The sequence below is a fragment of the Pinus tabuliformis genome, chromosome 2_1, assembly GCF_031772625.1.
Source record: "Pinus tabuliformis cultivar Carrire ecotype Pingquan chromosome 2_1, CPIR1, whole genome shotgun sequence".
Lineage (NCBI taxonomy): Eukaryota > Viridiplantae > Streptophyta > Pinopsida > Pinales > Pinaceae > Pinus > Pinus tabuliformis.
Genome location: NC_142299.1, coordinates 865,593,063 through 865,665,151, shown reverse-complemented (window position 1 = coordinate 865,665,151; position 72,089 = coordinate 865,593,063). Strand labels below are relative to the sequence as shown.

Sequence of the window (72,089 nt, the reverse complement as noted above, 5' to 3'; positions counted from 1 at the left end):
TGCGATGTAGGAAATAATTTGATTATTGATATCATTGACCTCAAGACGATTGAAACCACAAATAAGTGTTTAAAAATCAAAGATGCAGAGAACCATAAGCTTACATACTGGAAATATAATTATTAAAGACATAAACCACTACAAACAATTTAATCTTGATATCAGAGAAACCCATGTATTCCAATTAATGCGAACAGTAACAACCATATGGGAGGGAGGAATCATGGGGACATGGAATTTTGATCCTACCCCATCCAATACCAAAAGGGCTCAAAGTGGACCAAACAATAAATAACCTTGGAGAGTCTTCCAAACCTTAATAAAGTATTGTTTAATAAAATTACAAATGTGTAGAATGGGGTCATAGGGTCGGTACCTTCTCTCGACGTTACATTGCAAGAATTAAGGTCCAAAGAAATCAGAAGCCCTCAAAAGTCAACATTGAATGGACTAACGTTTAAAACATATAATTGTCATTAAAATCCACTCTAAGTACCGAGTTTGGAAAGGAGGAGGATTACCAACAATCCATGATCGGGCGGTCCTCCCCATGACTAGTCACGCGGATAACAAGTCAAGTGGAAAGACTTAATACGTAAACTAGGAAAACAACAAGGAAACCACCCAAGAGGTATATTATAGCACAACCTTGTTAACAAGAAATAGGGTCCTATATTATAATTGATGCCTTTGACCACCCACTAAGCACAATCAACAGAACAATAATCGGGTCCCTATATTATCTCAAATAAATGTTTAAAGTAGTGTCAAAATTGTATTGAGGTACCAACACCACTCCAAAATTGGAAGTTTGGTTGGAATTTGGTGCACTTTAGATAAGGTTCCCTTCAATTTACGACCCACAACAAGGTTTTAATTTTATTAAAAAAAAGTTTGAGATACATCACGGAATGGTATCAGAGTCCATGTTTACAACACTTCGACCAACATGGGCATAAAGTGATCAAAGAAAAAAAAGGGTTAGATTATAACTAACTATTTTGGTTACCACTCTTACAAGTTAAATGTCTAAGGAGGGAGAAGGTTAAATTCCATAAGGAATCCATGAAGGGAGCGAATATCATCGGGGAAAAGAATAAGGTCAAGGGACATATTTCGAAATACCAAACTTTAGGAATCAAGATATCCAAGATATGTTGTCATTCCTGATAGCTACTGTTAAAATAATGCAAACCAAATTAGAAAAGTATAGGATTGATAACAAACTTATACTAAAGATGTAGCTAGAGCAACAAAAAATGCAAAAAGAGTAGCAAAAAATTAATGTAGTTTATGAAAAGGCCTTAACGATAAAATAGAACTAAAAATTAATGGGGAAAATTACAACACTAAAGAAATAATTATAGAATAACATAAAGAAGATTTAAAAAGAATGGAACCACTTGAGCCAAACTGAATCATCAAATGAAGCTTACTAAAATAATGTCAGCGCGAAATCATCAAATAGTAGTGAACAAATAAGAAAACTCTTTCAGTAAAAGGGAACTAAGTAGAAGAACTCCAAGGGGAATTTAAGAAATTGAGACCACTATTTTGAAGGAGACATTGAAGAAAAATAAGAAGTGTGGTTGATGAATATGAGTAAATATTTCTAATTTTATCATTAATCCAACAATCTGAAGTATAGGATGGCTACTTCCCAACTAAATGACAAAGCCGCTATTTAGTGGAAAAACACTGAAATACCGAAAAGGTCTTTAAGAAACAATATTTACATGAGAGATACTTTGATAACATATCCAAGGAGTTCCATAATCTGAAGTTGTCAAGTATGAAAATATCTAACTTCAACACTAAATTTCTAAGGTTGTTGAGGTGTGTTCCCTACCTTTAGAGAGAAAAGGAAAAGTTGCAAAGTTACTTAAGATACTTACTTTGATCATACCGAAACCAAATCAAATTCGACAACCAAAAAACAATGGAAAAAGCTATAAGGAAAGCAAAAATGTGCCATCAATAATTTAGTCAAAATATAGAGCCATATAAACCATGGTGTATGAAGAAAAAGGAGAGATCATATTTCAAATGAAATGGTTTCAAATCCCTACAATTTCACTCTAAAGCCAAAAATTTTCAAGGAAATAATCATAGTATAAATGCCATTACACCATTTAAACTTGTTCCAAAGTTCACCTAGTCATAAGGCTTTAGAAATGGGAAGGGGAATTTTATTAAGGAAACCCTAAAATGGTGGAAGTGTGGAGAACCCCATTTGGCCTAAAACTGCCCACATAGAAAATAAGATTATAGATCCTCCATAAAAAATATCCAAGAAACATCCATAACTAATGAATTGTCCCTAGATGTGGCAGGAATTAGCGCAACCTTAGACGACCACCAAGGAGAACATCAACCCTCAATGGTCGAAATAAGAAATAAGATAAATACTAAACCTATTACAACACTTAAAGACCTAGGATCTAGTTAGAGTTATGTGTCACCTAAGGTGGAATACATTTTTCAATTAAGGAAAACAAAACATGGACATGCATGGCTAGTGCAACTAGCCATCAAGGAAAAAGGAAAGTCATATAATTAGCCTCAGATTGTGCCTTAGATATGAATGGATTACAAGTTGTTACAAGCTTGAATGCCCTACCATTGGGATCATATGATGTGTTGATAAACATGGATTGGTTGAAGAAGCACAAGGTAATTCTAAAGTACTTAGATACGAATTTAGATTGTGTGGATGACGGGGGGAATGCAAAGGAATTTAAAGTAATACCTAGGACCATAACTTTAAGGGATATTTTAGCTATAAAAATGAAGAAGTTTGGTAGGAAAGGTTGTAGAATTTATGTTGTACAATTTATTTATACAACAATAGAAAATCACAAAGCCAGTCTTGAAGACTTTTCCATCCTTAGGGAATTTAGGGACGTATTTCTTCAAGAAATCTTGGGCCTACTGCCTAAATGAGATATCAATTTCACCATAGATATGATACCAGGGTTGTTGACCCTTTGACCCCTATTTTAATTCCACTCAAAGGAGGCCACTTGCCACTCAGAGATATGGGTATCTAAATAGGCGAAGGAAATAAAGTCCTAGGTCTTTCCATCTTCCACTTTCACCATAGATCCAGTAGGAATGTCTAAGAAAGATGTAGATATTTAGCTTGAGAACTGGAAAAATTAATATCAGTAATCATTGAATGGAACATAATATCTAACACCATGGAAAATACTCTAGACATTGCCTCAATAGGATCAAATTTCTCTGTTGTCATTGAAAGAAACATTAAGCACCTAATGGATAAGGTGAAGGAGTTAGAAAGGAATATAAATGAGGCACAACAAGAAAATAGCAGGCTCCATTAAGAGAAGCAATATTTGTTAGCCTAAATCATGTATGATAAGGATTACAAAATAGTAGCCTGGAAAGGAAAGAATTCATTGGAAGATATTATGAAGAAACTATATATGGATCTCACCACACTTCAAAAGGAAACTTCCATTTACAATCAAAGAAAAAGGTACACAACTAAAGGAATCCATGATATCCATAAAATTAATGCATAGGTGGAGCATAGAAAACCCAAATTCACTTGGAAATTTTCCAAGAAGAAATGGGATGAGAAAAGAAAGGGATAAATGAGAGATCACACTAGTCATCCAATCCCAAAAGAAATTAGAGAAGCATGTAATAATAAATTCAAAATTTCATGAACAACATCATAGCATGATGGAAGTTCTAATCAAATCCCACAAAATAGTTCGCATTGGAGCAAGTGGAGAAATAAGGTGGTAATAGGAGATCCAATGAGATATTCAAGTGATGATAGATGCACGTAAGTTGGACATGAGTTAGAAGGACAAAAAGCCCATCCAAGGGGAACTAGAATGGAAATTAAGGATAGTGATGAAAACAATGAGAGAGCATCAATTATATGAAAAATTCAACAAATTTTAATTTTATGAGCAGAAGATACAATATACGGGGCACATTATTTCAAAAATGGGGATAGAAATAGACCCTAAAAAGGTGAAATGTATTCTAGACTAGAAAGTTCCTAAGGATGTAGTAGACATTATTTCCTTCATGGGGATATCTGAGTACTACAAGAGATTTTTATAAGGATTCTCGGAAATCACATCTCCTATAATGTCATTATAGGAAAAGGGGTGCTAGTTTAACTGGACCACTAAATGTCAGGAAATTTTTGACACACTTAGACACTTTTTTACGACTTCCCTTATCTTAAAAATTCTAGACCCATATCAAGATTTCACTGTGTGCACTATTGCCTCTAATGATGAATTAGGGGGTTTTTTGTCACCAGAACGACATGTGATTTGTTATGAGTCTCGTAAACTAAAGAAACTTAAATAAAATTATAGCACTTATGATCTAGAGTTGGAAGAAATTATACACGCCCTTAAAATGTGGTGGCATTATCTCATTAGGAGATGATTTGTGCTGGTGAATGACAATACCAACCTAATGTACTTGTTCGACCAACCTAATCTAAATGGTAGACAAGCAAGATGGTTGGCCTTTATTGGTGAGTATGATTTCGAAATAAAACACATAAAATGCAAAAAAATTAATGTTGTAGATGCTCTTAACAGAAGAATAAGCCTACTACATGCCACATCCACAAGTTGGTATGAAACATATCTACTAGAAACAAAAATGCTAAATAAAGGTTGGGCATGCAATAAATAAAGGCTGATGAAATAAAAAAAATAGAATTTGTGTACTATATTTAGAAAATTTGAAGAAAGTTTTTCTTGGTGAGTTCCATGAAATTCCATAATCCAAACACCAAGGCTACCAAGAAATGCTTATAGAAGTAAAAAGGGATTATTACAAGAAAAACTTGAAAAATGAGATAACAAAATATATAGAAATATGCATGTAGTGCCAAATATTTAAAGTCGAACACTAGAATCCTGCAAAGTTGTTTCAACCCATACCTATTCCCGAATTGAAATGGGAAACCATCATTATGGATTTCATTACCAAAATCCCTAAAACGAGTAGGCAACATGACTCGATTATGGTTGTGGTCAAAAAACTAACTAAAGCATCCCATTTCATCCCTGTAAATTCCATCTATAAATCTTCTAATATAGAAGACATTTTTAGGAAGGAGATATTTAGATTACACAAAATCTCAAGGATTTTGGCGCCAAATAGAGAATCTAAATTCATAGGAAATTTTTAGAAGGGTCTTTTTGAGGACCTTGGGAGTCAAATCAGTTTCAAGACCACTTGTCATCTGGAAATAGATAGTACAAACCTAATTATAAAGGATATTATTAGGATTTACGTTATGGATATGCCTAAGAAATGGGAGAATACCTACATCTGGTTGAAATTGCATACAATAACTAGTATTAGTCATCTTTAAAAATGAGCCACTTTGAAGTGTTGTACGGCAGGAAATGTAGAAAATCGATAACTCTGGACAATCTAGTGGATCAAATGATTTTAGGCCTTGACATGCTCAAGGAATTAGAACAGGTTGTACAAAAGGCAAGGCAACATTTGAAGGTCGCACATGACAACAAACAAAGTTATGAAAAAAAAATTATAACTTTGGAATTCAAAGTAGGAAACCATGTCTAACTAAGAGTTAAGCCAAAAATAAGCAAAATCAGACTAGGAAGTTGGACCAGGATAGTAGCAAGATACTATGGGGCATTCGAAGTATTGGGCTGAGTAGGCCTAGTAGCCTACCAACTCTTATTGCTAGAAAACATAAGAGTTCGAATGTTTTTCATGTTTCTCTTTTACAAAAAATATGTGTTATATGTCTCATGTCAACAATTGGAATTTTTTACAGGTGGAGCCCAAGGGGGATTTTCTAATAGAGCCCCTGTGCATTCTTAATCGAAGGCAGACCAATCTCTGGAATTGAGTCATCATGGAAGTTAAGGTATTGTGGAAGCATTATAGCTCTGAAGAGGCTACCTAGGCGATGGAGGATGCACTTAGGGTAGGATATACATCTTTGTTTTAGGCTCAAGTCTAAAATAAAATAAAAAAAGGACAATGTTGAATGTTAGGGGGGAGAAATGTAATGCCTTGAAACTTTCATTTTTTAAATTATTTTGAACCATTATTTTAAATTAAGGTAGTTGAATAGGTGGGAGACATTGTAATAAATATTGCACACAATTGGTTTCAATAATAATAAATAAACAAATATAGGTTTATGAGTGACATTAATGAGTATGGATTGTGATTTTATAAAGGGGATTATGCTTGATTGAGGAAAAGTGATGAAGTACAAATGGAAATTCCAAGAACTCTGATTCACTAAAAATAAATTTAGATAGGGAATAAGCAATATATTACAAGGGCCACCTAGTAGATAGGGGATATGGCTCAATGGTGGAACAAGTCCTAACCAATAAATAACTATTAGTGGGATGTTTTTTGCATGCTATGAGGATGGGAGGGGTCAAATATGAGTGAAAAAATACATGAGTAAAAGAGGAAGGAGTATCAATCTACGAGATCACAAGTAGATGTGCAAGGCTCAGTCTATATCTATGAATTCCATTATCTATTACTAAAATTGAAATCTGCAGAACAAATAACAAATGGGAGGAGGACGCCACGTATATTAAATCATAAAATAGGCTTGGGGGTGTCTCAGTAAATATATTTGTCTTATCGATCACCTACATATGGGTCGAACTTCCCTCATTAATCTATATCACCCATTTGGTTGCAGGTTCAACTAAACGTTGATGCGTCTACTTTCTTTTTTTCCCATAGGAAAAATTGTAATTTCTATTAAAAGGAAATTACATTTTGTAAAAGCATTTAAGCATATTCAAATAGAGAGGCACTGCCTATCTTCAACAAAATTATGTTCAGGGACATATGTGATCGAAACATTGATACCTTGTGTCCACGTAGGGAGGTATCAATGGATGTAAATATACTGAATAGGAGTTCTATATATTAATCTGGCACTTTGTGAGTGTAGATAAAATGTCAAAAAAGAAACTATGAATATTTATAGATGACATGTATATGAAGTTTGTTCTTCCTGTGAGATCAACAGAAATTTAAATTTATACAGCGATATCCATAAATGGCTGATGGTAAAATTGGTAATGTGCACCATCACGCTGTTCTCGGATCAACCAGTTGTCCGGATCCCTGTTCACAGCCTCTTTGGATAGCCTGTTAGTAGCTATGTTCCACTCCCTGTAAATATGATGGCATGTAAAAGAGTCAAATGATGTAATCAATCTCAGTGCCTCGTCCAAAATATGACTCAAAGTATAAGCATTGCATCTAGAAGATTTATTTAGCCAATCAAAAACAACTTTTGAAATTTTGAATTCCCAAATATTTGTAGATCTATACAGTTTTTCTCCAATACAAATTGAATGAGGAATTTTGCTGTGGATAATTCGGCATAGTTATTAGTGCCTTTGCCAAATCCCATAATAATATTGTATGCGTGATGTGCATTAATATGAATGATGGCACCCCCGCCACACCCATTCTCCTATGCAGTGCCATCAAAGTAAGCCCACAACCTCTGATAATCAATCGTCTTAGGTATAATGTTGCGCGGTGGAGGGGATGAGGGAGTAATCAGCTAGCACACGGGCAGCAATGGAGGGCCAGTGAGGGGAGTCATTCCAGAAGGTGAGTCTGTTCTAGGTGATCCAAAGGGCCCAACAAACAAGAAGAGGGATATTATGTAACCTGGTAGGGGAGGCAGATGTGCACCAGTTCGTCCATGCCTCAAGGATAAATGTGCCCTTCCAAGTATTGTGAGGAGCAGTTGAAGGTAAAATAGTATTCTAGAGATTCTTTGCCGTAGAACATTGCAAAAATAAATGTGAGACAGATTCATTGCAGCATTTGTAGAGACAACACCAGAATGGGCCATGTTGTGATCGCTTGAGGAGGTTGTCTCACATGGGTATTTTGTTTCTTATAATGGTCCACATGAGCAGCCTACTTCTTGGTGGGGCTTTGAGCTTGCAGAGACTTTTCCACCAAGCTTCGAGTGCATGTGGTTTGTGGTCCTCGGTCAGAACAAGATATCCTTCCTTACGAGTATATCTACCAGATTTGGAGAAAGCCCAGATAATCTCGTCTTCTCCCTCGGTTATTCGGATATGATCTTAAGTAAGAGCCCGAATATAGTCGTTCCAATACTAAATCCATTGATGTGGAATGTTCAGCCCATGGGCCGATTTCCAAGCCTGTTGGAGGAAGGTAGTATGGTCAGCATCTGCAATATGGTTCAGATGGGATATTTTTGCTACATGAAGATGATTTATGAGATCATTTGGTAGCCTATGCATATTCCCACAACCAATCCAAGGGCCAATTCCCACCCTTACTGCCGAACCTGATTGAATTTTCCAGGTAAGACTAACTCTGATGGGATCCAATGCTTTAATCACAACCTTCCATATGATCGATATCCCTGTAGTGAGTCTTTGGGGCCTTCTAATTCAGTCCATAATCTATAATGGGGCAATGTATTTAGAGATAGTCACCTTAGTCTAGAGACTAGATGAAGTAATGAGTTGCCATCCGAGTTTTGCAGCCAGAGCGGAGGAGAAGTCCTCTAGCTTCTTAATGCCCCAGCCCCCCCATTTTTTTGGTAGACTTAGAGCATCCCATTTTACCCAGGCGAAAATCTTTCCCAGCTAACTGCCCTTCCAAAGGAATCTGCAACAAAGAGCTTGTATCCTAGCTAGGATGCCTTTGGTTATCCAAGCCAGAGACAACCAGTAGACTGGAGTGGCGTCCAGAATGCTTTTTATGAGCATAAGTCTGCCAGCCCTGGAAATATATTTGAAGTACCAGGTGTTAAGTCTCTTCTTCATTTTAGCAATGAGCCAAGTCTAGTCAGCAATTTTGTAACCCAAGGGTTTTAGCTTGTATCCCAAGTATTTTAGGCCCTCCTCCAGTCTCAGGGGGTAAAACGAAATCTTTGCAATGAAAAATGGGTCTCATGTTGTGTGCCTCCTGCCACTGTCAGAGTATATTTTGAATCATTCATAGTCATCCATGTAGCCACTTGAAATAATGAGAAAGTAGCTTTCATGATTGACAAATCCCCAATGCATCCATTTAAAAAAATCAAGACATCATCCACAAAAAGTAGATGTGTGAGAATATAGTATTCAGTGATTTTAATTCCTTGTAGTCTGCCCCTTCTGTGTTCTTCTTTGATAAGTCTACTGAGTCCTTCCATTACTAGGAGAAAGAGTAATGGTGATAGTGGGCAGCCCTGTCGAAGACCTCTTTCTGAATAAAATAAGGGAGATGTGCTTCCATTAACCAGGACACTGAAGGGTATGTTAGTAATGCAGCTCATGATCCATTTAATAAACATGAATGGGAATCTCAGATGAGTTAACAACATTCTAATATATAACCAGTTTACTCTGTCAAAAGCCTTTGAGAGGTCAACTTTAAGGATCTTGTAGGAAGGCAAATTGTTCAGGTGAAATATTCTTGGAAAGTATGGGCCTCATCCAATTTGCAATAATTTTTGCTATGATCTTGTATATGCAGTTACACAGCAAAATAGGCCTATATTCATCATATGAGGTCGGGTTATCTGATTTAGGGATGAGCACAATAAAAGTAGAGGTGAGAGAAGCAACCAGCTTGCCATTTATCCTGATATCCTCTATGACTTTTAGGAGGTCAGTGCCAAGAGTCTCAAAGAAAGCCAGGAAGAACTCAATTGTCCATCCATCTGGCCTAAGGCTTCTATCTTTTTTGAACCACTTGAGAGTGGCTTCCAACTCTCCCAGGGAGACTTCCTTTATCAGTTTCCTTTCCTCCTCTTGATCCAAAAATCATGGGAAGAGCTATGCCACTTGAATAATTTCAGCCAGGTTTACTTCCTGAGGCGCACTGTAGATTTTTTTGAAATATGAGGTTGCCAGTGATGCCAGATGCGGGAAGGTGTTGACAGAATGGTCACGATCATCCTTTAGCTTCCAAATTGTGTTAATAGCCTTCCTCCCATTGGCATATTTTTTATAGAACTTAGTATTATCATCCCCTTCCAGCATCCAAATCGCCCTACTTCTCAGTCTCCAGACTTCTTCGCGGTCCTTAAGAATTTTTCCTCTGGCTATGTAAAGTGAGAAGATCCTATCCTTGTGTTCATTTGATCTGTATATCCACCCATTATTATTTTCAAATGTTGCTATGTCAGCTTTGATCTGCCTCAGGGATTAATCATCCAAGATTCTTTTATTGTGTGCCCAAATTTTGGACAGCTTCTTCAGCTGTGAGAGGTTGTGCACGAAACCATTTATAATGTTCCCCCCAGTCCCAAGTGGGTTGGACATCCAAAAGTCTATGACCATACAAATGTAAGAGGCTTCCTTCAGCCAAGCTAAGTAGAATTTATATGGACCTTTGGGTTTAGCCTGACCCCCATCTATTTCCATGTATATTGGTAGGTGATTGGAGATACCTCCTGATCCCACCCATTGTCTAATATTGTAGCCATATTCCAATAAATTCTCCTTGACCAGAAAGCAATCTAGTCTGCGATCCAGGCTATCATCCCCTGTCCTATTTTCTATTTTTCCTCCAGATTGCTTGGATATTTGCAGAGGAGATGTCTATCAGAGGGTGGGATTTGAAAGTAGTTTCAAAGTATTCCAAAAGAGGATCTCTTTGTGCTCGATGACCCCAGGATTCAGAGTGGCCAATTGAGAAGTTAAGATCTCCACCCAAAATGATATTTTCCATTTGTAAAATGTCAAATCCCAGTAATTTGTCCCATAAATCGGGCCTGTGGTGACACGGTCCATAAATGTTGAAGATTCAAAAATCCATACCCAGATTTGCTGAGTGTATATCTGCTCTGATGTGCCGAGACCCTCCCCAACAGTTGAGTAGTTTTATGGAGTGGGAATTGTATCCCATTGCTATACCCCCAGATCTGCCATGGGCATCAAGACAAGTAAACGCCCATCCAGGTACCATTGTTCCAAGGGTGTGAGATATGGAATCAGCAGGTCCAAGAGTTTCCTGTAAGAATATGATATATAAAGGGTCGGCCACAAGTAACCGACAAAGTGCTAATTTTTTATCAGGCCTAGCTAACCCTTTATTGTTAAATGCGACAATCTTCATGGGGGGGCACTATGGGGGAATCTCTTGCTCTAAGTACCCTAAGGATGGTAGCCTGTATACCGGATGCAATCTCATCTCCATCCAGGCTTTGTGCTTTCGTAAGAGAGGAAGTTCGACCACACAGGATCTTAAGCAGAAGAGGGGAGGGGATGAGGTCGAGCTTGACGTGGTTCGATGCATGACGCTTAGTCTTAGATCTGGTCAGATACCCAAGGGGAGATGAGAGACAGATGCAAGTGGAGGAAGCAAAAGTGATGCAAAAAGGGTGGGAGGGGTGGGGGATAAAGAGGAAAGGGGGGAACCAAGAGGGCAGGACAAAGGGATAGAGGACGAGGGGAGGGCAGTTGATCCCAAACCAATGCCAGGGGCTAAAATAATAAAATCAAGAACATAAGAGATTAAATGTGAGGAAACAAATGTGGAAATGTGCTTACCCGAAGTGTTTGCATCCCCGACAACCGCCTTGGATCTAGTGTGTAGACGAGAAGGTGGTCTATGTGGAGTTTTGCCTTGCTTTTTCAGGATAGGCTATGAGGGGGCTGCTTCCTTAGTTGAAGGTTCTGCCTAGACTTCTGAATAAGCATGTTGGGGTTGTTCCCCATGCTTTGGCGATGCCTGAACTAGTGGTTCCTTTCCAGGTGCCTTCCTGTTTGCTTGCCCATTGAGAGGGCAGTCTTTGAATAAATTCCCAACTTTGTGGTATCTCCTGCACCTAAAAGGGACTCCCTCATAGTCAAGAGTCTGTCTCCTGTTGGAATTCCTCCACTGAATGTTGATAGGCTCTAGCAGACCATTCGTAGTATCCATATGCATCAATATTCTTGCGTATGCCACACACCCAATGGTCTGGTAGGATTTATCATATGTTAAGAAGGTACCTAGGGCATTTCCAATGCACCTAAAAACATCTTCCATCCAAAACTGTAATGGTAAACCAGGGAGGCAGACCCAGAGGGGGCCAGCATCCACCCGTTCTTGTTCTGGATCGAACAGGGGAGTCCATCTTCACATAAGAACTGACGCTTGATAAATATGCCATATCGTGGAGAGCACCGAATTAGTGTGTTCCAACCTATCAAAACATAGAGCAAACCAGCCTTTTACAAAGGTCTATACGAAAGGAGGGATGTTCAGGCGATGGCCCCAAACCTCAGATTCCCATTTTTGTAGCCTCTCTACACTGTAATTTTTGCCTCAGACTCAACCCACTTAAAACCTTCTCAGCTATATTCATGTAGTCGAGCAGCTGCGTGTCCTTAGTCAGTTTGAGGAAGACCTCACAGACTTTTCACTTGAGGCACTTCTTCTTCCTAGATGCCCTTGTTCTCTCTACTTTGGTGTGCTCTACTTCAGTGTGTTATAATTTGGTGTGCTACTGCGTTGCCGTCGAGTGTGGGGGAACCCTAGATCCAGGCAGAGCCGTCAATGGCATAGTGGAAAAAATGCCGGAAATGGGGGAAATGCATGTGAGGTTACCTAATGGAGGAGCAAATGAGGTCGACGAAGCGATTGGGGCAGACACATGAGTTTTTGAAGTCGATACGTGGTCCACCAAAGGGTTGTGTTATCACTCAGGTTTTTTCTTAGAAGTTATCAAAGAAGGAATGGCCTGAGGTAACCACAAACCAATCTTTTAGACCTAGGTTCTAGCCAACCTAAGTCCAGAGAGGGTTCTCTCTTTCATATTTAACTTTGTTTAAATAAGATTTTAGGCTAGTTCTTAATGGTCGAGGTTTTTTATTTTGATTGGGTGGTGGAATTAAGAAGACAAATGGGCAGAGAAAATACTTAGGCCATTGAGCTATGGAGTCAATCAAGAAAGGCGTAATTGGATTTGATTTATCACTGAGGTAAGAGTTCGCAGGGTAGGCTAACACAGCAAGAATAAATATGAAGGTTTCAATGAATGGAAAGTCCTAACCAAGGCCAAGGGCAATGAAGAATCCTTAACCAGGATTGGGATGAAGAAAAGAAGGATGGACAATAGTAAAGGGCAATGAAGAATCTTGTAATATGGGCCAAAAGGGGGATAAACTATGGAAATAAGGGGGCAATTAAGAATCCCCATACCTAGGCAGTTTAGTAGAAAACATAAATAAATCAAAGAATTAAAACAGAGAGCACTTAAGCTAATTCTGATGATATCATTCCTTGTTTGCTTTTAAGATTTTATAAGAAACACATATGAATAATTAATGACATAAAGAGAAAACGATATTTAAACATGAGAAAATGATATTTATTTGTTCCAATTGTGCACAAGAATCGAGTGAAATGTCCTCAAATTTATTTCATAATCCAGTAAACCAGTCCAATCTTGAGTATAATAGCTCCTTAGCTTAAAACAAAATGTCTCCAGAAATGCTTTTTAATACACCCTAATTACTTCAACTTGTGAAGTATTTATACAAAATTTGATACAAAATATCTCATAACTATATGAGAATTATTCTAAGAAACAAAAAATATCTTCAACGCGAAGATAGAGACAAATGGAAAACGGTTTACTTGTTGTCCCTTTATTGGTGAATATGCATGCTGTTGTTGCTCGATTTTGGCTCTTGTAGTTTCCCTTGTAGTTATGTGCTAGAATTACTTTCATCTTTGACCTACTGATACTCTTTACCTATTTTGCTTTGATCTTCTTTCACCTGTTTTACTTGTCAGTTACCCTTTTACCTTACAGATTTACTATAGTAACTTATAGTAAATCAGTCAAACTGGTCCACCATTCACTATTCAGTAATTTTATTCTGATCATTTTCCCGTAGACTTCATCAGCTTCTATATATTTGGCAAAATTTGGTTTGCTGGTGAACAAGTGCTTCACTTCATGTTCTATATAGAATAGATTCTCTAGGCCATCATAAAGTACTTTTCCTCTAGGCAATGCTTTTACTGTCAAAGAACTAGTTTGGCTCCTAGACTGTTTACTCAATTTTTCAATGTAATATTCCTGTGTCATTAATTTGTCATGTATGACTAGAGGACTAGGAAGTACTTTTTCTTTCAACATGTCATATTTTAACAAGAAGTTGTCAATGCCTACTTGAATGCTTTGACATCTTTTCTCCAAACTAAGCATTAGGTTCCTTTTAGTAAGAACCTTCTTTATCTCAATAATAGTTGTTGTTCTATCTTGAATCTCTAATTCATCCAGCTGGTAACTGTTTCTACTGTTCAAAAAATCTATCAACTGACGTGCTTCCTCAGGCTTGTCTCCCAATTCTTCCTTTGTCTTTTATATGGCTTCCATGGCTATTTTGACTAATTCAATTTGCTCAAAAATAACCTGAATGGAAGACCAAGTATCATTGATGGAATCAATGATATTGGTCCATAGTATATCCTTGATGTCTCCCAATGGCTTTTCTAGAGTGAAACCATTTTCAAGGATTCTTATTCTTTGTACCATCCTTTGGTTTTTCTGAGTTTCTTCTTTGTGTTGTATTTCTGCAAGTAAACAACTAGTTTCTAGGCTTGTCACTTTCTCTCTGAGTCTCTTGAGTTTTGTGGCCTGGATGCTCATTTGTTCCATAACATTAACCAATTCATCTATATTTTCTATCGATGTCCCTTGGTGCCAAGGAAGCTTCCAGGGTGGAGGGTATTGCTATGGAAACTATAGGTATTACAGTCTGAAGAGAGGTGGCCAACTCACTCTGCTTGGACTACATCAACTTCTCTAATTCTTTCTCAGTTTCCTTTAATTGATCATTCAACTTAAGGACCAGGTCCATAAGTTCTTCCTCCTTTTGTTTTTCTAAAACTTCAACAGTTTGAGGATGGTGAAGAGGAGGAATCTTGAGTTGCTTCTTCAGCGCAGTTATGTCATCATTTTTCTTCTTTATTAATTGCTCTGCTGCTTTGACATCCTTGAGATCATGTCCTAGCTCTATGACCAAGTCTTCCAAAGTCTTTATTCTGGTGTCTTTGGCCTGGGAAGAGGCATTTTCCAATTGAAGCTATGCAGATGTGTTATTCAGTGAGTTCTGCATGGATGAGCTGTGATTGCTTTGTTGGTCAATGTAGAGTAGACCATTTCACCTGTTTGTTTATGCATCTCTATTTGGTCAATAGGATGAATATCCTTTTCCAAAAATTCAAAATCAGTTTTCAAATAGTCAGTCATTGATTTTGGTTGTCGCACAGTTGGCTTAAGAAAGCTCATCTGCATCTTACCTTCCTTTATGTTAAAGGCTAACATCAGACTTGTTTGGTTCGTTGGAGCCAGTCGGAGACAATGAGCATAGGTTTGAGCCTTTACTTTTTCATTCATTGCCTTGATTTTTTTGTACTTTTCTTTGATATCCTAGCTCTGACCAGAAGGAGCCTTGAAGGAAGATACCTTCATGCTCTGTTGTGTTTCTAATACCTAGAACTGTGAGGTAGATGGTGTACCTCCTGAAGGGATAGTATGCACACTATCAGTTCTTTCTGTCACTGTGTTGCTTGCTATTTCCTTGATGTATACCTGTTCAGAAAATGGGTTTAACCGTTGCCTCTTAACATAGGTTTGATTAACAGGTATCGTGGAAGGAGTGGTCTCCTCCCTGTCTCTTTTTGGGTTTTTCTCCTCATTTAGAGGAGTCTACAAAATGGGGGGATTGCTTATATTTTGTTCTGTTTGATTGAGATCCTTTGAAATCTCAGGTAGCTTTGGATCTTCTACCTGCTCTGATGATCCTAGTTGGCATGATGGCCTTGCTTGCTCCGAAGCCTATCCACTGTGTTCCTGTGACTACCTTTGAGATGGAATTTCTCCAGGCACCTGTACAAATAAATCTTCATCAAGCCTCCTATCTAAATCCATCAATAAATTGTCAATGGAAATCTCTGTACTATCGTGATCTACTAATGTGTTTTCCACCCATTCAGTTCGATTGGCATATTTTTCAATTTCCGGGATCCTATTGTGGATGTAAGGAGATAGCTTATTTTTTTGTCTCCTATTACAAATAAAGTTGTGGGGATCATAGATCCATATGAAACTCTATTTTAATTTCAACCTTTGGAAGATTTCATCTGCCTCCTTTCCTGCTTCTCCACTGTTACAAATGAAAGGGCCAAGATGATCTTTTATTTTTAATTGGGCCTTTTTCTTGGTTCTAACAAAATGCACCTCATCTGAGTTGATTATTTGTCTATAGTACTCTAGAGAAAATAATCTCATGGGGAGCTACTTTGGCATTTTGTAAGGTGGTAACTCATATCCATAGATTCTGATTTCTGTATGGTTTTGGTACAAGTACCAATCCCCTGCTTTGTATTTCTTTAACAATTGCAGGATTCTCCTGATGTCTGCACTGATTCTGGGAGGAGGGTTTCCTAGCAACATGGCTGCTAATGGATGTACAAAGAGGTCTATGAAGTCATTATAGAGTATTGAGCATCAAATTGGTGAATCAAAGAAGTCCAAAATATTACTGATCTGGGGTTTCCTTTAGTATCTAGTTTCTGGATAGAGAAGGGAAACTTATCAGTCTGATAGTAAAGAAATAAATGGTATATGACTGATGAATATTTGAACACTATTTCATTTTCCAATCTCATAAACTGATCATGCATCTTATCTGAGATGAATTTTGCATAATCAAATTTGACTGTAGGAGGCTGGCCAGGGGTAAAAATAAACATGTAGGAAAAAATGATATCATCTACATATTCACTAGTGGTAAAACCTAAAATGCATGATATTATTGATGTGATATCTTTGCCTAGACCAAAAAAGAAGGATGACATGTAAAGAGGGGGGTCTTTTGGCATGTATTTTTCTTCAGCAATGAAAGTATGGAGGACTTGAGTACTTTTGGAACTAGATAGCTTGGAGAATCTGTCAAGCAAGTCAACAATGGTAAGGGGGGCGAGGTTTTCACCAAGTTGTAACTGTAACATCTCATTTATGGATTCTGTAGTGATAATGAATAGGAATTTCTAATATGGGGACATTACAGCTTCCATGATAGGGTCATAGTTTGCATGACAATAGTGGATAATCTCTAGGAAGACATGAACACTAGGTAATTGATATTTGGGTAGGTTTGATTCCCAAAGGCCTATCTTATCTGCATGGTTCAAGTAGTTATCTCGGTGTCTGCAATGCAATTTCAAAGGGGATTCCTCAAAGATGAGGTCTTTAATTTGAAAATCTTTGTCAGCCAGGGGAAGATGGTCTAAATCTCTGTGGGGAGTAGTAACTGGCATGACATTCAAAGCAATTGGGGCATCCATCCTTGGTTCTTGTGGATTTCAAGGACGAGGGCAAAGAAGTTCAAGGAAATATGGAAAAATTGGATTACCACAAAGTATCTCAAGACTATCAGATAGCTTAACTTACCAAATTACTTAATTTTTAAAGCAATTTAGCTCAGGTTTGGCATGAAAACAGGGTTTCTCAGTCGAAAATAGGGTAAATACCTAGTTTTGGTTGTCTAAACGGATTAATGGTACTAGTGCACTGTTCGCAGGGAGCGTACGGGTCCACAATGGTAATCTAGAGTTCAGCCACTTCGGGAGGTTGACGGTTGGTAGCGGGTTGACAGTTAGAACATACTCTGAGTTTGCATGGAGAACAAAAGGTTTCTTTCTTAGTTAAAAACAAAAATAATGAGTATTTTTGGTTTATCTGCAAAGTCAATGATTTTGGCGAGTATAATGGAAAAGCGACAGTTGGCGCAAAATGATGGAGGTGACATTTTGTCATGTAGCGAAGGTAGTAAGCGGAGGCAGTAAGTGGAATCTATCGCACCATTTTGGGGACTTGGTGATATTGGGAGAGGTCCGCCCGATGCCATTCATTGGGTGAGACATAGCATATGGGTGAATAGTAAAACTGCTCACATCGAGTGGGTAAAAGTGAGCATCGAAGGCTGCTCGATATGAGCAACAATTGTTAGATCTGAAGGGGTCAGATCGTACGGTGATCAGGATGTGATTTGGTCGAGGAGTTTAATGGAGGGGCCCGACAAGATTTTAATTGCGACTTAGGGCGGCTTAATGACATCGGGGGTGAACTGATTGGAGGAAGGTTATTAATTAATCACAATTTGATCAATTAATCCCTTTTTGTAATGGCGAAGGGTTATGGCTCTTAATTACTCACAAATCAACTAATTAATCCATCTAATTTATTTACTTAATATGCTTTATATTCCAAACCATCGGGGCGGGATATTTAACATTAGTGATTTTAATTAAATATATGGGAAAGGGGTTTATTTTTCGGGAGTTAAATATAATAATAGTTAAAGTTAATATGAAATGGAAATCGGAACAAATTGCGTTGAGTATAATGTCTTGACAGATTTGTTCATGCATTTAAATTTACACATTATAACTTAGGCTTAATGCTTTTTTATGGGTTTTCATGTACACAAAGGGGGTTTTAGGTAAGGTCTATTACTTTTCCTTGGTAAATGGTAATTTCACCTTAGGAAAAGGGATTCTTAGTTGAAATTGATGAATTATGGAGGGAGTGAATACTTGTAAAGGGTTTGTAGTACTTAAACCTTATAAGTTATTGGGCCGAGGGTCCGGTCCCTCCAGAAGTCAGAAAATGCTCTAAGCCCCTTTAACTTAAGGTTTTAGGTACTTCAATTTTTTCTTGTGGGAAATTAGTGAAAAGGTAAAATGAATGGAGAAATTAATCAATTGACTTTGTAACTATCCCATTGTCATCCATGCTTTAAGAAATTTGATGGTGTAAGTAAATGATATTATTTTATCCAATAAATCACCATAATTCTGCAACCTTTCACCTACTTACCCATCTACACATCCTACCATTTTTTCTACTTTTTATTAGGGTGCACTTGAACTGGCAAACCCTTATCAAACTTTTCTTTTCTTTTACAATATAAATTTATATAAATCTATCCTTATTACATCCAAGGGCTCATATTAAACTGTTGAGCTCCTTTTTTATTTACTCTACCTATACTTATCTGCCAAGATTAAACAGTTTGGTCAGATTTTATTCTCTATCTCTAAGCATGAAATTGAAAACATGGAATAACCAAGATTAAATTGTTTGGTTACCATGGATTTTGGCATAAATAACAAGTTGCACACAATCATTATTGTACAAAAAATAAAATAGTAGTGGCATTTGGACTTGCACACTTTCATGGTCTTTCCTTTTCCTCGGGGTTCATTTTTCCTTCTTTTTTTTCCTTCTTTTATTCTTTTTGTCCTTTGATTTTTCTTTTAGGACATACCCTCTTTACTTTTTTTAATTTTTTGATTTTTTACAAATATGGAAAACATTTGCAGAAAGCAAAGGTATGTACATATTACAGTTTTGACCTCATCCATTCAAAAATTATGACACCTATTGGTATAGGAACATAATAGTGGCTCCACTTAGGGATGGCATTTCCTGGTGAAATGTCAAGAACTAGTAGATCAATGGCTTTTTGAATTTCTATGGTTTTCTCTGCAACTTTCCTTTTTACTTTTTTTCTTCATTGATATTTATTGACAGTAAACTTTAAATCTTAGGGCCTTCTCTTCGAGCTTCAACTCCAAAGTTTACCATCCAATCCACACTGAACTTTATGAAGGATATAGTATGTACAAGTGATTAGTGGAATCAGTAACTGGGATCTATGTAGTGCTTTAGCATTCGACCATTAACTTGTCCTCCTTCTACTTCTGCACCATCCAATTATTTGAAAAAATAAGCATTATTACCTCTGAAAGCATAAATAATGTAAGGACCTTTCCATAGGAAGTCAAAATTTCTGTGTTTCCCTTTAACTTCCCTTCTTGAGTCCCATTTCAGTACTTTGTCTCCTAGATAGAAATCTTCTACTTTCGTTCTTTTGTCAAATGCTTTCTTGATTTTCTCCTACACAACTTGGGACCTGATGTAGACTTGCTCTCTGGTTTGTTGCAAATGAATAGTCTGGTTGATCCTTCTTTGAATGTCATTGGGCTCGACCTATGCTTCTTGGAGTAATTTCATCACTCGAGTTCCCAAAGAAGATGGGAAGACAACCTCCATTCCATAGGCTAGCTGATAGGGATTGGTGCCGATAGATTTCTTTGTGGTCAGCCTGTCTGCCCACAAAGCATTCACTAGTTTTTTATTCTAGGTCTTCTTATTGTCTTCCAATAGTTTTTTGATGATGTTTACTAAGCTTTTATTGGAAGACTCTGCAAGTCCATTTCCTTAGGGATAGTAGGCTGTGGAATGACCAAGGGTTATGTGATATTTGTTGCAAAAATCAATCATCCTTTTTTATTTAAAGGTTGCATCATTGTCTGTGATGATTTTAGTTGGGCAACCGAATCTGGACAGAATGTTGGTCTCGAGAAAACCTATTATGATAGTATCAGTGGCTTGTCTTGAGGTTATTTCTTCTATCCACTTTGTAAAAAAATCTGTGGCAGTTAAGATCCATCTATGTTGGGTAGAGGAAGGGGGATGAATTTCACCAAAGAAGTTAAGACCCAATTCTTGAAAAAGTGTTTCAGTAGATATAGGTTTCAAAGGTAATGGCAGTAGTTTTCTTTTCCCTTCAAAAATTTGAAATTTCTGGCATGAGGTTACAAATTTTTTCACATCAGAAAACAGAGTGGGCCAGTAAAAACCAGCCCTCAAGATCTTATCAGTTGTTTTCTTCCAATAGATATGTCCCCCACAGTCACCTGCATGAAACTCTTGCAAAATTTTATTAGATTCCTCCTTTAACAAATAATTTAGAAAGATGCCTTCATGATTTTTCCAAAATAAAGCATTATCAATTATGCAAAACTTCAAAGATTTCATGTTTAAGAACCTACTTTTAGTCCTGGATAGCTCTGGAGGAGCTTGAAGGTTTTGTAGAACATATATTATGTTAGCATACCATGGTGAGTCTGTAAAGGCTTGGCTAATCTGTGGAGTCGCCATCTCCTCTTCATTATCCAGTTCTGCAATGAAGTTTATGTCTAGGGCCTGATAGTTTGATTCAACCATTAGCTTAGCCAAACCATGGCCTTTGATCAATTTGGTAGGTTTAATTTCTAAATCATACTCTAATATTGTAGCTATCCATTTTCCTCTCTTTCCATCAGGTCCATTTTGTGTTAGAATGTCCTTGACTATAGCATTGGGGACATAAGCTACTATATGGGAGTACAAAATATAAACTCTGAAATCTTTAATTGCTTTAACTAAAGCAAAAGCTTGTTTCTCCATTATGTTATACTTTAAAGGTGCATCTCTCAGTGCTTTACTAAAGAAGGCTATTGGTTGTTCAAAACCCTGATTATTTTTCTGCAAAAGGACTGCAACAATGGTGTGTTTTGAAGCAAAAGAAAATATGATAAATTCCCTATCAAACATTGGACTGATGAGGACTGGAATTTGTGTTAAGGCTAGCTTTATATCTTCAAATGACTTTTCAGCCTGTAGAGTCCATTTAATAGTCAAATCTTTCTTTAACATGTTATTTAGTAATCTAATTAATTCAGCTAAATTACAGATAAATCTCCTCAAAAAGTTTATTTTACCTAAAAATGCTTGAAGTTCTTTGATGTTCTTGGGATGTGGTATCTGCAAAATAGCTTCAATTCTTGTTGGGACAATCTTGATACCATCTTTGGAGATAATGTGGCCTAACAATTTCCCTTCTTCCAACCCAAATAAAGATTTTTTAGGATTCAGAGAAATTCCATATTTCCTACATTTAACAAAGACATGCCTAAGATGATCTAGGTGTTGTAGATCTAATTTAGAGAAAACTGTGAGGTCATCAAGGTATATTACTAGGAAGTCATGGATTTCCTTACAAAGGCTATATACATTGCTCTTTGAAAGGTGGCCCCTGCATTTTTCAATCCAAATGGCATTTTCACATACATGAAAGTGCCCCATGGAGTTGTGAATGCAGTCTTTGCCTGATCATCTGGGTGGACTAGGATTTGGTTATAACCATAGAACCCATCTAGCAGTGAGATTCTGGAGGAACCTACTACCCTCTGTAGTATGTGATCCATTTTCGGAAGAGGATAGTTATCCTTAAGTGAAACCTTATTCAAATTCCTAAGGTCAACACACAACCTAATTTTGCCAGTTTTCTTTCTTGTGGGTACCAAATTGGAAACCCAGTCTGACAACCTGATAGGTGCAATAATTCTAGCTTCATACATTCTTCTCATCTCCTTTTCAATAGAAGGCAACAAAACAAGGTTGATTCTTCTAATTTTCTGTCTAAAGGGATTTTGGTCTTCTTTTAATGGAATAGTGTGTTGTATTATGCTAGTACCAAAGGATTTTAGGTCCTCATAACTCCAGGAAAAAACATCCTGGAATTCCTTCAGCAGTTCTATATGTTTCAGTTTTTCATTGGGAGGTAATGATTTTGAAAGTTTTATTAGTTTGGAATTTTCTTCAGATCCTATATTGCATTCCTCAATGTTTGATTTCAAGGGTTCCATTTTAGGCTTTTTGGGAATATCATTTGAATCGAATAAGTCCTCCAAAGGAGTTAATCCTTTGGGTAGAAAATTATCTTTAAGGTTTATGACTTCAGTTTCTTCATCAATGACTTCATCAATTTCCATCTATTTGAGGTTTTGAATATCTACTTTAGTAAACTTTGTAGGGTAAAATCTGTCTATCTGATCATCTTCTAGTTTGTTAATTTCTACTTTATCAGATCAATCAATATCTAATGCTATGTCTGTGTCTATGTTGGTATTTACAAATTCATTATCTAAAGTTAAAAAATGGTTAATTTGTTGATCATTATCAAACACTTAACAATTCTTTAAATTGTCAGGAATAGCAGGTCTATGCCTAACCTCAGCGGTTTACTGATGGTTGGGTTGAAAGGGAAACTTACAATTACTACGAAGCATGGCTAAGTTGTGAGCTTGCATGTTGTGTTTCCTTGGAATAACAACAAGTTTGGTTCTTAAAAAGGTATTTAGTATTTCTATCACCGTTCCTCTATAAAATCCTAGCCTATGATCCTTAGTCATATAAACAGCTTTAATTTGTTTGGTTACCAACTCAGAATCTCCCATAATGGAGACTCTTATGGCCCCTAACCTTTTGAATAGCTTCAGACCTAACAAAAGTGCTTCATATTCAGCCATGTTGTTTGTACATTTAAAGTTCAATCTGTAGGCATGGCCTTCTGCATGATCATTTTCTAAGTTATAAATGCATACACCTACTCCTACAACTTGCTTGTTGACTAACCCATTAAACTCCATATGCCATAGGATTTCATGCTCATAATTTTCATCTGGGATAGTGGAATCTTTCTTGACTGAGGTATCTAGGTCATATTTTTTATCTGAGATCTCATGAATTTGGACATTTTGATTTTCTTTTGATATTGCAATTTCTTTTGGTTCTGTTGTTATATTACTTAAAGTGTCTTCTTGATTATTTTCATTGTTGTAAATTATGAAGGAATCAATATCAGAATGTACTGAATATATGGGAAAATTATGAGGTCTCTCCTGGGAACTCACTACATACTTCATCATAGTCTCTCTATACAGCTTCTTGGGGTGTCCAAAGACTGATATGGTAGCATAGGACATGTCCAGTTGTAGAGATCCCTGGAGTTTGGCACCCCAAGATCTAGACAACAACATACCATACTTAGGGGGTATATCAGCAACAACTATGTCCATAAGTATGGTCTTGGTAGGGTATTGAACTAGGGAGACACACAAATATTTTATGAGACCTAAGAATTTAACTTGGCTTGAATCAAAGGAAAAGAGATCCTTATAAGGCCTAGTGATATCCAAGTTTATCTTTTCCATTATAGACTTAGGCATAAGATTATGTGAGGCCCCATAGTCAAGCATGGCATTATGTAGGATTTTATCGTGGATATTAAGGGTGGTGTAGAAGGGTGGTATCCCTCCTTCAACTGGCTTCCCATTAACATCTGTTCCAAAAATTAACTTAGGTTGGTCATCAAAAAGATTCACAGAGTCTTCATTCTCATGGAAGTTTAAAGATTTACTCATTTGAGATCTGTAAGTTTCATGTTTAACAAATTCTATCAGAGGCACAAAAACTTTTAGTTTGGCCACCTCTGCTCCCAAATTGAAAGGTAGAGGGGATTTATCTGTTTGAATATTTGGAATTTTAGAGCCAAAGTTCTGAGTAGTATGCTTTTCTTTTTCATTGTTATGATTGCTTTCAATTGGATTTTCTAATATGATTTTTGGGGGCTGTTCCACTGTTCATTTGAGGGGGACTGAAGTGGAAGGTTGCGCATTAGAAGGCTGGTTATCTATTACATCTTCAATGGTGGGACTAGGAGGATTTTGATGTGGTCTAGAAAGGATTTGTAACGTTTTTGTGACCTGAGGATTCTGATTTGTAGCTTTTACTTTCTTAGACTGGTTAGGTATTGCTTTTTTATTCTGATCAGGAACATAAGTGTTTTTCTTGTTTCTTAAGTTGTGTTGTTTATGAACTTCGAAAATAGCAGAGTCATACCCTTGCTTATAGTCGAAAGATTCTCCTGTTTGGGTCTGTAACTGTTGAAACATGTATAATTCTTGATCATCCTGAGTTAGAAAAACAATTTCTTCATTATCTAAGCCCGTAAGGTTGATTTGAGTATCGATCTCAGGGTCTTCTTGGTGGGAAGTCTCACCACAATTTTCTTGGAAAGGTGGCCTAATGTTCTAATTAGGTCCATTTTTACTAGTGTTTTGTTTTTGGTTTTTCCTAAAGTTTGGATTCCTTACTGGATTAGCCTGTTGGTTATCCCAGTGAGGTTTCCTTTCAATGACTTCTATTCTATCCATCAACCTTTCCATTCCTTTAGCTAAAGCATCCATTTTCTGATCAAAGGGTGAAGTTTCATCTTTCAAAGGTGTTCTTCTCTCGTTTATAACTCTAGCCCTTTTGGATAGCAGATTAGCTTCTACGCTAACTGCTACACTTTACATATCTTCAAGTGTGGGGGAATTCCTTTCTCTAAGTTGAAAATCCATATCTGTGTCAAATCCGTCTGAAAATTTAATTAGGGCTAAACCAGGTGGAGGTCTAAGGTCAAGTGGGATTGCATTATACACATTGTTAAACCTAGTACAGTAGTCCTGAACAGTTTCATTTGGTCCCCTTTTAAGGTTTTCATATTCAGATAGAATTTGAAGAGGATTCTTCTTTTTCTCCCACCTATCTAAGAATTGTTGGTAAAGGACTTCTAAACTATCTATGCTTTGAGGGGGCAAAGATCTAAACCATGTTCTCACTTCTCCAGCTAAACTTTGGACAAAGATTCTCATTTGGACATCTCCTATGTCAATCTCATGCAATTCAAAATAATCTGTCATTTTCTTAGTGTGGGTTATGCTGTGTATGTTCCAGTGCCATCGAATGAGGTGATTTTACTCTAATAATCTACTGGTAAGGCACCTTGAGGAGTAGGCATCACAAGGGGGGCATATCTGAGGGCCATAGCTCTAAGTTGTATAGGATTGAGAACAGGAGTTGCGGTAACTAGAGGATTTGGGACAACAAGGGGAGCTGGAGTAACATGGGTAATAGTTGTTTGAAGGGCAGTGATGGGCTGATGAGGGAGCGAAGGTATGAATGGAGATGAGTGCTGATCTTCAGAGGTATGGGGAAACAATGGTGAGCTAAAAGATGTGGAAGCTGTTTCAGAAAGTTCAGGGTGTCTATCAGTGGTAAGGGATGACTGAGGGGAGTTCAATATATTTTGATCTATTGACAAGTTGGCTCGTTGGATTTCAAGTTCTCTGATGAATTCTGGATTTGGGACTAGGTACAACAGTTCATTATCAGACGTGGTTCTAAACAGAGAGAGACCAAAATACTCATCAAAAGGGATGTCTTCAAGGAATAACCACTCAGCAAGGCATGAATTGGATCTAAAAACAGGTCTAGGGCTTACTGAACTTTCTTGTCATCTGATTATCTTCGGAATAAGGTTGGGAATTTCAAATACAAGGGGAGGATTTGGATCAGGGTTGGCCCTAGTATAATGAGTGTTCCCTGAATCCAGATTTCGAGCTTTTTGTGATTGTTTTAAATTTTTATGAACTTTTGGAAATAACTACTAATAACCCTTTAAGATGCTTATGAATAAAAAATTGAATTCCTCAAAGGTTTATTGAAACTGAGGGTTTTTAATCCCCAGTATGGTCACCACTACGCTATCGCTCAGGTTTTTTCCTTAGAAGTTATCAAAGAAGGAATGGCCCGAGGCAACCACAAACCAATCTTTTAGACCTAGGTTCTAGCCAACCTAAGTCCAGAGAGGGCTCTATCTTTCAGATTTAACTTTGTTTTAAAAATAAGATTTCGGGCTAGTTCTTAATGTTCAGGGTTGTTTATTTTGATTGGGTGGTGGAATTAAGAAGACAAATGGGCAGAGCAAATACTTAGGCCATTGGGCTATGGAGTCAATCAAGAAAGGCTTAACTGGATTTGATTTATCATTGAGGTAAGAGTTCACAGGGCAGGCTAACACAACAAGAATAAATCTGAAGGTTTCAATGAATGGAAAGTCCTAACCAAGGCCAAGGGCAATGAAGAATCCTTAACAGGGATTGGGATGAAGAAAGGAAGGATGGCCAGTAGCAAAGGGAAATGAAGAATCCTGTACTATGTGCCAAAAGGGGGATAAAATATGGAAATAAGGGGGCAATTAAGAATCCCCAGACCAAGGCAATTTAGTAGAAAACATAAATGAAGCAAACAGTTAAAATAGAGAGCACTTAAGCTAATTTTGATGATATCATTCCTTGTTTGCTTTTAATATTTTATAAGAAACACATATGAATAATTCATGACATAAAGAGAAAACGAGACTTAAACATGAGAAAATGATACGTATTTGTTCCAATTGCCCACAAGAATTGAGTGAAATGTCCTCAACTTTATTTCATAATCCAATAAACCAATCTAGTCTTAAGTACAATAGCTCCTTAGCTTAAAACAAAATGTCTCCAGAAATGATTTTTAATCCACCCTAATTACTTCAACTTGTGAAGTATTTATACAAAATTTGATACAAAATATCTCATAACTATATGAGAATTATTCTAGGAAACAAAAAATATCTTCAACACGAAGATAGAGACAGATGGAAAACTGTTTGCTTGCTGTCCCTTTATTGGTGAATGTGCTGGCTGTTGTTGCTCGGTTTTGGCTCTTGCAGTTTTCCTTGTAGTTATGTGCTAGAATTACTTTCATCTTTGACCTACTGATACTCTTTACCTATTTTGCTTTGATCTTCTTTCACCTGTTTTACTTGGCAGTTACCCTTTTACCTTACAGATTTACTATAGTAACTTATAGTAAATCAATCAAACTGGTCCACCATTCACTATCTGGTAATTTTATTCTGATAATTTTCCTGTAGACTTCATCAGCTTCTGTATATTTGGAAAAATTTGGTTTGCTGGTGAACAAGTGTTTCACTTCATGTTCTATATAGAATAGATTCTACAGGACATCATAAAGTACTTTTCCTGTAGGAAATGCTTTTACTCCTGAAGAACTAGCTTGGCTCCTGGACTGTTTACTCAATTTTTCAATGTAATCTTCCTGTGTCATTAATTTGTCATGTATGACCAGAGGACTAGGAAGTCCTTTTTCTTTCAAAATGTCATATTTTAACATGAAGTTGTCAATGTCTGCTTGAATGCTTTGACATCTTTTCTACAAATTAAGCATCTGGTTCCTTCTAGTAAGAACCTTCTTTATCTCAATAATAGTTGTTGTTCTGTCCTGAATCTCTAATTCATCCAGCTGGTACCAGTTTCTACTGTTCAAAAAATCTATCAACTGATTTTCTTCCTCAGGCTTGTCTCCCAATTCTTCCTTTGTCTTTTGTATGGATTCCATGGCTATTTTGACTAATTCAATTTGCCCAAAAATAACCTGAATGGAAGACCAAATATAATTGATGGAATCAATGATATTGGTCCATAGTATATCCTTGATGTCTCCCAATGGCTTTTCTAGAGTCAAATCATTTTCAAGGATTCTTATTCTTTCTACCATCCTTTGGTTTTTCCGAGTTTTTTTTTTTGTGTTGTATTTCTTCGAGTGAACAACTAGTTTCTAGGCTTATCACTTGCTCTCCGAGTCTCTTGAGTTTTGTGGCCTAGATGCTCATTTGTTCCATAGCATTAACCAATTCATCTGTCTTTTCTGTCAATGTACCTGTGGCTGAAGTAGTACCTGCTACTGGCAATGTTGTTATTGTTTGAATCGTTGCTGCCAAGAAAGCTGCCAGGGTGGAGGGTACTACTATGGAAACTGTAGGTATTACAGTCTAAGGAGTGGTGGTCAACTCACTCTACTTGGACTACATCAACTTCTCTAATTCTTTCTCGGTTTCCTTTAATTGATCACTCAACTTAAGGACCAGGTCCATAAGTTCTTCCTCCTTCTATTTTTCTAAAACTTCGGTAGTTTGAGGATGGTGAAGAGGAGGAATCTTGAGCTGCTTCTTCAGTGCAGCTATGCCATCATTTTTCTTCTTTATTAATTGCTCTGCTGCTTTGACATCCTTGGGATCATGTCCCAGCTCTATGACCAAGTCTTCCAAAGTCTTTATTCTGGTGTCTTTGGCTTGGGAAGAGGCCTTTTCCAATTGAAGCTGTGCAGATGTGTTATTCAGTGAGTTCTGTAGTGGATGAGCTGTGATTGCTTTGTTGGTTAATGTAGGGTAGACCATTTCACCTATTTGTTTATGCAACTCTATTTGGTCAATAGGATGAATATCCTTTGCCAAAACTTCAAAATCAGTTTTCAAATAGTGAGCCATTGATTTTGGTTGTTGAACAGTTGGCTTAATAAAGCTCATCTGCATCTTTCCTTCCTTTATATCAAAGGCTAACATCAACCTTGTTTGGTTCATTGGAGCCAATCTGAGATAATGAACATAGGTTTGAGCCTTTATTTTTTCGCTCCTTGCCTTGATTTATTTATACTTTTCTTTCATATCCTGGCTCTGACCAGAAAGAGCCCTAAAGGAAGATACCTATGTGATCTGATGTCTTTATAATACCTGGAACTGTGAGGTAGATGGTGTACCTCCTGAAGGGATAGTATGCACACTATCAGTTCTTTCTGTCACTATGTTGCCTGCTGTTTCCTCGGTGTATTCTTGTTCAGAAAATGGGTTTAACCTTTGCCTCTTAACATAGGTTTGATTAACAGGTATGGTGGAAGGAGTGGCCTCCTCCCTATCTCTTTTTGGATTTTTCTCCTCATTTAGAGGAGTCTGCAAAATGGGGGGATTGCTCATATTTTGTTCTGTTTTATTGAGCTCCTCTAAAATCTCAGGTAGCTCTGAATCTTCTACCTGCTCTGATGATCCTGGTTGGCCTGATGGCCCTGCTTGCTCCGAAGTTTGTCCACTGTGTTCCTGTGACTGCCTTTGAGATGGAGTTTCTCCAGGCACCTGTACAAATAAATCTTCATCAAGCCTCCTATCTAAATCCATCAATACATTGTCAACAACAACCCCTGTACTATCTTGATCTACTAATGTGTTTTCCACCCATTCAGTTCGATTGGCATATTGTTCAATTTCTAGGATCCTATGTTGGATGTAAGGAGATAGCTTATTTTTCTGTCTCCTATTACAAATAAAGTTGTGGGGATCATAGATCCATATGAAACTCTATTTTAATTTCAACCTTTGGAAGATTTCATCTGCCTCCTTTCCTGCTTCTCTATTGTTACAAATGAAAGGGCCAAGATGATATTTTATTCTTAATTAGTCCTTTTTCTTGGTTCTAACAAAATGCACCTCATCTGAATTGACTATTTCTCTATAGTACTCCAGAGCAAATAATCTCATGGAGAGGTACTTTGGCATTTTGTAAGGTGGTAACTCACATCCATACATTCTGATTTCTGTATGGTTTTGGTACAAGCACCAATCCCCTACTTTGTATTGCTTGGACAATTGCAAGATTCTCCTGATATCTGCACTGATTCTGGGAGGAGGGTTTCCTAGAAACATGGTTGCTACTGGGTGTACAAAGAGGTCTATGAAGTCATTATAAGAGTACTGAGCATCAAACTAGTGAATCAAAGAAGTCCAAAAGATTACTAATCTGGGGTTTCCTTTAGTATCCAGTTTTTGGACAGAGAAGGGAAACATATCACTCTGATAGTAAAGAAATAAATGGTACAAGACTGATCCAATCTCAGAAACTGATCATGCATCTTATCTGAGATGAATTTTGCATAATCAAATTTGACTGCAGGAGGTTAGCCAGGGGTAAAAATAGACATGTAGGAAAAAATGATATCATCTACATATTCACTAGTGGTAAAACCTAAAATGCATGATATCATTGATGTGATATCTTTGCCTAGACCAGAAAAGAAGGATGACATGTAAGGAGGGGGGTCTTTTGGCATGTATTTTTCTACAATAATGAAAGTCTAGAGGATTTGAGTACTTTTGGAACTAGATAGCTTGGAGAATCTATCAAGCAAGTCAGCAATGGTAGGGGGGGCGAGGTTTCACCAGGTTGTAACTATGACATCTCATTTATGGATTATGCAGTGATAGTGAATAGGACTTTCTGATCTAGGGACATTACAGCTTTCATGATAAGGTCATAGTCTGTATGACAGTAGTGGATAATCTTCGGGAAGACATGAAGACTGGGGAATTGATATTTGGGCAGGTTTGATTCCCAAAGGCCTATCTTATCTACAAGGTTCAAGTAGTTATCTCGATGTCTACAATGCAATTTCAAAGGGGATTCTTCAAAGATGAGGTCCTTAATCTGAAAATATTTGTCAGCCTGGGGAAGATGGTCTAAATCTCTATGGGGAGTAGTAACTAGCATGACATTCAAAGAAATTGGGGCGTCCATCCTTGGTTCTTGTGGATTTCAAGGATGGGGGCAAAGAATTTCAGGGAAATATGGAAAAATTGGATTACCACAGAGTATCTAAGGACTAACAGACATCTTAACTTACCAAATTAATTAATTTTTAAAGAAATTTAGCTCTGATTTGGCACGAAAACATGGTTTCTCAGTCGAAAATAGGGTAAATACTTGGTTTCAGTTGTCTGAATGGATTAATGGTACTAGTGCAGGGGCCTCGGGAGGTCAACAGTTGGTAGCGGGTTGACAGTTCAAATGTACTCTGAGTTTGCATGGAGAACAAAAGGTTTATTTCTTGGTAAAAAAACAAAAATAATGAGTATTTTTGTTTATGTGCAAAGTCAATGATTTTGGTGGGTATAATGGAAAAGTGATAGTTGGCGCCAACAGACGAGGGTGACGTTTTGTCATGTAGCGAAGGCAGTAAGAGGAGGTGGTAAGCAGAATCTATCGCATGATTTTTGGGGACTTGGCAGTATTGGGAGAGGTTTCCCTGATGCCATTCATCGGGAAACACGTAGCAGAGGGGTGAATAGTAAAATCGCTCACATCGCGCAGGTAAAGGTCAGCATCGGAGGCCCCCCGATATGAGCGACAACCATTAGATCTGAAGGGGTCAGATCGTATGGTGAATAGGATGTGATTTGGTTGGGGAGTTTAATGGAGGGGCCCAACAGGATCTTAATTGTGGTTAGGGTGGCTTAATGACGTCGGGGATGAATTGATTTGAGGAAGGTTATTAATTAATCGCAGTTTGATCAATTAATCCATTTTTGTAATGGCAGAGGGTTATGGCTCTTAATTAGTTGCAAATCCAATCCATCTAATTTATTTACTTAATATGCTTTATATTCCAAACCATCGGGGTGGGATATTTAACATTAGGGATTTTAATTAAATATACGGGAAAGGGGTTTATTTTTCGAGAGTTAAATATAATAAAAGTTAAAGTTAATACGAAATGAAAAAGGGAACAAATTGTGCTAAGTATAATGTCTTGACACATTTGTTCATGCATTTAAATTTACACATTATAACTTAGGCTTAATTCTTTTTTATGGGTTTTCATGTACACAAAGGGGGTTTTAGGTAAGTTTTATTACTTTTCCTAGGTAAATGGTAATTTCACCTTAAGAAAATGGATTTTTAGTTGAAATGGATGAATTATGGAGGGAGTGAACGCTTGTAAAGGGTTTGTAGTACTTAAACCTTATAATTTATTGGGCCAAGGGTCTGGTCCCTCCAGAATTCAGAGAAATGCTCTGAGCCCCTTTAACTTAAGGTTTTAGGTACTTTTATTTTTGCTTGTGGGAAATTAGTGAAAAGGTAAAATGAATGGGGAAATTAATCAATTGACTTTGTAACTGTACCATTGTCATCCATGCCTTAATAAATTTGATGATGTAAGTAAATGACATGATTTTATCCAATAAATCACCATGATTCTGCAACCTTTCACCTACTTACCCATCTACACATCCTATCATTTTTTCTACTCTTTATTAGGGTGCACTTGTACTGGCAAACCCTTATCAAACTTTTATTTTCTTTTAAAATAGAAATCTATCTAAAGCTATCCTTATTACATCCAAGGGCTTAGATTAAACTGTTGAGCTCATTTTTTATTTACTCTACCTATCTACTTATCTACCCAGATTAAACAGTTTGGTCACATTTTATTCTCTATCTCTAAGCATGCAATTGAAAACATGGAATAAGAAAGATTAAACTATTTGGTTGCCATGGATTGTGGCATAAATAACAAGTTACACACAATCATTATTGCACAAAAAATAAAATAGCAGTGGCATTTGGACTTGCACACTTTCATGGTCTTTCCTTTTCCTTGGGGTTAATTTTTCATTTTTTTGACCTTTTTCATTCTTTTTGTCCTTTCATTTTTCTTTTAGGACATACCCTCTTTACATTTTTTAATTTTTTGATTTTTTACAAATATGGAAAACATTTGCAGAAAGCAAAGATGTGTACATATTATAGTTTTGACCTCATCCATTCAAAAATTATGACACCTATTGGTATAGGAACATAATAGGTTGCATGAATCAGTCAATGGCGGATTCGAAACCAAGACCTTAGAGAGGGTTTGATCACTAGGGTTTGGTGGGAGGTCCACGAAACTAAGCAAGGAAGGCGAGAAGGGCTGGGAGATGAGGTCCGGCAAAGACGAGGCATCTTCCGGGAGGATTACAAAGGAGACCTTGGTGCCGGAGATGGAGGGCAAAGCATTGATGGCTTCAGAAAGTTCACTGTCGAAGGAAAAAAACCAACCGAAGAAGAATGTGGTTGTGTCCAGATAGGCACATCCTCCAACGGATCCGCCAAATAATCTATTAATTCTTCCATAACTGTCACAACCGATTTGCGTCAGCTGCCTGCAGGGGTGATGGGGCTCCCATAGTTGTAACTGCAATGGCGATAAGGGTGGGCATAATACAACTTAGCTAAATAACAAACCCTTCAACAAGACAAATGTCGCATGAGATCGTGCCCATCAAAGAAGTTTAGGTGGGTTATGGGCTATGTGACGGAAGCGGGTCTGTTACGGTGGGAAAAGATGGAATTGTACTACATCTTCTGAGCTTGACCGCAGACGGTCCTGGCATGAAAACCCTAACACCATCCTATCACGTTGATGCGTCTATTGCAAGTAGTATTGTTAATTAATATGACTAATTACCATCGATTTTATAATACTATTTGGTTTTATAATATCCTAAGGATGTTTATGTTATTTTAAAATTTATATGGAATGTGAATCATTTAGTCTTATCTATCAAGTGATTTGATTTGCTTTGGAACTATTTTTAGGTATGGGTAAATTTCATTCATGAATTGGATATCATTCATGAGTTCTAGAGAACTAAAAATACAATGAAAAAATGTTATATATATATATATTACTCTAGAATAATATCCAACCAAATGGTTCAATGGGAAGGGTAAGACATATGTAAAATATTGTAATTTCATAGTCAATCTAGGTCGTTCGTTAGGCGGATGATCTAACGGTAGAAGTTATGTTAATTTAGGGTTTTTTCCCTATAAGGCAACCCTTGGTTTATATGAGGGAAGTTTATTGCGGTTGTGTATTATTATTCTAAGCGAGAAAGAGAGAAGTGACTGTGTGAGAGCGAAGAGGAAATTACGTTGAAATTGTTGTAGGTTATATCTCTTCATTTTGTTGGACAATATAAAAGGATTCATTGTTTCTCCGTGGACGTAGCCCAAATTGGGTGAACCATATATATTTGTGCCTATCTTATTTTCTTTGTTTGTGTATTTGTGTTTCCACAATATTTTGTGTAATTCATTGATCCATTAATTTATTTCTAACATGTTCGAGTAAAATTATTAAGGAAACTATTAAGGGATTCTCATCAATTATCATGCCAAAATAATGTTGTTCAAATATATCAAACTCTTTTACTCTATTCCCAATAAGGATTCAAAATAAATCGTGATTTTTTCTAGACAAAGTTTCTTTTCTACGAACCATTTCATAACATTGCATTAGATATAGACTTTTCAAACAAAATAGTGATTGAAAATTTGTGGAATTTTAGATATCACAAATAGCATATTGATTAGGTCCCTTTTTCATTTGAAAATGCTAGCGAATATGATGATTCCCTCAAACAAGAAGTTGATGTTGAAGAATATTCTAAAGAATTATGACTTGTCTCCAATAATTTCTACAAATAGAGTCAATGTTTCATACCTTCACAATATTTTTTGGAGTCACTTTCATATATATTTTAATTGGGAACAAACTATGTTCTTAGGTGTTGTTTCAAAGAAAGTTAATAATTTTATAAGAAATTCCAATCCAGAGGTGTTATTTCTAGTAATTTAGATGGGACCAATTTTTTTTTAACATCTTCATTGTTAGAAAAAAAATGACTTTCTTTTGAGATGATTTTATGCCTTCTAATTGAAAATGAAAATTCCAATCCTCTTAAAGTGATAATTCAAGGAATTGTCAGCACAATAAAGTATCACCTACTTATTATATTTATCAAGATATTTCTAATTTGGTAGTTATTGGTATTAGGATATTTCTTTTGCTCGCTTCAATTAGTATTAGTTTTTTTAAAATACATGCAAAAAAATACACTATACCAACTAAAGGCTCTGGAACGGACTATGCATCTTACACAGGAATAGGCTCTGCATAACTTGGATATAAATCAACTTTGGTGATTGATAGGAGGGAAATTATATCGTAAATAGAAAAGGCTTTTACCCATATTTTATTTATTAAGAGGGTGAGGGCAGGACTAATGCTCGGTTGGTACTTCGGGATGGCTTCGAAGACTGACTCAATTGCTTAGGACTCACTCGCCAGGTACACTAGCTGAGATGAGAAGATAAGGCCCCGTCATAAGAAAGGGCTACTATTTTCATTTCTATCACTCTCGTACACATATTTACCAATAATTCGTGTGTTGGACACTTATCCAAGTGAACCAGATACAATAGGGTGCCCAAGGGGGTGTCCAACACTCAAGGCATGTAGCTTTCTTTATTTTTGCAGTCCCAGGAGACAATATAAAGGTTTAGGTTTCATCATTTCCATACAAACATAAATGGACTCATTAACCTAATTACAACTCGAAGGTGCAAAGCCGCTTGTTCCCTCCGGAGGCAAGGAATTTCATCATAAACTTTACCATTGCCTCATGAACCAAATTACACTCTTATCTTTTCTCCTATCTTTTCTATATCAAGGTAAACCCACAGTTGGGTCAGGGGATTTGATTTCACTGTTCCACGAAGCTAGGGAAGGTAAGCCCAAAAGGATATTAACCAACTACTATCTCGTAGCTATCATTTCACTAACATTTTGTGGGTTACATTGGTCAATTATTGCATGAAAGAAATAAACCTTTGTATCCATGTAAAATAGCATGGAATGTCTTGTGGGAAAAAAATCAACATTCTTCTCTTTCGATAAAAATATTCCACTAGGAAGGAAATGATCTAAAACAATCCTCTTTAGGAAAAAATTTAACTAATCTAACAAACACATCTCCCTTTATTAATGATTAGGATATTCCCATGTTACATATTGATATGATATTTCCTCCTACATAAAAGAGTTTCTTTCATTCAACAATGCACTTACTTCCAACAAATAATTTGGTCACCCTGCATAATAGGAAGATGCTAAAACCATTGAATTCTTTGACTATAAAACATGTTTTATAGCATAGAAAACGAAAATAATTTGTTTCCATTGATTATAATAAATTGGAATATGAGATCCTATTATGTCTTAGCCATGAGTAGGGAGCTTAAAAAATAATTCATCACCAAATGGAAAATAATTGATGGGAGAAGTGATGTCCTGTCACTAGGAGGTAAAATCCAAGGTATGTTAGTGCACTCACTTAAAGGCTACCCAACACTTTGGTTCTGAGTTGATAACATAACATTCAAGGCCCAATTACTTTTCTCCTGTTTTGCAAAGGTACAATATTGACCATTTTTAGGTTAATTATTTTACCCTATACGTAATGATTATGGGAAGCAACAATACATAAATTGAATTTTGGTGGCCATTGTACCCTCCATTGTCTCCATCGTTATAACTAGTTTTCACCAAGTGAGTACCATCCATCTGACAAGCTTGATCCCCCGTCAATTATGGCTTGCATAAAGGTTCCAATTACTTGCATTGAGTGGACAAGATGTGTAGGTTTCTAAGAACATTTACTATTCCTATTGCATGGATGTGTGGATTTCAAAGTGCTAGACACTTGTTTATAACATACTTATTACATTTCTTGCATAAATTTTTCTTGTCATATTAAATAAACGTGTGTATTTATTTGGGAAAATGAACTACATCTTCTTAACATCTCCATGCACTCAAATGAATGGGATCATAGATGTGCCTATCAATATGGTCAACCATTAGAGGAACAATATATGTGCAACTTTTCATTTGGACGAGTTTTACTAGAATCCATAATAGAAACAAAGGGAAATTGAAGCTGTATTCCATAAAAATATGATATAAAATCATCCTTGATGTCCTAGGATAGATATTTTCCTATCCAATCTGCATAAGTCAAATTCAACAACATTAGTCAAATTCATATTATTTAGATTCATTTAATTATAATTTATATGGGCTTGGTTAGTGGTCTTTACTTTTTATCATTGATTATCATTGCAAGATATCCCCATGTCACCCCACTCTCTCCACTCAAAATTCACCATCAATACATGAAAGGGACATGTGAAAGGCTTAAAACTCTAATTATTCTAGCCATCCCTCATTTCTCCTTCATCCAAAGTGGAATTGAAGCTCTAAACTAGTTTCATGTTTCAATAAAGGTTGCAAAGGTCAAAGGGAGGTGTTTGAAACTTAAGTGAAAGAAAGCATCTGCTGCGCAAGTTGGAGTTAGTTATCTTGAAGGTTTACAAGCATTAAAAAAACTAATTTAGGGGTTCTACACCATCACACTGCCATTCCAAACATACCCATTTTCTCTATTTTTCCAGGAAATTTCTGCAACCATATCAAGCATGAAAGTCTCCCACACTCTGCTACAAATTTTCTCCAAAATTGAATGTTTTTGCCATCATTTTCAAAATTGTTTTATGGTTAAACATAAATGAATTTAGAAAAACTGAAAGAGGTTGTTTCCAATAATTGGCCAAAGAAAAAAAACCTCCTTCTGTTTCTGCACAGGAATCATTTATTGCAAGCTTCAAATGCATCTTTACAATCTATTAGTCTATTTGTCAAGTTTTGGAATTTCTTGTTTTAGTTATGATGTTTGGGTGCAAATTGTGAGGAGATGGAGAAGATTTTTTGGAAAGAGAGAGAGGTCTATCTCAAGGACACTCTCACATAAAAAAAATCCTTTTGTTTTGCAACATATATCGAGATTAAGGATATATGAGCTCATCTTTGAACCCTATTTTTCCATAAAGTCAGTGCCCAATGCTATGCAATTGTTGCACAAAGATATCAATCAATTTAATCTTGGCAAATTCAAATTTTGGAACTTCTAGAAGTAATTTTATTGTTGGATAAGAGTTTATAAGCTTAAAGTCATGTAGTTTGAGTTTGAGTTTCTAAATGAATACTCCAACATGGTTGAAGTTTCTAAATTGTATTAGTATTTTCCTTTTTTTTTGCATATCAATTAAACATGCATTGTATCAAGACCATGTGATAGTCTTTGTTGGTAATGTGTTTCCTCATGTGTTGAACTTCTTTTTCTAATTTTCCATGTTATTTTACACAGATCTCAGGTTTCGTTTAACTAGTAATTGATTTAGAATTCACATTGTTGTGATTTGCATCTTATTAACTAAGCAGTTTATGTATTTCTTCTAAGTCCTTCTTCACCCTACTATACAACTAATTTAGATGAAGATATCATCACATTGTCTATCTTACCCTTGTTTTGATATAACCATACTTGTCCTTTTTCATTTAATATTACTACTAGGGTTACTCCATGCCCAATGGATGTAATTTCCCACACATACCTGCAACTCAATCAAATCAACTTGTTTCGTTGATTAACATAGCCAGCATAAGATCAAGGAGCCCTTCTCTTCCCTCTCTCTTCTCTATATCACTCTATCTCCTTGAAACTCCATCATTATCTCCCAATTTTTAGCCTTTTCTTTATCTCCCTCATCCCCTAATTATCTCTCTTCCTCTCTCCCCCATCCTTATCACCATCCCACCACCTCTTCCTCTCTCTTTGTCACTTTGTTCTCTCTCCCACATCCCTATCACCATCCCACCACCTCTTCCTCTCTCTTTGTCTCTTTGTTCTCTCTCACCCATCCCTATCACCATCCCACCACCCCTTCCACTCACTTGCTCTCTACCTTTCTCTCTCTAAGTTAACACATTTATTTTTCTATGTTTGCATTGCTACTACCTCATTATGATGGACCATCATTAACTTGCACCCAATGTTGATAAATAGGTCCTACACATTAGCTCTATTAGATAACACAAATATGAGGTTCAAAATAAGTAAGAATCCCTCACTTTTGCATATGTGTTTTTGGTTATGAAAGTTATACTCATGTGACTAAACTATACTAAGTAACTTCATTTACTAAAAATATTAAGATACCATGGCTAAAATATTCTAAAATACCATGGCTAGAAATATTCTAAAATACCATGGCTAGAAATATTTTCAAAAATGATATAGTTAGGAAATTAGGAATTATTCAGATCTGTTGCTATTTGTGGCATTCCCATCCGAGGGATATTGTTGATTACGAGCCATCAACTTTCTTTGTTCATATTCTTCCCTAAACTCTTTACTTTCATTCCACATTTTCATGAATTTTTCAACCTGTAAGGAAATGAATATGCAATTTAGTTTCTGTTTCATTTACAAGTCAGAAGGTGTAGAAGAAACCCAAATACAAACAAGGGAATACCTCAAGTCTTGACCTGTTCTCCAGGTCAGAAGCGTTGTGATTGTCCCTGTAGAAATCAAATATCGCATCATCCCTTGCAGCCCGCAGTTGAAAAGAAAGCTCATTCTGCAGGAAAGGAAGCCATTGGAATATAAATTAATGACTTCTATTCAATTAAATTGTAATATTAAATTCGAATGACATAGTTTGAAACTTACTTTCTGATATCGATGAGTGCGTAGTCGATCGAGAGATGGTGAAAGGTGGTCCATGCAAGATTTATAATGATGGAGATCTTTCTCCAGAGAGTGGATTTCTGACTCAATGTCCCGCAACGCTTTCTTCTCATTCCAAATATCTTTCAATTTCCTCTTCAAATTCCAATCTTCAACGCTCAAAACTTGTCCTCTTGATTTCTCCAGATCTTTTATCTGTTTCAGCAGGTGGTTCTCTTCTATTCGCGTATTGCGCCCTCCCTTAAATTGTGCCTCTAGTTTTCTAACCTGCACAAAAAACAAAAGAATCAAACTGTCTAGTAGAATCAAACTTCAACGTGATATTGCGCAGCAAACAACAAGGTGCCATACCGCTAGATCAATCTCGGGTTCAGATGAGGGAAGACTCTGGTTATCGCCGCCATCTTTTGGCACTCTTACATTCTTGAAATTGAAATTCAACTCTGATAATCTTTTACTTATTTCGTTGCACCGTTCCCTGATCTCTTTTTCTTCATCGACCAGAGGCTTTATTTTCTCCAGAACTTCCTTCCTCTCTGCCTGCAACAAGCCCATATAGTTATAGTTGAGTATATCAATAACAGAAAGTTTGTTTACATATCACGATATAGAATTACAGAGAAATAGTTAATAATTTTACCCTTTTGGCTCTTATGGTTTCAATTATCTGAGAGCGTTTTTTACGATATTGCGCATACTCTCTCTCGGCCTCTTTCGACTCAGACAACTCCAAAAATGGGTATGCAACAAAGTAAAATTCCTGTGGTTGGTAGGAGCTTGATTCCGCGGCCATCTCGTTTTTTTATAACTAATACAATGTTGTCAAGCTGTAGCCCAACTTTAAATCGACGAAGGTACCAAGTAAGCAGAAACGCCCTGTCTCTGATGGTGTTGTATTCGCTCAAATCCAAACAAAACTCGTTTCGAAACGCCCTGCCTTTACCGATGTGGTATTTGCTCAAATCCCGAACAATGTTTTGAAAAAGTTTGATTGAAGATTTGTTGTATTAAATATTGACAACTAACAAAACCGTGAAACGACGTACCCAAACGTCACAAGACGTGTCGGTTCGTGAGGTTATATTTTTTTTTTGAAAAAAAAAATACATACTTTCATTAAGAAAAGTAGTTACAATTACTTTGGTAGAAAAATATAGACTGTCCCATTCTTTTGGGACGGAGGCCTATCCACTATTTTCTTCGTGATATGACGGTTGTCTTTAATAATATCCACGAGTGCTTTTTAATTTAAAACATGTATCTCGCTTCTTGCGGGAACGCTAAATTATTTCAAAAAAGATATTATGTTTCATATTATTACATACACATTTTCATTCAAAACATAAAACAAAAAAATGCCTCTTATATTTGAGTGATTCGTGATCGTTGTAAGTTGTCATTTTCAAACTCTGATAACTTGATCTTCCTTCGCTCCATGCTACACTTTTCTTTTTACAAGCCATCGATTGATTGATCGATTTTGTTCTCTATATACATGATAGAAGGAGATATTTTTGAATGTCATGATCATCAATATGATCCTTTTCATCTAATTAGATAGTGATGGGTGCAAAAAGACATATCTCTTTAAGCCCCATTTAATGATGACTTTAGAATCTCCAAGGATGTCAATCTCCTTTATTTCAAGTTAGTTGGTGCAAAAGATAACTCCCCACAAAGCAAGGAGCTTCGTTGTGTTATTAGTACCAGCTCCACTAGACCAACAAAAGTGAAAAAAGTGCCTGGACTTCAAAACTATAAGCACCCCACTAGCACATGCTTTGAAAGATGATGCTCCATCAAAGAGACCCACTTGAAATTTTGACCATATATCCTTAAACAGACAACTTCTTCTAGAGATCGTTTTCCTCTTAGGCCTATCTCCATGTAATCTCAAGGAGACATGAGTCAAACGCCCATAGTGGGAAAGCGCCTAGGCAGCCGAGTCGCTAGGTAGTGCGACTAGTCGACTAGGCAAAGACGTGTAGCGGATGTATGGTCGACTCGAGTAGAATATTTTATGAATGGGTGTGTCATGTGGAGCGAACAAGTCTGGCGAACAACGCATGGGCAGGCCAACATGCAGGTGCACATGAACCGACGAGTCTCTTGAAAAAACATTAGGGAGAGAACAGTATAAGTATGGTGTGGGATGTTTGAGTGGAATCATCATCGAACCATCACACAAGAAAACAAAAAAAATAGTGCAAGCAAGTGCAAGGGAGATGAGGCATACATGTAGAGGTGTGGCATAACCGTAGGACTCAGTATTGTCAAACGGGTGTGTTTTGGGGTTCCGTAGGTTGGGTGAAGGTCGGGTCGAGTGAGTTGCAGGTCAAGCAAACAGCGGACAGACTATTTTGGTGGAATATCGTAGAGGGCCATTACACAATTGTGTGGGCAAGCGGTCAAGACAGGTGCGTTCAGAATAGTACAATGGGTTGAGTGGTCAGACAGACCGCTACCGGAAAATGCATTCAAGAGACACGACTATGCCATGGGCCAAGTTGTGATGAATGAGTAGACCACTGGGTGAATCCAAGGGTCATGGGACCTATAAGGAGTCAGTGGGCCATGGGTAGATGTAGCATGACAACAGTGAAGTGTGTAGATGGCACATGATTTATGCAAAATTCCAACACAGTGGACATAGGTCTTGGACAGGGCAGCATACAGGTAGAACATGGATGGACTACATGAAGGTTGTGAAAATTGTAAAGTTTGTAAATTTTACATTACTAAATTATAATTGATTGGGAATACTTATATTTGGGAGTTGCCCCTCCCTTATGATATGTGTGTACATTGCTGAGTTATATTTATTTCCGCTGCATGTGAAGATTAACTAATGAAAGGTAATGAAACGATTTTCATTGCATGATAACACTTAGTGAAAAATTTGTTAAGTGTTGAGTAGGTGTAGCCCATGAATTCAAGTAGTAGTGAAACAAAAAAATTTGGCAATGTTTCACCCACCTATGTGTGGTTGGAAGACTTCATTGGCATAGGGGCATGACAGTTGGTATCAGAGCCCATTTTACAGAAACGGGCTTTGACAAAGAGGCTAGAATATGACAGGCAATGGTTGCAGTTGGAATTGAAGTTGGGCATTGGGTAGTTGGTCACAATGCGACATTAGGGATTCGGTAAGGGTTAGAACCAAGCTAAACCTTGAAGTTTATGGTTGTGACACGTTCAAGGTAAATGATGATGGTAGACAATGTAGAAGAACCACAGGTGACAGGTGAATCTAGCATGAGTTCTGACACAGTTTTCATGAGCAAGATTTTGGATCCTATGGATGAGACAACTTTTAAGATAAGTGCATTGGAAGCTGAGAATGTTGAACTTAGAGATCATTTCACGAATCAGGAAGAGGACCATGAGAACCTCAAGGTACAATATGAGTATCTTGAATGGTAGTATGGAGAAACTGCGAGTGAAGTCAAGAACTTTGAAATTATGAAGGATTAAGGATTAGAAGAGATCACAAAGCTACAAAAGTGTCTTGATGAGGCTCTCAATGAGATTTCTATCTCGAAGAAGGCAGTAGAGTAGGGACCAGTTGGAGGAGCCACCCACACCAAAATCAAGGAACCTGATTCTTATGATGCAGTGAGAAGCGCAAAGACACTTGGAAATGTTTTATGGGATATGGAGCAATACTTGGAATGCTTGGGGATTTCTAATGAAGAGGCCAAGGTGAAGGCAGCTTCTCAATTCTTTACAAATGATGCCAAGATGTGGTGGAGAAGGAAAGTATACCAGGCTGCTCATGGTTATGCTGAGGACATATCTACTTGGGAAGAAATGAAGGAAGCATTACAAACTCATTTTAGCCCACAAGATGATATTTGGGATGCAAGGACAAACATTAAGTACACTGAAAAAAAGGGAGTCTGCAGGCATGTCAATGGGAATTTGCAAGTGCGGTCTTAGAACTACCTAATATGGAAGAGAAGGACAAGGTGTTCAACTTCATCGTTGGATTGAAACAACGTTGTCCAACAGCAGCCCAAACTTTAATGGGATGAAGGTACCAAGTAAGCAGAAATGCCCTGCCTCTGATGGTGTTGTATTCACTCAAATCCAAACAAAATCATTTCGAAATGCCCTGGCTTTACTGATGCTATATTTTCTCAAATCTGGAACAATGGTTTGGAAACGTTGGTTAAAGATTTGTTGTATTAAATATTGAAAACTACCAAAACTGCAAAACGACGTACACAAACGTCACAAAATGTGTCGGTCCTGATTCAGCAAGAGCCATAGTGGGAAAGCGCCTAGGCAGCCGAGTCGCCAGGTAGTGCGACTAGCCGGCTAGGCAAAGACGTGTAGCGGATGTATGGTCGACTCGAGTAGAATATTTTATGAATGGGTGTGTCATGTGGAGCGAACAAGTCTGGCGAACAACGCATGGGCAGGCCAACATGCAGGTGCACATGAACCGACGAGTCTCTTGAAAAAACATTAGGGAGAGAACCGTATAAGTATGGTGTGGGATGTTGTAGTGGAATCATCATCGAACCATCACACAAGAAAACAAAAAAAATAGTGCAAGCAAGTGCAAGGGAGATGAGGCATACATGCAGAGGTGTGGCATAACCGAAGGACTCAGTATTGTCAAACGGGTGTGTTTTGGGGTTCCGTAGGTTGGGTGAAGGTCGGGTCGAGTGAGTTGCAGGTCAAGCAAACCACGGACAGACTATTTTGGTGGAATATCGTAGAGGGCCATTACACAATTGTGTGGGCAAGCGGTCAAGACAGGTGCGTTCAGAATAGTACAATGGGTTGAGTGGTCAGACAGACCGCTATCGGAAAATGCATTCAAGAGACACGACTATGCCATGGGCCAAGTTGTGATGAATGAGTAGACCACTGGGTGAATCCAAGGGTCATGGGACCTATAAGGAGTCAGTGGGCCATGGGTAGATGTAGCATGACAACAGTGAAGTGTGCAGATGGCACATGATTTATGCAGAATTCCAACACAGTGGACATAGGTCTTGGACAGGGCATCATACAGGTAGAACATGGATGGACTACATGAAGGTTGTGAAAATTGTAAAGTTTGTAAATTTTACATTACTAAATTATAATTGATTGGGAATACTTATATTTGGGAGTTGCCCCTCCCTTATGATATGTGTGTACATTGCTGAGTTATATTTATTTCCGCTGCATGTGAAGATTAACTAATGAAAGATAATGAAACGATTTTCATTGCATGATAACACTTAGTGAAAAATTTGTTAAGTGTTGAGTAGGTGTAGCCCATGAATTCAAGTAGTAGTGAAACAAAAAAATTTGGCAATGTTTCACCCACCTATGTGTGGTTGGAAGACTTCATTGGCATAGGGGCATGACAGTTGGTATCAGAGCCCATTTTACAGAAAGGGGCTTTGACAAAGAGGCTAGAATATGACAGGCAATGGTTGCAGTTGGAATTGAAGTTGGGCATTGGGTAGTTGGTCACAATGCGACATTAGGGATTCGGTAAGGGTTAGAACCAAGCTAAACCTTGAAGTTTATGGTTGTGACGCGTTCAAGGTAAATGATGATGGTATACAATGTAGAAGAACCACAGGTGACAGGTGAATCTAGCATGAGTTCTGACACAATTTTCATGAGCAAGATTTTGGATCCTATGGATGAGACAAATTTTAAGATAAGTGCATTGGAAGCTGAGAATGTTGAACTTAGAGATCATTTCACGAATCAGGAAGTGGACCATGAGAACCTCAAGGTACGATATGAGTATCTTGAATGGTAGTATGGAGAAACTGCGAGGGAAGTCAAGAACTTTGAAATTATGAAGGATTAAGGATTAGAAGAGATCACAAAGCTACAAAAGTGTCTTGATGAGGCTCTCAATGAGATTTCTATCTCGAAGAAGGCAGTAGAGTAGGGACCAGTTGGAGGAGCTACCCACACCAAAATCAAGGAACCTGATTCTTATGATGGAGTGAGAAGCGCAAAGACACTTGGAAATGTTTTATGGGATATGGAGCAATACTTGGAATGCTTGGGGATTTCTAATGAAGAGGCCAAGGTGAAGGCAGCTTCTCAATTCTTTACAGATGATGCCAAGATGTGGTGGAGAAGGAAAGTAGACCAGGCTGCTCATGGTTATGCTGAGGACATATCTACTTGGGAAGAAATGAAGGAAGCATTACAAACTCATTTTAGCCCACAAGATGATATTTGGGATGCAAGGACAAACATTAAGTACACTGAAAAAAAGGGAGTCTGCAGGCATGTCAATGGGAATTTGCAAGTGCGGTCTTAGAACTACCTAATATGGAAGAGAAGGACAAGGTGTTCAACTTCATCGTTGGATTGAAACAACGTTGTCCAACAGAAGCCCAAACTTTAATGGGATGAAGGTACCAAGTAAGCAGAAATGCCCTGCCTCTGATGGTGTTGTATTCGCTCAAATCCAAACAAAATCATTTCGAAATGCCCTGGCTTTACTGATGCTATATTTTCTCAAATCTAGAACAATGGTTTGGAAACGTTGGTTGAAGATTTGTTGTATTAAATATTGAAAACTAGCAAAACTGCAAAATGACGTACACAAACGTCACAAAATGTGTCGGTCCTGATTCAGCAAGAGCCATGAGATTATATTTTTTTCTTTAAGAAAAAAAACATACATACTTTCATTAGAAAAAAGGTAGTTACAATTACTTTGGTAGAAAAATATATTGTCCCATTCTTTTGTAACAGAGGCCAATCCACTATTTTCTTCGTGATATGACTATTGTCTTTAACAATATAAATGAGTGCTTTTTAATTTAAAACATGTATCTCAGTTCTTCCAGGAGGCTAAATTACATCAAAAAAGATATTATGTTTCATATTATTACATACACATTTTCAGTCAAAACTTAAAAAAAAAATGCCTGTTATATTTGAATGATTGGTGACCGCTGTATGTTGTCATTTTAAAACTCTGAGAACTTGATCTTCCCCAGATCCATGCTACACCATTCTTTTTACAGGCCATCTTTTACCTAATTGCTTTTGCTCTATATATACATGATAGAAGGAGATCTTCTTGAGTGTCATGATCATCAATATGATCCATTTCATCTAATTAGATAGTGATGGATGCAGAAAGACAAATCTCCTTAAGCCCCAATCAATGATGATTTTAGAATCTCCAAGGAGATCAATCTCCTCTATTTCAAGCGAGTTGGTGCAAAAGATGACTCCCCACAGAGAAAGGAGCTTCACTTTGTTATTATTACCATCTCCACTAGACCAACAAAAGTGGAAAAAGTGCGTGGACTTCAAAACTATAAGCACCCCACTAGCACACACTTTAATGATGCTCCATCAAAGAGACCCACTAGAAATGTTGACCATATATCCTTAAAAAGACAACTTCTTCTAGATATCATTTCTATCTTAGGCCTCTCTCCATGTAATAGGCCACCACCATAAGGCATGTTCTCCTTATGACAGGCTTGATTTGATAAAAAATCCAAGCATTCCTTGCCCTTCATATGCCCCACATAATGTAGAAAGGAAAACTTTTGTGCTCCTTAAAATCCTTAAACCATATTGTGAGACAATCTCCCTAAACCAAACTTAGGCCGCAAATGAGCAGGTGAGAAAGAGATGCCTTGAGCCTTCTAGTTGTACCCTACACAGTTCGCAACATCCAAGGCCATAGAAACCTCTTCTTAATCAGTTTTCCCATGTTAAGGCCTTATTGTAGACAACCAACCATATAAATCACTTCAATTTGAGTGGGATGTCCCATTTCCATGCCTTTTGGAAACATAACTCTCTGTTATCAGAATTTGTATCCATGCAAATACGTGAATAAATGTCTATGACTCAGATTTGTTCTTTAAATATATTTCCATCCTAGCACTATCTATACTCATGCTCTGACAAAATGATTCCTACAAGAGAAAACTATAGCTTATACTAATCCCATTCCTCTTTTAAAGTCCCTGAGAGGCCAATTTTCCCCGCCCCTAACCATGCATTCAATCCAAAATGGGATTGTGCACCACATAAATTTGATTCAAATAAGAAATACCATTGTTATGCAATAAACTCAGCAATTGAAGAGACGAATGAGTTATATCTCTCATACCTTGTATGGAAGAAAATCCGATCTTTACCCTCGACCTTGAGCCTACCTCTGACCTCAAATTGCCCAAAAATCTATGTTTAATCTTCATCATACTCCTTGCCCCTACGTTGATCCAACTTACCACCGGTTAATTTTTGAGATATTTAGCTCTAATAAATCGTTGCCAAATTCCATCACTGTTTAATGTCCTCCACAAATCTTTAACAAGAAGAGCCACATTGAAATGTGGATCTTTAGTATCCCATCCTCCAACTTCTACCATCCTTGTTAACACCTCAAATTTGACCAAATGGAATTTTTCAACACTGCCATGGCCTAGGCTCTAACTAATGCACTTTATTTATTCTATTTTAAATTAATTTATTAAAAAAAATCAAGTTATATTTTTTAATTCACCTATAACTTATATCCTATATTTTTAGGTCCATCTCCTTCAACAATCTTATTGGTGATTTGTGCTAAAAAAAAGATCAGTTTCAAATAAGTGATGATGGCATACATTATGTCAGGGCCTCTAGTTGCCCAGTGCCCAAGAGAGTTGAAAAATCGACGCCCTCGATTAAAGGTGTATGGGTCTGCCCAAGATGTGTGACAGACACTCGTGTTTGGTTAAAGGCAACTCCGATGTTGGCATTTGGTTCAAGGCGACTTGGAGGTGGATGTTCGGTTATGTGCGACCTCACTGCCAGTTAAAGGCACACATTGGGTGTAGCGACCAGTTAAGTGCGATGGATGGGCAAGCACATGTAGTTGGCGCACCATGATCGGCCGACACCCACTCGACTAGACTTGTGACCAAAGTAAGGAGGCGACATGGGTGAGATGAGTCGGATGCCCAAGGTGGGCAAGTGCCTGGGCGGCAGAGTCGCTAAGTGGTGCGACTGCTCGACTGGGAAAAGATGTGTAGTGGAGGTATGGTCGGATCAGGCAGAATATTTTATGAATGGGTGTGTCATGTGGAGTGTACAAGTTGGGAGGGCGACGCATGGGCAGGCCGGCTCATAGGTGGACATGAACTGACGAATCTCTTGGAAAAACAATGGGGAGAGAACCATATAATTATGGCATGGGATGTTTGAGTGGGATCATCATCAAACCATCACACAAGAAAACACAAAAAATAGTGCAAGAAAGTGCAAGGGAGATGAGGCATACGTATAGAGGTGTGGCACGACCGCAAGACAGTATTTTCGAACGGGTGTGTTTTTGGGTTTCGTAGGTTGGGTGAAGGTTGGGTTAGGCGAGTTGCAAGTCAGGAAGACTGTGGGCAGACTATGTTGGTGGAACATTGTAAAGGGTCGTTGCACGATTATGTGTGCAGACATTGACGACAGGTGTGTTCAAAATAGTACAACAGACTGAATGGTCAAATAGATTGCCACTGGAAAACACGTTTAGGAGACAAGACTATGCCCTGGGCCAAGTTGCGATGAATGAGTAGACCACTGGGTGAATCCAAGGGTCATGGGACCTATAAGGAGTCAGTGGATCGTGGGTAGAGGTAGCACGACAATATGCAAGTGTGCGTATGGCACACAATTTGTGAATAATTTCAGCAGGGTGGACGTAGGTCGTGTACAGGGCAGCATACATGCAAAACATGCACAGACTATGCGAAGGTTGTGAAAATTGTAAAGTTTGTAAATTGTACATTACTAAATTATAATTGATTGGTCAAACTTATATTTGGGAGTTGCACCTCCCTTATGATATGTGTGTACATTGTTGAGTTATATTTATTTCTGTTGCATGTGAAGATTAACTAATGAAAGATAAATGAAATGATTTTTGCTGCATGATAACACTTAGTGAAAAATTTGTTAAGTGTTGAGTAGGCGTAGCCCTTGAATTCAAGTAGTAGTGGAACAAAAAAATTCAGCAGTGTTGCACCGACCTATGTGTGGTTGGAAGACATCGTTGGCATAGGGGCGTGACAGTTGGTATCAAAGCCCATTTTGTAGAAAGAGGCTTTGACAAAGAGGGAGGAATATGGCAGGCAGTGGTTGCAGTTGGTATTGAAGTTGGGCATTGTGTAGTTAGTCATAGTGCGACATTAGGGATTTGGCAAGGGTTAGGACCAAGTTGAATGTTGAAGTGTATGGTTGTGACACGTTCGAGGGCAAAGCTGATTGCAGACAATGTAGAAGAACCACAGGTGACAGGTGAATCTAGCATGAGTGTTATCGGGAAATCTAGTGTCTATTCAGAACTACTAGTCCCACTAAGACGGGTAGCTATCTTAGAAACAAACAGATTAAAGTTACTTGTTTTTCCTTTACAAGAGAGAGATGAGAAAGAAGCAGAGAGTACCAACCTCAGTCTTCCACTTGGCTCCTTGCTTGTTTCCTTTCCCCTTTGACGGAATCTCGCCATTGCTTCCTTACTTGTCCCGCTTCAAAGAGCACCTGTAGATTCACAGCAGCATAATACCATCAAAGCATAGAGATCTTTCACTGTAAACAATATAGGATCAGATATATATTGACCATACAAATGCATATATCAACACAATATTCAGAGATACACAGGAATATGGAGGAAAACTCGAATAGCTTTATTAGTAAAAGTAGTAGAAGAAAGGATTACAACCACTTGGCCTGACCCAACGCCATCCTCCCAGCTTGAAAGCCCTCTTCACCTCACACAAAGCAAGATCACCCAACAATGTCTTCAAAGAGAAACCAGCAGCACCTCTTTGGAAATTACCAAATTCCAACCTCTGGATCTCTTGGATGAGGGATCCATTTATAGATATTGGCAGGGGGGTGAGTCAGCTTCTAGGATTTTTGTTAGTGTCATCTCTCTGATAGTTCTTGGTTCCACTTGGAGATTTCATTGATCTCTTACTCATCCCTGGGTGAATTCTGAGAAGCAAGTGTCATATGAGAAGTTTATAGAAGATTCCTTGATCATCCACTTAGCAAACTGTCTCTGCCATTTGTCTATTCTCACTCATCACACCCTACAAAAGGACTTTTCAGTATGCATCGCACCTCTCGTGTGTACAAGGTGAGATGCATCGCACCCTAGGCATGGAGCAGGTGAGATGATCCAATTTTGACCAGTTCTGAGCAGTTTTTCAAGGAGAACTTCTGGGAGAGGATGTAATCAGCTGACCTTGCTCCTTTAGGGTATGAAACAACACTTTTAGGGACTTAGAAGCCCTTGTTTTATGGACATATGTGATTGGGGTTGGAGTGCCCAAATATGTCTATAACAGTTTCCCCCTAAAGCATGAGGTCGTAAATCTTTTGATGTCGGGTGAAATGCTTTATAATGAGGATCCAAGTTTTTTCGCACTGGAAGGTGACCTATAATAAGATACAATAAAATAAATTATCTTCATAATATTTTCACGATCTAGATGAGGTGGGCATTCCCATGCTCAGCTTTGATAAATTCATTTTCATGTACATAGGACAGAAAATCGTCTATGTACAAACTAATGATTCTAGTAGAGCCATCATCCCTTAGTTTGGATGATTATCTGTTCAGCAATGATGTACATTTGATGTTTTTATTTTCCTAAATATATCATAGCCCGAATGGATGAAACTAGATCCGGGGTCTTCAAAACTCGTCCAATCTTCGCCAGAAAGTACAAGTCGATCCATGTGAAAAGATGTTCTAATGTCAAACATGGAAGGACATCGCTTGATTACCATCTAATGATGTGAGTTGTTAACAGGCGTGAGAGGAATCACCGATAATGATGATGACCCTCAAGGTACTGCAGTACAATTCACGTGGTGCGAATATATGAGTTGATGTCAAACACCATGCAAAATCTTTCGGTCGAAGGCCATTAGTGTAAACTTGTCGCCAGAAGCGAGAAACTTGCCATTGAGGCATGCAAGCTTCAAATTACTGGAAGGGTTGTCCCTAGGTCATCTTCTTGGATAATGAGCTGATGTCGACAAGAAGTGACCCGTCGTAGGAGGGCATTAATGGATCCCACATCTATGACACGGAACGGAGCAAATGATTTTATGGAGGTGAAAATGATCTGATGATACAAGGTTCAGGGTGGCATTCATGAAAGAATGAAGCGTGAAGTTATTGTAGCGGATGAGACACAAGCTGGGTAGGTGAATTCTCTAAGAAACTTCTCTTGAACATATTGGTGACACTGAAATGGATTGGTAGCATTAACCCCAAAAGTGGATGGTACGATGGACCAATGGTGGCATGACCGGTTAACGGAATAACCCAACCCGGCTCAATCATGGTGATGGAGTGAAACTGTCATGTTCAAGAGTGACCTACTACCAATAAAGTTTCTTAAAGTTTTCTTCCCAATTTTCCCCAATCATTTTTTACCAGTACCTCTTTATTTTTGTCAAGCTTGAGGAGGATAACCTATACTTGTTCTATAATTTTCCCTTCGGGCAAACCCGTCACTATGTTTTAACGAGCCTAGCAACAGTGAAACTTGCTCTTGTCTGAATGGACAAGTTTGTCGCTATTGTTTTAATGAGTTTAACAACAAGGATAGCTCGGTCCTTTTCAATTTTAGAGAGTCTGAAAAGCGACGGAAAGAAGACTCCAATATCCCTTTTTCGTAATATAATCCCTTAAGTCCGAAAAAGTATAAAACAATGAGAAAGGGATGACTTTTTGATAGTTTTAACGAGCCGAACAAGACAAACGCTCGATCTTTTTGTGTAATAATCCCTCAGGTCCAAAAAGATTAAAATCTAGAGGAGGGATGGCACTTCCAATCACTTTAATGAGCTGGAGAGGCCAATTGCTCAACAATCTTTTCATATTTTACAAGTCAGATGAAAAGAACTTAAAGGAGACTCATTTTTTGAGGAATGAGTGATGTTTTCAGATAGCAGCTGGTTCCAGGTAAGGTTTGGAACTTTCCAATCACGACAGTGTAAAGAAGGTGGCTAATAGGATCACCCATCACAGTTGTTCCTCAAAAGGGGTAAACAATCAAATGGAGGCGAATGATTGGCTAAAACAGAGTGGAGGTGATGGTAAGAACATGACCAAGGCTCAAAAGCTGATGATAATCATTTACAATGGTTATTTACCGGAGGTGGGTTCATTTTTTAATGAGCTTAAACTCTGGTGGAACATATGCTCATTGCTAGGTTTAATTTTTAACGAGCTTGAACTTCGCGTAAAACTGCTCGTTGCTAGGTTTATTTTTTAACGAGCTTGAACTTCATGTAAAACTGCTCGTTGCTAGGTTTATTTTTTAACGATCTTGAACTTTGCGTAAAACTGCTCGTGACCTCGTTAATCTTTTAATGAGATTGAACCATGCGACAACATATGCTCAAATTCAGTTTCATGTTTACACAAGCTTGAAACAAGAAACTATGCTTGTTATAAGTTCGCATGCCCCCAGCATAATGACGCAAATCAAGGTGCTTGGAATGAAGGTTTACCTTCTAAATCTTTGAAAGACTCGACTTGGATTTTGCATGATCATAATCAAAGACTCGATTTGGAAAGGGAGTTGTTTCATTTTTTAATGAGGTTGACACAGTAAAAGAACTATCCTCATAGTCCACTGTATTTATAGTATTTGATAGAAAATCAAAAACTGAAGGATGATAAGGTTGTTGGAATAATCTTCGTGGTGATCCGAAAGATGGGAACGATGGCAGTAATCTTCCCATGATGCCTCTCCTATCATCATTGACTGAATGATTCCTTCGTTTGTAGAATGTACATGTGACCAAGGATCTGAAGAGGTGCCATATTCCTTAGACTTATCTATCCAAACACTCGGTGAGCATTGATTTGGGTTTGCGCCTCAGGCCAAGAAAATTTATTGCTACAATATTTCTAAAATGGCGATGATCCATGCTGACAAAATGTTCGGGAATCTTTTGAATCTTTTAGATATAGATGATATCATATTGCAGGTTTCCATCATGGCCACTTCCGCCAGATTACTTTGAGATGGTAGGGAAAAAGTACCCATCATTGTAGGGTCTTTTAGCAGGCCTACTCAGATATTTTGAAGCGAATGAGAGCTTCCATGGATCATCGAGATGCTTCCAGTAACTTGTGAACTGTTGAGGAGAAAGGTTTGTTGGTGGACGATTGTAATTCCTCCTTGAAAAGGAAATGCAATCTTTCTGAAGTATGTCGACACAACAGCAGCCATAGCATAAATCCAGTGCCTTCCCAGTAGGATGTTATAATCGAGATTTCCATCGATAACTTCAACATCAATTTCTACTATTTCCCCCCCCCAGTTCGACTTGTAAGTTACTCAAAATCCCGTATGGAGTGTATGTTCATCTATCGAATGCTTTTAACGTCATTGATGATCGTGACAAGGGTGGTGAGCCTAAAGTTTTCCAGCAACTCATTGACATAATACATGTAGATGCCCCCTCATCAATAATTGTTCGATGAACAGTTTTGTTGAGGGCTTTCACTTGAATGAGGAAAGCGAGTTGAGCTAGTAACTGAGGTTCATATCCTTTATGATTAAAGGCCACAAGATTGGAATTCGCTGGGTCAATCCCACCTATTGCTAATAATAAAGCTTGCTTTTGGGAGGGGAAATTTTGCAGTACCTCAAGTGTCGACATAGCAGACGACGATTGGGCCAGGTCCTCTACTATATTATAATTCTGTGCCGCTCGAGGATTAAATGTCGATTTGTGTACGACTCCCTTTGGCAGATTTATCATTAACTCAGGAATGATGGGTGGCACAACTTCGGTCGAAGTTGTTGTCGAACTACTAGGTTGATCAGTAGCCTTGTTGTTCGACAGCTGTGGATTGCCGTAATCTTTATTCCTTGTCGATATCAAAGCATCATTTTGTTGTTTCGAAATGGACAGCATAAGGACTTGGGATGGGAAGCATTGTCACTAGCGACCAGATTGGTTCCTGGGTTTGGAAATAGATCAGTCAATACTGCTAAGGTTTTTTAATTCTTAAATAATTTCTTAACTTCAACTTTATGTGGACAATCTCTTGTCCGATGATCATCATCACATAACTGACACCCCGAAGGGGGTTTCCTTTGCCCAGAAGGGTTTGCAAAAGATTTCTTAGGAGACGAAACATCCTTTTCCTTCTTTTTTCTTTTCCCTTTCTTCTTGCCCCCTGGTTGCTTCGGTTCTTTGCCCGTTTTGGTCGACACGACATTAACCTCCGAGGTAAGAAGTTCGTTATCTACATTTTGACCAGAAACCTTACGGGCTTTCTTAGACGCAGCATTTGTCGATTTCATGCTTGTCGTACCTATCACGCCATCGCAGACACGGTAGTCCTTGTTTGATTTAGGAGGAGGAACGAAAAATTCTGGTCTTGGAGCATCAGGGATTTTGTCATAGAGCGTGCCAGACTTAGTGTAGATCAAGTCTAGATATTGCGCATGAGAAATGACCTGCCCTTCAGTGACGAACCCTCCCTTCACCACATCTTCTGTTATAGAAGGTAACAAAGACTTAATAAACCATTAAGCTAGTAGTTGATCAGGGACATATGCTTTTACCATTCTACGACGACGTTGCCATTCATGAATATGATCGGATATGTGAGTGGCCATCGTTTGCTTGAAATTGATAAGAAGCTCTGTTCTTGTTTCATACCTTATTGGTAATTGAAAATGGGTTAAAAAGGTTATGGCAAGGGCGCTGAAGTTATCGGATGAAGCTGTAGGCAATTTGATGTACCATTTTGCTGCCGGACCAGTTAACATTCGCTAAAAAAGGTGAAGCCGAATCGAATCATCATTGAGAGTGTTGGATGAACACCACAGATGAAAGGTCATCACATGATTCAACGGGTCTTCACCCGGATTTCCATTAAATTTAGGAATATCTGACGGAAGTTTATGAGGAATCGCTGGCCACCAAGGGGCATAAGCGATTGGATCGTTCATTAGCTGATTTAGATATGGTAACTCTAGAGTCACGACAAAGGGCAACTGTTGATTTAGGTTTGGTGAAGCGTACCTAGGATAAGATGGGATCACCTGAGCAGTGGGTCTTTGCATACCAGCATAGTGTATTTGATGCTGATAACTTTGATAAGGTGGTTGGACATAACCAATTTGAGACAATTGGTGATAACCGTTTTGAATATACAACTGCCCATTACCTGTAAAGTTTTGCTGCTCAAGTCCTTGGTAAGCTTGTGGGAATTGCGGTTGTTGATGTTACACCATCCATGGTTGTGAAACCATTTGCTATTGCCCAATACTGGACATTTGACAAAGATGAGGGGTAATAGTACCTATTTGAGCCTGATTCACTCCAGTTAAGGAGCCACTAACTGGTGATTGTGGTTGTGTTGTGGAGACAAGAGGCTATTGTACAACGACCTGAGAACCTTGAGGTTGGCATACAACAGGCAATGCTTGTACGTGCGACACTGTCACAATAGCTGGTGTAGTGGGGATGTTTGACACAGGGAGACTCGGTTGCATTGAGTATACAACTCTTGGTTGTTGAGGTAGTATTGGCACCCAACCGCTGGATGTGATTCCAATTTGAATTGAATTCGATTATCAACTCTCATATGGTTGTTCTCCCGGAGGGAACAATAAAAGGGTGTAGTGCCCTCCATATGGCAGAAATCTAGTGCTCAAGGGAATTATTGGCCTTTGGAGACCAGACTCCCCAAATTGATATTGTTGTGAAGGATAAATTTTTTAAGATTCAACATAAGAGATTCCAAATACTATTCTGGATGAACAAACGGGAACAGACCATACTGTCGAAACAGTCCCTGAGTGGACTCCTTCTAGTGGTTGAGAGCTAGTTGGGACGGATGGTATACCAGCGAACATCGTCGGAGTGGTGGTAGGAGGTTCTGCTACTGGTGTATTGGATGAGATAGTCCTAGATGTCGATGGTTGTCCAGACATATCGAGTCTATCCAAAAGACTTCCCAGCACTTCTACAGTAACTTGTGATGAAGGGGTATTAACTTCTGAAGTAGAAAGATATAGGTTGATCCCAGTACCAAAATGCGATGGAGTACTAGATGGAAGATCCTCCGTAATCTCTTCTATAGCAATCAATCCAGGTGGAAGAGGTAGACCATTAGGTCCGTAAAATATTTTTGGTGCCGAAGAAGGTATAGATTCTACAGCGACAGATGTTGGAGGGGTAACACCTTCCGAATCAACCTTGGATGGAGCTGGTTCAGGAATAGAAGTGTTTACTGTTACATTAGGATCAGTTCTAATTTCCTCTTGTAACTGCGAAACTTCTTCTGTAGAGGCAGGGATACCAGAAATTGTTGGAGTAACTAGAGTCTCAGAGGATGTTGAAACGCAAGTTTCAAACAAACCAAGAGACTTTGACCCAGTTAAACAAGTTCGCTTGACCCGGAATGGTTTGGTTTCCAGAGTCAAAGACGGTTGACTCATCAGTCTCCGTGAACGATGGGGTTTTGATTGAATTTCTTTCACAATTGCGGATTATTTGATCAACTCAAAATAAGAGGGGAAAATGTTATTCCATATTAAATGAATTTTAGACGCTTTGACACAACTTGCTTTTTCAATTTTTAAGAGTTGAGAAAAAGCTAAAGATGACTCTAGTCGCCTTTGATTTTTAATGAGCCTGAAGTGATAAGTGCTCAGATGGACCTTTTCCTTTAAGGAGTCTAAAAAGGAACAAAAGAGACTACTCTGGAAATCTAGACAGAGGGATTACCAAACCAATCGCAAAACTGCAGAATAATTTTTACGGTACGGGAGTCAATCCTCCCGAATGTTGTGTTCGGTGCATTGCGATCGATAGGGCAGCAGACACGGCTTCCTAAGGATAAATGATATAGCCTATTGTGGTCTCCCAATATATACTCGACGGTACGTGGGAGCACAAGTCCGTACTGGCACTTGTCGTCTCAAAGAGGAGGAATCACCCAACCTACAATGAAAGCAACAGTTACCAGGCTTTACGACGCCAGAATACGTCTCTAGCCTAGAATTCTAGATGTTATGCGTTAGGTTCCAAAGCGTTTTTATGTTCATTGAATTTATTTTATAGTTGATCTTTCTTAAGAAATTTTCCTTTCAGGTTCACCGTGTGATGTAGATATACAACTCCTAAAATGAAACCTAAGATGATAAACAATCGTTTAATCTTCTTTTTGCAATGAAAATCCTAGCTAGTAAGGAAAGAGAAATAAAATCCTTTCAACATAGAGCAGAGAGCACACACTAGATGCACTTTCCTAAATCAAAATCAACAAGCAGTCTAAATGAAAATGCACGTGCATGTATTTGTTTTCTACTTTCTTAATGTGTGAATGACAAAAAGAATGCTAAATACAAATCTGAATTATTTCTTCTTTCAAAGCCACCGTACTAATGATTTTTCTTTTCAAAAAACGACAGGAAGGCAAGATGACACTTTGCGATTTTGAATCGAAAACTGCTTTCGACACTTGAAATACTACTAATTCAGATCAAATACAAGAGTAACAGTACAATCGACTATCAAGAACAGTAGGATTCTTTTCTTTGACTGAAAACGACACTTGCGACACTTCCAAATCAAAAGACGACAGTTCGATTAAGCTACTTCTTAGTAAAAGAGAACTGTAAATGGCACACAATACATAAAAACATTCACAATTATTTGTACAATGGAGGTTGGATGATGCAAAGAAAGGGGGTTTCAATAGTGATCTACTTATCATAGACAACAAAACTCTTGAATAAAACTGAAGACAGTGAAGAAAAAACCAAAATCTGGAGGCAGATCTAGTCTTGTCTGATCATCGCACCTGAAACACAGGGAAATAGGGATGCATCCCACCTACTACACACGGGAGGTGCAATGCATCTATATTTCTTAAAGGAGAGGGTGCGATGGTCAAGGGACGAGACTTTAACTTGGTTTTTGGTCACAGTTTGCAATTTAGTTCAGGGATTTAGGCTGAGAAAATGATAGTCAGTAACTACAAAGTATAGGGCTAATCTAATAAGGTTACTCAGGCTACCTCTAGGGCACTTAGGATGTTTGCAAGTCGATTGTTTAGTTCATAAAAAAACCCAGAGATTGACTAAAGCATCATTGATCTACTTTGCACTTGCATAGCAAATGTAGTTCGAAGGCTAGCTGGCTTAACTTTAGGCTCCATTTGTGGTTTATGAATCAAACAAATAGAGATAAGCAATCAAATTAATCGGTCCCCAGTGGAGTCACCATTTTGTTATCAGGAAATTTAGTGTCTATTCAGAGTTGTTAGTCCCACTAAGATGGGTAGCTATCTTAGAAACAAACAGATTAAAGTTACATGTTTTTCCTTTATAAGAGAGAGATGAGAAAGAAGCATAGAGTACCAACCTCAGTCTTCCGCTTGGCTCCTTGCCTGTTTCCTTTCCCCTTTGACGGAATCTTGCCACTGCTTCCTTACTTGTCTCGCTTCAAAGAGCACCTGTAGATTTACAGCAGCATAATACCATCAAAGCATAGAGATCTTTCACTGTAAACAATATAGGATCAGATATTTATTGATCATACAAATGCATATATCAACATAATATTCAGAGATACACAAGAATATGGAGGAAAAATCGAATATCCTTATTAGTAAAAGTAGTAGAAGAGAGGATTACAATCACTTGGTCTGACCCAGTGCCATCCTCCCAGCTTGAAAGCCCTCTTCACCTCACACAAAGCAAGATCACCCAACAATGTCTTCAAAGAGAAACCAACAGCACCTCTTTGCAAATTAACAAATTCCGACCTCCGGATGAGGGATCCATTTATAGATATTTGCAGGGGGTGAGTCAGCTTCTAGGATTTTTATTAGTGTCATCTCTCTGATAATTCTTGGTTCCACTTGGAGATTTCATTGATACCTTACTCATCCCTGGGCAAATTCTGAGAGGCAAGTGTCATATGAGAAGAATCTAGAAGATTCCTTGATCATCCACTTAGCAAACTGTCTCTGCCATTTGTCTATTCTCACTCATCGTACCCTATAGAAGTCCTTTTCAGTATGCATCGCACCTCCCATGTGTACAAGGTGAGATACATCGCACCCTGGGCATGGAGCAGGTGAGATGATCCAATTTTGACCAGTTCTGAGCAGTTTTTCAGGGAGAACTTCTGGGAGATGATGTAATCAGCTGACCTTGATCCTTTAGGGTATGAAGCAACACTTTTAGGGACTTAGAAGCCCTTGGTTTATGGAAATATGTGATTGGGGTTGCAGTGCCCAAATATGTCTATAACAATGAGTCCCGAGACAGTTTTCATGAACAAGATGTTGGATCATATGGATGAGACAACTTTGAAGATAAGTGCATTGGAAGTTGAGAATGTCAAACGTAGAGATAATTTGATGAATTAGGAAGAGGACCATGAGAACCTCAAGGTACGATATGAGTATCTTGAATGGTAGTATGTGGAAACTGCGAGTGAAGTCAAGAACTTTGAAGTTGTGAAGGATCACGGATTAGAAGAGATCACGAAGTTGCAAAAGTGTCTTGATGAGGCTCTCAATGAGATTGTTATCTCAAAGGAGGCAATTGAGTAGGGACCAGTTGGAGGAGCTACCCACACCAAAATCAGGGAACCTGATTCTTATGATGGAGTGAGAAGCGCGAAGACACTTGGAAACGTTTTATGGGATATGGAGCAATACTTGGAATGCTTGGGGATTTTGATGAAGAGGCCAAGGTGAAGGTAGCTTCTCAATTCTTTACAAAGGATGCCAAGATGTGGTGGAGAAGGAAGGTAGACCAGATTGCTCATGGTTATGCTGAGGACATCTCTACTTGGGAAGAAATGAAGGAAGCATTACAAACTCACTTTAGCCCATAAGATGAGACTTGGGATGCAAGGACGAAGATTAAGTATGTTGAGAAAAAGGGGAGTCTACAGGCATATCAATGGGGATTTGCAAGTGTGGTCTTAGAACTACCTGATATGGAAAAGAAGGACAAGGTGTTCAACTTCATCGTTGGATTGAAACGATGTTCTCCAACAGAAACCCAAACTTTAATTGGACGAAGCTACCAAGTAAGCAGAAACACGCCGCCTCTGATGGTGTTGTATTCGTTCAAATCCAAACAAAATCGTGTCGAAACACCCTAGATTTACTGATATTGTATTTTCTCAAATCCGGAACAATGGTTTGGAAACATTGCTTGAAGATTTTTTGTATTAAATATTGAAAACTAGCAAAATTGTGAAATGACGTACACAAATGTCAAAAGACGTGTCGGTCCTGATTCGGCAAGAGCCGTGAGATTATATTCTTTTTTTTAAGAAAAAAAACATACATACTTTCATTAGATAAAAGGTAGTTACAATTACTTTGGTAGAGAAATATAATGTCCCATTCTTTTGGAACAGAGGCCTATCCACTATTTTCTTCATGCTATGACTGTTGTCTTTAACAATATCCATGAGTGCTTTTTAATTTAAAACATGTATCTCAGTTCTTCTGGGAGGCTAAATTACTTCAAAAAAGATATTGTTTCATATTGTTACATAAACATTTTCATTCAAAACTTTAAAAAAATATGCCTCTTATATTTGAATGATTGGTGACCGTTGTATGTTGTCATTTTCAAACTCTAAGAACTTGATCTTCCTCAGCTCCATGCTACACCCTTCTTTTTACAGTCCACCTTTTACCTGATTGATTTTGTTCTCTATATACATGATAGAAGGAGATCTTCTTGAATGTCATGATCATCAATATGATCCTTTTCATCTAATTAGATAGTGATGGATGTAGAAAGACAAATCTCCTTAAGCTCCAATCAATGATGACTTTAGAATCTCCAAGGATATCAATCTCCTCTATTTCAAGCAAGTTGGTGCAAAAGATGACTCCCCACAGAGCAAGGAGCTTCGCTCTATTATTAGTACCATCTCCACTAGACCAACAAAAGTGAGAAAAGTGCCCGGACTTCAAAACTATAAGCACCCCACTAGCACACGCTTTAATGATGCTCCATCAAAGAGACCCACTTGAAATTTTGACCATATATCCTTAGAAAGACAACTTCTTCTAGATACCATTTTCCTCTTAGGCCTATCTCCATGTAATAGGCCACCACCGTAAGGCACGTTCTCCTTATGACAGGCTTGATTTGATAAAAAATCCAAGCATTCCTTGCCCTTCATATGCCCCACATAATGTAGAAAGGAAACCCTTTGTGCTCCTTAAAATCCTTAAACCATATTGTGAGACAATATCCTATTGAAGACCTGTCCCAAGTGCAATAAACCTTTAACATCTGAAAAACCCTAAACCAAACTTAGGCCACAAATGAGCAAGTGATAAAGAGATGCCTCGAGCCTTCTAATTGTACCCTACATAGTTTGCAGACCCAAGGCCATAGAAACCTCTGCTTAGTCAATTTTCCCATGTTCAGGCCTTATTGTGGACAACCAACCATATAAAGCACTTCAATTTGAGTTGCATGTCCCATTTCCATGCCTTTTGGAAACATAACTCTCTATTATATAAATTTGTATGCATGCAAATACATGAATAAATGTCTGTGAATAAGATTTGTTCTTTAAATATATTTCCATCCTAGCTCTACCTATACTCATGGTGTGACAAAATGATTCCTACAAGAGAAAACTATAGCTTATACTAATCCCATTCCTCTCTTAAAGGCCCTGAGAGGCCAATCTTCCTCGCCCCTAACCATGCATTCAATCCAAAATAGGATTGTGCACCACATAAATTTAATTCAAATAAGAAAGACCATTATTATGCAATAAACTCAGCAATTGAATAGATGGATGAGTTATATCTGTCATACTTTGCATGGAAGAAAATAAGATCTCTACCCTGGACCTTGAGCCTACCTCCCACCTCAAATTTCCCAAAAACATATGTTTTATCTTCATCATACTCCTTGCCCCTACATTGATCCAACTTACCACCTGTTCATTTTTGAGATATTTAGCTCTAATAAATTGTTGCCAAATTCCATCACTGTTTAATTTCGTCCAGAAATCTTTAACAAGAAGAGCCACATTGAAATGTGGATCTTTAGTATCCCATCCTCCAACTTCTACCATCCTTGTTAACACCTCAAATTTGACCAAATGGAATTTTTCAACACTGCCATGGCCTAGGCTCTAACTAATGCACTTTATTTATTCTATTTTAAATTAATTTATTAAAAATAAAATCAAGTTATATTTTTTAATTCACCTATAACTTCTATCCTACATTTTTAGGTCCATCTCCTTCAACAATATTATTGGTGATTTGTGCCTAAAAAAAATTTAGTTTCAAATAAGTGATGATGGCATACATTGTGTTAGGGCCTCAAGTTGCCTGGTGCCCAAGAGAGTTGAAAAATCGACACCCTCGATTAAAGGTGTATGGGTGCGCCGAATATGTGTGATGGACACTCGTGTTCGGTTAAAGGCAACTCCGATGTTGGTGTTCGGTTCAAGGCGACTTGGAGGTGGATGTTCGGTTATGTGCGACCTCACCACCAGTTAAAGGCATGCATTGGGTGTAGTGATCAGTTAAGCGTGATGGATGCGCAAGCGCATGTAGTGGGTGCACCATGATGGGAGGGTGCCCACTCGACTGGACTTGTGACAAAAGTAAGGAGGTGACATGGGTGACATGAGTCGGATGCTTGGGGTGGGGAAGCACCTGGGCGGCTGAGTCGCTAGGAAGTGCAACTGCTCGACTGGGAAAAGACGTGTAGCGGATGTATGGTTGGATTGGGTAGAATATTTTATGAATGGGTGTGTCATGTGGATTGTACAAGTTGGGAGGGCAACGCATGGGCAGGTCGACTCGCAGGTGGACATGAACCGATGAGTCTCTTGGAGAAACATTGGGGAGAGAACCGTATAATTATGGCATGGGATGTTTGAGTGGGATCATCGAACCATCACACAAGAAAACACAAAAAATAGTGTGAGAAAGTGCAAGGGAGATGACGCATACATGTCGAGGTGTGGCATGACCGCAAGACTCAGTATTTCCAAACGGGTGTGTTTTTGGGTTCCGTAGGTTGGGTGAAGATCGGGTTAGGCATGTTGCAGGTCAGGCATACTGTGGGTAGAATGTGTTGGTGGAACATCGTAGAGGGTCGTTGCAAGATTGTGTGGGCAGGCAGTCAGGATAGGTGTGTTCAAAATAGTACAACGGACCAAATGGTCAAACAGACTGCTACTGGAAAACACGTTTAGGAGAAATGACTATGCCTGAGGCCAAGTTGCGATGAATGAGTAGACCAACGGGTGAATCCAAGGGTCATGGGACCTGTAAGGAGTCGGTGGACCATGGGTAGAGGTAGCACAATAATAGGCAAGTATGTGGATGGTGCACAATTTGTGAAGAATTCCGGCAGGGTGGACATAGGTCATGTACAAGGCAACATACAAGCAGAACATGCACAAACTACGCGAAGGTTGTGAAAATTGTAAAGTTTGTAAAGTGTATGGTCGTGACACATTCAAGGGAAAAGCTAATTGCGGACAATGTAGAAGAACCACAGGTGGCAGGTTAATCTAGTATGAGTCCCGAGACAGTTTTCATGAACATGATGTTGGATCATATGGATGAGACAACTTTGAAGATAAGTGCATTGGAAGTTGAGAATATTGAACTTAGAGATAATTTCATGAATCAGGAAGAGGACCATGAGAACCTCAAGGTGTGATATGAGTATCTTGAATGGTAGTATGGGAAAACTGCCAGTGAAGTCAAGAACTTTGAAGTTGTGAAGGATCAACTATTCGAAGAGATCACGAAGCTACGGAAGTGTCTTGATGAGGCTCTCAATGAGATTGTTATCTTGAAGAACGCAGTTGAGCAGGGACTAGTTGGAGGAGCTGCCCACACCAAAATCAAGGAACCTGATTCTTATGATAGGGTGAGAAGCATGAAGACACTTGGAAATGTTTTATGGGATATGGAGCAATAATTGGAATGCTTAGGGATTTCTAATGAAGAGGCCAAGGTGAAGATAGCTTCCCAATTACTTACAAAGGATGCCAAGATGTTGTGGAGAAGGAAAGTAGACCAGATTGCTCATGGTTATGCTGAGAACATCTCTACTTGGGAATAAATGAAGGAAGTGTTGCAAACTCACTTTATCACACAAGATGAGACTTGGGATGCAAGGAAGAAGATTAAGTACACTGAGAAAAAAGGGATACTGCAGGCATATCAATGGGAATTTTCAAGTGTGGTCTTAGAACTACCTGATATGGCAGAGAAGGACAAGGTGTTCAACTTCATCGTTGGATTGAAACAACGTTTTCCAACAGAAACCCAAACTTTAATTGGACGAAGGTACCAAATAAGCAGAAATGCCCTGCCTATGATGGTGTTGTATTCCAAACAAAATCGTTTCGAAATGCCCTGGTTTTACTGATGTTGTATTTTCTCAAATCCGGAATAATGGTTTGGAAACATTGGTTGAATATTTGTTGTATTAAATATTGAAAACTAGCAAAACTGTGAAACGACGTACATAAACGCCACAAGATGTGTCGGTCCTGATCGAGCAAGAGCCGTGAGATTATATTTTATTTTTTTAAGAAAAAAAAACATACATACTTTCATTAGAAAAAAGGTAGTTACAATTACTTTGGTAGAAAAATATATTGTCCCATTCTTTTGGAATAGAGGCCTATCCACTATTTTCTTCGTGATATGTTTGTTGTCTTTAACAATATCCATGAGTTGTTTTTAATTTAAAACATGTATCTCAGTTCTTCCGGGAGGCTAAATTACTTCAAAAAATATATTATGTTTCATATTATTACATACACATTTTCATTCAAAGCTTAAAAAAAAATGCCTCTTATATTTGAATGATTGGTGACCGCTGTATGTTGCCATTTTCAAACTCTGAGAACTTGATCTTCCCCGGCTCCATGCTACACCCTTCTTTTTACAGGCCATCTTTTACCTGATTGATTTTGTTCTCTATATACATGATATAAGGAGAACTTCTTGAATGTCATGATCATCAATATGATCCTTTTCATCTAATTAGATAGTGATGGATGCATAAATACAAATCTCCTTAAGCCCCAATCAATGATGACTTTAGAATCTCCAAGGATATCAATCTCCTCTATTTCAAGAGAGTTGGTGCAAAAGATGACTCCCCACAGAGTAAGGAGCTTCGCTCTGTTATTAGTACCATCTCCACTAGACCAATAAAAGTGAAAAAAGTGCCCAGACTTCAAATCTATAAGCACCCTACTAGCACACACTATAATGATACTCCATCAAAGAGACCCACTAGAAATTTTGACCATATATCCTTAAAAAGACAACTTCTTCTAGATATCGTTTCCCTCTTAAGCCTATCTCAATGTAATAGGCCACTCATAAGGCACGTTCTCATTATGACAGGCTTGATTTGATAAAGAGTCCAAGCATTCCTTGCCCTTCATATGCCCCACATAATGTAGAAAGGAAACCCTCTGTGCTCCTTAAAATCCTTAAACCATATTGTGAGACAATCTCCCATTGAAGACTTGTCCCAAGTCGCATAAACCTTTAACATCTGAAAAACCCTAAACCAAACTTAGCCTACAAATGAGCAGGTGAGAAAGAGATGCCTCGAGCCTTCTAGTTGTACCATACATAGTTCGCGACACCTAAGGCCATAGAAACCTCTTCTTAGTCAAATTTCCCATGTTAAGGCCTTATTGTGGAAAACCAACCATATAAAGCACTTAAATTTGAGTGGGATGTCCCATTTCCTTGCCTCTTGGAAACATAACTCTCTGTTATCCGAATTTTTATCCATGCAAATACATGAAAAAATGTCTGTGAATCAGATTTGTTCTTTAAATATATTTCCATCCTAGCTCTACCTATACTCATGCTCTTATAAAATGATTCCTACAAGAGACAACTTTAGCTTATACTAATCCCATTCCTCTCTTAAAGGACCTGAGAGGCCAATTTTCCCAGCCCCTAACCATGCATTCAATCCAAAATGGGATTGTGCACCACATAAATTTGATTCAAATAAGAAATACCATTATTATGCAATAAACTCAGCAACTGAATAGACGGATGAGTTATATCTGTCATGCCTTGTATGGAAGAAAATTTGATCTCTACCCTCAACCTTGAGCCTACCTCCAACCTCAAATTGCCCAAAAACCTATGTTTTATCTTCATCATACACCTTACCCCTACGTTGATCCAACTTATCACCTATTCATTTTTGAGATATTTAGCTCTAATAAATTGTTGCCAAATTCCATCATTGTTTAATGTCCTCCACAAATCTTTAATGAGAAGAGCCACATTGAAATGTGTATCTTTACTATACCATCCATCAACTTCTACCATCCATGTTAACACCTCAAAGCTCACCAAATGGAATTTTTGGACACTGCCATGGCCTAGGCTCTAACTAATGTGCTTGATTTATTCTTTTAGAAAATTTTAAATTATTTTATTTAAGAAAATATCGAATTATATTTTTTAATTCACCTATAACTTCTATTCTATATTTTTAGGTCCATCTCCTTCAACAAGAGTATTGGTGATTTTTGGCTAAAATTTTTTCAGTTTCAAATATGTGATGATGGCATACATTGTGTCACAGCCTCGAGTTGCCTAGTGCCCAAGAGAGTTGAAAAATTGACGCCCTTGTTTAAAGGCGTGCAGGCACGCCAAAGATTTGCGACAGACACTCATGTTCGATTAAAGGTGAATCAAGTGTTGGCATTCAATGCAATGCGACTTTTAGGTGGACATTCGGTTATGTACGACCTCACTGCCAGTTAAAGGTGCACATGGTTGTAGCGATCAGTGAAGCATGGTGGATCGGAAAGTGCATGTATCGAACGCACCGTGATGGGAGGGCACCCACTAGACTAGACTTTCGACCAAAGTAAGGAGGCGACCTGGGTGACATGAGTCGGATGCCTAGGGTGGGCAAGAGCCTGGGTGGCTGAGTCGTCGAGCGGTGCAACTGGTCAGCTGGGCAAAGACGTGTAGCGAATGTATGGTCAGCTTGGGTAGAATAGTTTATGAATGGGTGTGTCATATGGAGCGGACAAGTTGAGCGGGCGACACATGGGAAGGCCGACTCGCAGGTGGACATGAACCGACGAGTCACTTGGAAAAACATTTGGTAGATAACCGTATAACTATGGCATGGATGTTTGAGTTGGATCATCATCGAACCATCACACAAGAAAACACAAAAAATAGTGCAAGAAAGTACAAGGGATAGGAGGTGTACATGCAGAGGTGTGGCACGACCGTAGGACTCAGTATTTCTAAACGGGTCTATTTTGGGGTTCCGTAGGTTGGGTGAAGGTCAGGTTGGGTGAGTTGCAAATTAGGCAAACTGTGTTGGTGGAACGTCATAGAGGCCGTTGCATGACTGTGTGAGCAAGCGGTCAGGATAGGTGCATTTAGAATAGTATAGTAGGTCGAATGGTTAGATAGACTGCTACTGAAAAACGCATTCAGGAGACATGACTATGCCTGAGGTCGAGTTATGATGAATGAGTAGACCACTGGGTGAATCCAAGGGTCGTGGGACCTATAAGGAGTCGGTGGGTCGTGGGTAGTGGTAGCACAACAACAATCAAGTGCGCAGATGGCACACAATTTGTGAAAAATTCTTACAGGGTGGACACAAGTCGTGGACAACACTGTACGAGGGAAGCATACAGGCAGAACGTTGTAGTATGTGGACATGAAGGTTGGGTAAGGCACATTGCTCACTATCATGGACAACGGTGAAACCCATAACTTCATTAGAGAGGAGGATACAAGGAAATTTGGGTTGAAATTTGTGCGAACCCAAGATCTTCTTAAGGCAGTGAACTCTCCACCATACAAAGTTATTAGCATTGCAGATAATGTGGAGGTACGCATTGGTGAGTGGTCTAGGAAGATCAACTTCATTGTGGTACAGATTGATGACTATGAGGAAGTTCTGGGGATAGAATTTATGAAGCAATATGAAGTTGTGATGATGCCACATATGAAGAAGCTATATATTTATGATGGACAGGAGGACAAACCATTGGGGGTACCTACTGTGGTTGTTATGACAGGAGGATGTAAATTGACAAGGATGAATGTGGAGGACATCAAGCAAGATGAAGAGGTCTATGAGAGGTTGAAACGTGTGGAGGAAAAACTCATAGAGAAGGAAGATATTATGAGAGAATTTTTTGATAGTGTTCTGGACTTGACAAGTAGACTAGAGGCAGTGGAGGACAACATGGATGTGAATTCGAAAACTCATCAATAGGAGAGTCGGGAAGCATACATGTAGAGACTGGAAAAAGCGGATCCTGATAGATGGATTGAGATGTTGGAGAAGGAGGATGGAAGGCCTTCAACATTCCCATCCCCTCCCTCCTTCTAGACTTAGCATGGGGACAAGGCTCATTGTCTTTTACTCATGTCAATGAGTCCTCTTTTACATAATGGACAAAAACTTGAGGGGAGATAGATCTGATTGACAATGGGATGTGATTATAGTCATGACAATATGAGATGCATGTGTTCTTATGCAGGAGATTCTAAGGTTGGATTAGTTACCCAAGTAATCACCATAACAGGGGGATCCAACACATGAGGTTCTAGTAGAGTTATGACCAAATTTGGGCATGGAGCAGGTCACAGGCAGAGCTAACCCCTTTTAACCCCCTTAGTACCATCAAAATCTCCCTCAAGTCTCTTAAGGACCTAGTTGACCCTAAATAGATGAAACGAGTTTATTTAATCTCGTGCTCTTGTTGGATTCCCTACATTGGGAAACTGGCCGTTCGATTAAGCTTCATATTTAGGAGCATGCTGCAGACATTAGACACAATCATTCCTGCTTCTCAGCTATAGCTGAGCATGCGGAGAAAACCATGCACCATGTCTGCATTGAGGAGTCTCAAGTCATCGCTAGAATAAATCACATCCGTCATAGGAAGTTACGTGAGGCCATTAAAATTGAAAATCATGTGACAAATCTCAATACGAATGATGGTTGGAAATTGCATAAGAGTTGGGTTCCAACCCTTTCTTCTTGATCTCTCAATTTATATTTTTTCATTTTAAAACCTTTTATATTTCTATTTTTGTTTTATTTTTTAGTTTTATTTCTTTTATTTATTCATTTTTAATGAGGTCTTGTTTTAATCATTTGCTAATATCTTTATCTTTTTTACTTATCTTGATCTTTATGATATTTCAATTTTATTTTTTATTTATATTTTATTATTGTGATTTGTTAATAGAAATATGTGATTTAGTTATTTTTTATCTATTTGGTTAGACATTTTATGTTTTTTTTTTTAATCGTTATAGTTTTTCCAAAGACTATCTCTGAGACATGATGCATTTTGACTATTTATAACTAATAATAAATATAATTTTCATCCTTGTCCTAAATATTATAATTATAATTTTTATTTAAATAAAGTTTTATCTCTTTTGATTATCAATGATGGGAAGGATATTATAATTTTTATTGTATAATTTTTTATAATAAAATTTTTATACTATTTCTTTGGACTATCTTGATGTTTTGGAGGATATTTTTTACCAAAAAAAACAACATATAATGAGTATAACAAAATAACAAATAGCAAAATTGATTACTTAACGAATAAATTTACATATATTATATTTTGTTTTACACAGAAAAATTTTAAATAAAAAGTTTCTATGAAAAAAATAATAATGAAGAATATTAATTTTTATTTACATGAATAAAAAAATAAAATAAAAAATTATGTTTTCTTAACACCATTTCATATACAAATACAATTTTTTTATTTTGAAATTTTGGAACTGTTTCTTTAAATTATTTCAATGGTGATGTTCAAAATTAATGGTGATATACAACTAACAAAGTAAAAAGTCAACATTATTAACATCACTACGTTGTTAAGAAATTCCATATATTATGTAAATAAAAAATATAATAAAATATTTATTTTTTTTATTGAGTATATATATATATATATATATATATATATATATATATATATATATATATATATATATATATATATATATTATGGTGACATATAATGAATATAGAAAAAATTTCAATGTAACACCCCTTCGTATTAGTTTTTCTTTATTTTTATTAATTACATGAGACTATGAGTAAGTCGGCTCCAGAAGCTTAGTGGACCTTGTGAATTACTTAATTTTACATAAATATTATGTGAATAAAAATTGTTGGAGTTCAAAAGAGTTGACCTGTAATGAATTCTAAGACAATTATGAGAGTTGTTATTCTTTCTTTGGATAAAAGAGAAATTTCTCAAAAGAGAGGTGTTCTGCTTTCTTGGAGTTTTGGGGACAAAAAAGAAATAACTGGTTTCTCGTGTTGGCATGACGCTTCCTAGAGGGAACCCTGAGCTGGACTGGGCTAGGCAAAAACCTTGAACATACAGAGAATCAGATGGTATTAGACTGGACAATGGTCCTTATGTCTACTGTTGGATTCTTATAAGGCTGTGCATACTACTCTAAAGTGGAAGCTCGAGGCGTAGAAGTGGATGTAATTTCCCTTTTCATGGTTGGGTGGATCAGCTCAGCCTGATTGAATTATTGGAAGGCTATGAATCAAATAAATGTTTACTAGTAAATGTGTATACTTATCTGTATTTTGTCAATGACAAGTAGTTGGTTTAATTAATCTTATTATTTTCGTTTCAATGTCGAAAATGAATATGTGGAAAGAAAAGAAACCCTGTAATTGCACAGTAGTGGATTTATGTAAACTTTACCCCTTTATGTTAATATGACAGGTTTGCAAATTGTAAAAATATTAAGTGAAGGAGTCCTCGGAAATTTATCGAAAATATTGCATGCACACACATTGCTATTTTTTTTATATTTAGTGAACATAGTGAAAGTTACATAAAATATTGCGTCCGTGCACAATTTTATTTTGTTTATATTTAATGAATAGAATGAGTATATCTGTGATTGTATGTTATCCCTGAGACTAAGCCATAACTGGACAACAAGAGTGGGGGCCTAAGAGGTAATCAAGATTAGCCTCATTTTTATGACTAACCTTAAAGAAGGCTAAAAATTTAATAGAAAATGACCAGGACAGGGATAAATAAAGAAGAAGAAACCATTATTACTAATTTTCCTAAGGAATAACCATATACATAATCTATGTGTTAGATTTCTTGTAATAATTTGATTATAAGGAATACTGATAAAGGGTTGTTGGTGGTCCTAGAGAGGGTTGATACCCGACCATGATAAAGGAACCGACAACCAATTCTAGTCCCCCTCTAAAAGCGAGTGAAAACTATTAACCAGACTTGACAATAAAATCAGGTGGAAAAATACTTTTAACACTATGTACGTAACAAACAAAAGAAACCTAATACATAACATTTAAAAAA

At 37.8% G+C, this 72,089-nt stretch overlaps 1 protein-coding gene across 1 annotated transcript; it reads right to left on the bottom strand.

The window, feature by feature from the left end:
- Positions 1–39,215: 39,215 nt before the first annotated feature.
- Positions 39,216–40,443, bottom strand: LOC149203417 (proton pump-interactor BIP103-like). The gene is made up of 5 exons (XM_089401869.1): positions 40,291–40,443; positions 40,002–40,190; positions 39,633–39,917; positions 39,436–39,540; positions 39,216–39,347 (listed from the first exon to the last, which is right to left on the bottom strand). The coding sequence occupies exons 1-5, from the start codon at positions 40,441–40,443 to the stop codon at positions 39,216–39,218; spliced, it is 864 nt and encodes a 287-aa protein (XP_089257995.1).
- Between the last annotated feature and the right edge of the window lie 31,646 nt (positions 40,444–72,089).

What these genes read in the sequence shown, in the direction of transcription:
- LOC149203417 (XM_089401869.1), bottom strand. Translation starts at nt 40,443, where the DNA reads ATGGCCGCGGAATCAAGCTCCTACCAACCACAGGAATTTTACTTTGTT. An exon ending in AAACCATAAGAGCCAAAAGG is followed by an intron (nt 40,191 to 40,290) that starts GTAAAATTATTA and finishes GGCTTGTTGCAG; the next exon opens with GCAGAGAGGAAGGAAGTTCT. An exon ending in AACCCGAGATTGATCTAGCG is followed by an intron (nt 39,918 to 40,001) that starts GTATGGCACCTT and finishes TTTTTTGTGCAG; the next exon opens with GTTAGAAAACTAGAGGCACA.